Source organism: Silene latifolia, chromosome Y (genome assembly GCF_048544455.1).
Source record: "Silene latifolia isolate original U9 population chromosome Y, ASM4854445v1, whole genome shotgun sequence".
Taxonomy (NCBI): domain Eukaryota; kingdom Viridiplantae; phylum Streptophyta; class Magnoliopsida; order Caryophyllales; family Caryophyllaceae; genus Silene; species Silene latifolia.
Genome location: NC_133538.1, coordinates 34,174,055 through 34,246,143, shown reverse-complemented (window position 1 = coordinate 34,246,143; position 72,089 = coordinate 34,174,055). Strand labels below are relative to the sequence as shown.

Below are 72,089 nucleotides of genomic sequence, written 5' to 3'. Positions count from 1 at the left end.
CCAGGTCTAGGGAGGCTTTCAGGCCTTCCTCATTTTCGACTGGGTCAAAAGTTTGCGTTCGAATGTCGGCACCGCCGCTTCAATTAGCGGGACGGCCTCGCACCCATAGACAAGGTGGAATGGATGTATCCCGTTGCTTCTTTCTCCGTGGTTCTAAGGGACCACAGGACGCCGGGTAGTTCATCAGCCCACCTTCCCTTTAGATCTTCAACCTTCTTTTTCAGCCCGTTTAGGATTGTTTTATTAGCTGCTTCCGCCTGCCTGTTGCTTTGAGGGTGGCAGAGGGAGGAGTATGCGAACTTGATACCGAGCTCTTCTAGCCAGTTCATCACCATGTCACTCCAAAACTCTCGGCCGTGGTCAAATACCATGACTTGGGGCAACCCAAAACGAGTTATGATGTTCTCCCAGATTACCTTTCTTATGGCCGCCGTGGTCTTGGCAGGTACCGCGACAGCTTCGACCCATTTGGTGAAGTAGTCAACGGCGACGATCAGGTACTTCTTTCCTCCGGAGGCCGTCGGAAATGGTCCTAGTAAATCCATCCCCTATTGTGCAAATGGCGGGGGACTAAGTAGGTTGCGCAGGTCTCGGGAAGGTGCGTGTATCACGGAGCATGCATCCGACAATTCTTGCACTTCTTGGTCTTAGCTCGGAATCCTCAAGCATGGTAGGCCGAAGTAGCGGCTCGGAGAGCTTTGTGGGCTAGCGTTCTTGCCCCCATGTGATGTCCACGGATGCCTTCGTGAATCTCTGTCAAGATGAGGTCCGCGTTACCGGGCCGACACATTTCAAAAGTGGTCTTATCACGGACCTTCTGTATAGTTCTCCTTTGAACACCAAGTACCTTGCGGCGATCCTTCTTATCTTCTGAGAGAGACTGCAGTCCTCCGGTAACTCTTTTGTTAGTTTGTATTTCATTATCGGAGTCATCCACGTCGTCTCGGCTTCTATGTCGCCCACCATGCCGACGGTCTCGGTGATGCTTTTAGCATTCACGATATCCACCAAAGACGCAGTTGGTGACATTCTTGATGGTTGAACTGGCAAGTTTTGAGAGAGCGTCGGCTCGGTTGTTCTCGACACTGGGATGCATTGGATTTGGAAAGATTTCAATTTTGCGGTGTCAGCTTTTACCCTTTCCAGGTATCTTACCATCCCGTCGTCTCGAGCCTCATACTCTCCTCTGATTTGATTAGTGACTAAGAGTGAATCTGTTTTCACCTCAACATGCTCCGCCCCGGTAGCTCTAGCTAGCTCGACTCCAGTTATCACCGCCTCGTATTCGGATTCATTGTTTGAGGCCGAGAAGGTAAACTTCAAGGCGTACTCAAACTCGTCCCCATTTGGGCTGATGATAAGGATGCCGGCTCCTGAGCTGTTCGTCGTGGAGGACCCGTCAGTGTATACTTCCCACACTCCGGGATTTGGTTCTTCTTGATATGTGCACTCGGCCAGGAAGTCTGCAAGTGTCTGCCCCTTTATCGAGGGCCTCGGCTTGTATTGAATGCCGAAGCCGGATAGCTCTACTGCCAATTTGATGAGCCTGCCGGATTTTTCGAATTTTTCCAATGCTTTCTCCAATGGCTGGTCGGTTAGGACCGTCACGGGATGTGCGTCGAAGTAAGGTTTCAGTTTCCTTGCGGCAACGACGACAGCAAAGGATGCTTTTTCGATCAGTGGGTAATTTCTTTCGCGGCCAGCAGTGTATGGCTGATAAAGTAGATTGGGTGTTGCTGCTTGTCTTCTTCTCTCGACGACATTACGATCGACCGTGGCCGAGGTAATCGCTATGTATAGATATAGCGTCTCCCCAAAGATCGGCTGGACAGGGTCGGGAGAGTTAGAAGATGAGCTTTCAGTTGCCTGAAAGCCGTGCTCGTTCCTCCCCACTGAAGTCTTTATTCCCCTTCAACACTTTGAAGAATGGGGTGCTCTTGTCGGCTGACCGAGAGATGAAACGGGCGAGAGCCGCCATCCTCCCGGTCAACATCATAACCTCTTTTCGATTCCTCGGCTCCGGTGAGGTCCAGATTGCTTGGACTTTCTCCGGATTGGCATCAATTCCCCCGGCGCCGACAAGCACGCCGAGGAACTTACCCGCCGGACACCGAAGTTGCATTTCATTGGGTTAAGTTTCATCTTGTATTTCCTTAGTGAACAAAATGTTTCGCTTAAGTCGGCCAAGTGCTCGCTGTCAGACTTGCTTTTTACAATAGCATCGTCAACGTAAGCCTCGATGTTTCACCCTTTTTGATCTTGAAACACTTTGTCCACCAGCCTAGTGTAAGTTGCGCCAGCGTTTTTCAAACCGAACGCCATCATTTTATACATGTATGTGCCGTGTATGGTGATGAATGCGCACTTAGGCATGTCTTCTTCGGCCATGAATACCTGATGGCACCCTGAGAAGGCGTCTAGCAGGCTTAGCATAGTGTAGCCTGCCGTTGCGTCAATTAAGCTATCTATTCGAGGCAAGGGATAGCAATCTTTAGGGCATGCTTTATTAAGATTTGTAAAATCAACACACATCCTCCACCCCCCTGATGACTTCTTCACCATTACAACATTTGCTAGCCACTCACGGTAAGTACAAGGCATGATAAAGCCCGCCTCTAATAGCTTATCTACCTCGGCCTTGATGGCCTCGTCCTTTTCGGCCGAGGAGTTCCTCATCTTCTGCTTGACAGGGCGAGCGGTGGAGAGCACGTTCAGCTTGTGAACGATCACCTCTCGGCTCACGCCTGGCATCTCGGCGGCTGAGTACGCGAAGACGTCTTTGTTCTTTCTCAGCAGGTCCAAGAGGTCGGCTCTGAATTTTGGCTCCGGCCGACACCGAGCGATTCACGGTGCGTCCGGGTCAATTTCCACTTGCTCGGTCTCGGCTCCTTCGACCATGCCGACGGTGTTCATCGGATCACCCTCCTGTTGTAAGGATGGGCTCTTCCCTTTCTCTGATTTCTTCGCCATTTTGAGGGATTGCATGTTACACCCTCTGGCAGATATTTGGACATTGACAATTTCGTCTCTCTCGTCCTTTGAGACGAGCTTTTGTGCCTCCCCCCGGTCCGAGACATACATCAATGTCAGGGCCCGGATGGACATTACAAAGATCGGCCTCGCTCAAAGTAACCCGGCCTATCGAACATTGTAGGCGGACGAACCATCAATGACCACGAACTCGGATAAAACATTCTTGGTCGCATCCGCTTTGGCGAACATCACCGGTGAACTGATTGACCCTGTGGGTACAGGCCGGCCCCGAGAAGTCAGTATAGTGGGTTGGTGCGGGGGCTCGATCCTCAATCTTGCACCGAGATTGAGGAAGCATTCCCCGAACATGATGTTCGTGTAGGCGCCGTATCAATTAGGCACCTCTTAACCAAGTGGTTGGCTATGTCCAGGTGGACTACCTGGTCATTGTGTGGGGCTACGACTCCTTCGTAGTCTTTCTTTCCGATGGTTATATCGGGGACGGTGGAAGCGGGGATCGCTGTGGTGGGCACAAAGTTGATGGCTTGGTAAAGCTCATTTAGGAGCCGTTTGTGCCAATTAGCTGACCCTCCGTTCTCGTTTCCTCCGATAACAACCTGGATCACCCCCATCCTCTGGAATACTGATTTCCTATTCGCCCCGTCGGAGCTCGTTTCGGGGCCTGGCTACGTACTACTTGCCGAGGGCCCCCTTTCGGATCAGCTCCTCGATGGCGTTCTTCAGATGCCGACAGTTGTCGGTCTTATGGTCGGTCTGGCCGTGGTAATCGCAAAATTGGCTTGCGTCGCCTTCCCTCCTCGTCTTGGGGGGTCTTGCCCACTTCTACCCTTCATTCTTGCTCAGGGCAAAGACCTCGGCCGGAGATTTGACCAGGGGGGTGAGACCGTTGTACCGCTTCTGGGTGTATGGTCCCGAACTCCCCCCGGCGCCCGCCGAGTTCTGGTTCCTGTTAAATCTCTCAGGTCGTGACCGATTCATGTCACGACGACCTTCATCAGCATTCTCCCGGCGGCTCTTCCTCTCTGGGTGCCCGGCTTCACTATGGCCTACCCAGGTCTTGTGGTAATCCTCCACCTTTACGGCTCGGTCGGCCATCTTTCTGGCGGAGTCGAGGTTGAGGTCCTCGCACTTGATCAGCTCATTTTTGAGCTCGCCTTTCGGGAGGCCTTTCATTAGTGCGAAGGCCGCCAGTTCGGTGTTCAGCTCACGGATCTGCTGAGCTTTTGCGTCGAACCTCTTCACATAGCTTCGTAGAGACTCGTCCTCTCCCTATCGGATAGTGAGGAGGTCCGATGTCTCCACGGCCCTTCTCTTGCTGCAGGCGTACTGGGCTATGAAGTTATCCCTTAGGTCGGCGTAGTAGTATACCGAACCATTAGGCAGCCCCTTGTACCAACTCTGGGCCATCCCATGCAGGGTTGTTGGGAAGACTCGGCACCATACCTCATCAGGCTGCTCCCATACCGACATGTAAGACTCGAAAGCCTCGGCGTGGTCGGTTGGGTCACTGTCCCCTTTGTATGATAGGGACGGCAGCTTCAGTTTGGTCGGCACAGAGACTTCGAGGACATAGGCGCTGAGGGGCTGTCTGACCACGTGTCGAATGAAATGCGGCGATCGGCTCCTCGCGACATTAGTCCGGCTTCTCTCCCCGTGGAGGGAAGGGCTTCTTGTCATTGTCCGATGATACGTGCATTTTATATAGTCTTATTGGCCTATTTTATGCACGTATTTCTATGCTTTTATCGTGGTTTTATGCTACGAAATGCCTCGAATATGCTACTTTGGTTTGTTTTGTCTTATTTGCAGGAATGAACCCAAAAGTAGTAAAATCAAGACTTTTACCGTTCTTTTAGCATGCATTTGGAGGAAGAGTGAACTTGGAGTGGGAATGTAGCTATTTTGAGATGCGCAAAGAAGAAAGATAGCTAGGCGAGCAAAGGAAGAACTTCAAATTGCTAGTGCCTAATTTGAAGAGCTATATCCCGAGTTCTACAACAGATATTCAGGTGATTCCAATTGGAGATGAAATTTTGTCATTTTAGCTTTCCAATGCCACCGGAATCACCCTGTTTGACCAAGTAACGAAGAAATGGCAGCCATTTGAAGTTTGGTGCGCGAAGCAGGAATTACGCGCTGAGAAGTGCTCGATCGAGAACTATTTCTATTCGATCGAGAGCCCATTTGCTCGATCGAGAGCTACTTCTTCTCGATCGAGTGATTAAAGGGAAAGAAGTCTTCGATCGAGAGGAATTGTTCTCGATCGAGAGGAATGCTAAGGAATATCACTCGATCGAGCAACAATCTTTGACGGGCTTGGGCTTTTTAGCTTTATTTTCCGCAATTAGGTTAATAAATCCTATTTTCTTATAAATAGGAAAGAGGACGGCACGTTACTGTACTCTCTTCTCTTCTCCCTCCCTCTTCACCTCTCTAATTACCTTTTTTCTTGGTCACTCGCTCATTTGTTACTTTTGTTCTTTCATTTAGGATCATTTATTTCAAGTAATCCTTTCCTCCCTTTTCTCTCTTTAATTTAATTTAATGTTTATTATTTGTTCTTTCTTTATTTCTTGTTCTCCCTTAACTATGCATAGCTAATTCCCCTGGTATGTTAGGATTAGGGAAGCCGTGGTAGCGATGTTTTAATTGACTTATATAGATTAGTCTTGCGATAGGAATTGTATTAGGCAATTTAATTGTTATCCGGTCGAATGAATGCATGCAGGAGACAATAAATTTAGTTAACCCCGACCTAGATCGAAAGATTGGAAGGAAAGGCTTGCTTAATTACAATAGGGTATTGCAGTGAGGGCGAAAGTTAAGCTGTTTACGCTCTAGGGCGGTTTAAGGACCGAAAGGTGACGACCATAGCTCTTCTTATCAATAGTCTAATCGTCTTAGTATTCCCGATAGTATAAGATCTGATAGCTGCCACGGTAGACCGACTCCTAGCATACTACCTTGCTTTCTCTTATTTTTAATTTCCTTTATTCCCTTCTCTTGCCTTTAGTCTCAGTAGTTTAGTTAGTTCACAATCAATTCAAAACCCCCATTTCTGTGACACCCTGACAGACCGAATTAAACAGATAGATAGCAACTTAGCCTCCCTGTGGAGATCGACCCTACTTACCGCTGACTTCTGTTAGTAGTAACATAGGTATTTATGTGACACCCCTCGATAGGGCATCAAATTTAAAGCGGAAATTACGAGATTTTTAAAACCTTTAAAGTTTAAAGTGTGAAATCCACCATAAGTGATCAAACGAAAATGAAAAGTAAGATGAATAAGTTTTACAATTAAAAACGAAGTGCGTTGGGGAAAAGATATCCCACGAATAAACACAAGTCTAATGATAGGTGAGTCTAAGCAAACTATAACTAAGGTCCAAGGTTCAACGTTCTCGCTAGCTCACACGTCTTCCCCATAATCGCATCACGAACTGTCATTCATGTAAACATGAACGCCACGGTCAAAGTGGGGAGTAACTCGTGGTTCTCCCAGCCACAATATGTCAAAATGCACATAAGCAAGAACTTAATCAAACATATTGATCATGCATCATACTTGAATAATATGAACAAGGGAATATAAACGATAATCATAACGAGATAGGCACATTGCATTCTTAATGAGATAGGCATGGTACATCATATTAAACATGCTTTCAAGGTAGCAAAACATGGATATGAGATTAGGCATCGAATCATATGAAGAAGGTAAACAACGGATCAATTGAATAGAAAATACATGGATGGAAACCAATAGCCATTACTTGAAAACCTCTTAACAACCATAGCACGGGACGTGGCTACTAATGTCACATTCATACTTATGGCTTGCATCTCACCATAAGAACGGATGGGAACATCAATCCGACGATCATATCGCAACTAGGGGCTTGCATCTCACCACTAGTATCCGATAGGACCAAGACTCTCACAAACAATCATAGAAGACGTGCACTCTCGTATATAAGAACACGCCAATGACCGTAACAAGCAAGACATTTACAAAGCTTTGACTCAAAACAAGACAACCCCTAGACTCCAACCTCCTGGTAAGACGACGATCATAATACGGTCCTAGTCTAAATCGCCGACTCTCGGGATGGACGACACCCGATTCGACATACAATCCCAAATCGTATCCAAGACTCGATCCATGACACCTAGCCGTGCCCCAAGGTCGAGTAACCCCAAATCGGAACAATGGTACCTAGCCGTACCCCAAGGTCCGAAGAGGCGGAAGGAAGATAGCCCAACTCGGAAACAATGGCACCTAATCGTGACCCAATGTCCGAGGGCAAATAAATGAGGAATGTCGAGTAGTCACACAATGTAAACCGTCACACTCCGGTCACAAATACGAGTAACAATAGTTGCATGATTATAATGTCAATAAGTCTTATACTAACCAATTACCGATACGGAAGAAGATACATGCATAAACCATTGATTATTAGAGGTTACAAGTGAAAAGAGGCATACAGGGGGCTCCCAGCCGGGAGGTGTACCGGCCGCCGGGCCACCGGCTGGGACAACATGCCAAAGTCAAAATTTAAATAAAACTTACAGTGCACTCCCAGCCGGTCAAGAGAGACCGCCGCCGTCACACTACTGGGACTACTGACCAAATTTCAAAACTCATAAAACCTTGGTGCAGACTCCCAGTAAATGGCCAAGAGACCCACGGCACACCCTACTGGAATACGCCCAAACTCAAAATCACCTAAAACCTTGAGTGTACTCCCACCGGTCAAGAGACGGCCCCGATCACCCTACTGGGACTACAGCTTACTAAAATATGTCCAAAACTTACAGAATCTCCCGGTCGAAGAGACTCCACGGTCACCCGGCTGGGACTACAAACACACGGGTTCAATGCAAAACACTTCCAAACCATTTGAAACCAACAAAAATTGTTTCCCATCAATTGTTTACGTATCCTAGCATGATTCTAACTCGGAAAAACAACATATTTGAGCATGTGAAAGGGTAATTTCGGGTTCAAGAGATGTAGCATGAGATTTTCATCCAAACATGTGAGAATTGCAAACAAGCATGATATTCAACATCCAAATTAGCACCAATCATGAAAGATACAACTTTTAACATTCATATGAGATTATAACTACATAAAACCACACAATTTTAACATAAAAGTCGAGTAACCCATCACCGTTACCTTTTTGCACTTCAATCTTCTAAAGACTCGTCAATGATGTAGCTATCCTCCTCCGGGTTGTCCAAGTTCTCCCTAAACACAAAAATAAAGGTATTAAGTCAAGAATCCACATCCTTGTAAGATGAGAATTTGGAAATAGAGGAAAAGATGGTGACTTTCTTACTTAGAAAGAAGGGAAATGAGAAAAGGAAGAGAATGGCGCGAAAAGGAACGAGATTGGTGAAGAGTTGAGTGAGTTATGGTGATTTTAGGGTTGAGAGCAAAGGGTTTAACAATGGTGGAGTGTTTGTTGAGGAATTTCAGAAATTAGAATGAGGGAGATGAAGTTGTGAGGGTTTAGTTGAGGGTTTTGTGTAGACAAAAAGAGGGGAAAAAGGCCCATGAGTCAAGATAAGCCCAATAACTCAAAATGAGTCGGTATCCACTAGAATTTTCGTCCCAAGTCTACTATAACTCGAGACGGAGAATAATATTATTAAAATCTACACTATCATTACCGTTACACGGCTAAGACGATATTTTATGAAATAAGCTTTAAATAATAATTATTTAATAAAAATTACTTAAAAGTTTATTTAAAAATATAGGGAAAGCGCGGGGTGTTACAATCATCCCACCTTTTAAAAAGTTTCGTCCTCGAAACTTGAAAATAGAAGTGGAAAGTCATATATAAAAATAAAACCGGAGTTTTGAAATCGGTAACCAAAACATTAAAAGGTTACTTATCGAAAAAATCAAAATCCTTTCAAAAGTTTCAAATAAAATTTTCAAAAACAGTAACGATTCTCATCAAAGGAACGGAAATGCTCTCGTTGCGCATTCAAGAACATCACATTCCAAATCGAAGATATGGTCAAAAGCAATTCATTTGTATAAATTGAAAATCAAAATATTTTCAAAAACATTAATGAAGAGTTTTCAAAAGTATAATTCTCATTCATGGAACGAAATTGCTCTTGTCGTGCACACAAGAACGCTAACTTTCCAAGTCAAAGACAAATTTAAAACAAAAATCATTCGCCGACAAGCGTAGAACAAGTTATTAAACGTTTCAAATAACGAGTTCTAACATCCGATCAACGTTAAAATCAAAAGAAAAAGGCAATTCACTCAAATTTTCTTTTGCCAAAGTCAAATTAGAGATAAAGGTTTCACTTTTAAACTCAAAAGGAAGTCAAATTTCCGAAAATATATAATATCAAACTCTGACAAAGAAATCATAAGTAGATCAAGGTTAGTTAGAAATTGAGCAAAGTTAAAAGTAACTCGGGTTTAGCAATTAAAATCAATAAAAGGAGTTATACTTATAGAACAAAAGGAGAACTAAATCAAATTTTCGTTTTTGAACTCTTAAAATAGGTAGGGTTTAGTAAAAGTAACATAAACCTTTAACGACGAACCAAAAATGGTAGTTTGAAACGTTTAGAAATTTTATGAATTGAAAAGTAACTTAGATATCATGAAAACAAGATACGCTAAGAGGGTTCAAACTTAACCAACAAAGAGATAGGATGAACTTCCTAGGAGAAGAGTTGAAATCGAATCTACCAGGCTATCAAAGATTGAATTCCATAGGTTAGCATCAAATTCTAAAGGAGGAGCAAGCATAAACGAGGAAGAGAGGTATGAACGGAAACACTTATGGTCAAAGAGGACGGGAAGTTAGGCAACAAGGAAACACTAGATACTTAAATCTCGAACAACAAAGTCACCCGAACTGCCCGAAAACTTCCTAACCACTAAACTCATAACCACATAACTCCCAAAAATTTCCTCAAAATACTCACAATTTACTCCTATGCTACCCCGTGGGTCAAGTCACTCCATCACAATTGTGATTCCATAACTCTCAAATATAAATCATCTATAAACGATTTCCATGAAATATCAAAACTACTAAAAGAGTTACACACATAACCAACTATCGACTACTAGGAGTTCTCACTATGGTAAAATCCTAAATCAAAGGTCAAAATCTCCAGGTCTTTATACTTTCTAACACTCCAAACCAAAATCTTATTCACACCCGAATTCACAAGCCTAAATGATCACATTCCCCAAATCTTAAAGACCACCAACCAAAAGTAAATAGATTGTCATACAATTTTTCCTACCCAACTCAACTCAAGTGCCACTAATCCAATTTTGACGAAATCAAGGTTTGCAAAGAATCCTCAAGGGCATCTCACTCACTCTACAACGTAGCCAACAAAGCCATCACTCCACTAAAGAAACAAAGGGTAATAACTAGGTCAAGAAATGATAGGAAATTTCAAAGGGATACATGAACATGGCGAGGTGTGAGATTAAACGAGTCAACTAATAAAGATAACTAGTTAACGCCAACAAGAGATATTAGAATTAGAGAGGTATTCAAGGCAAGGAAACGACAAGTAACTTTTATACTTAAGAATTAAATCTAATCAAGGTGTGAACGAAGGGAAGGAAGATGATTAAAGACACGAAGGGGATTTCGGGGCTTAACCCATACGCTTCATAAGACTTAAGGTTCTCTCTAACAAGGTCACACCTATTAGGATATTGTACCATCATAACAAAACGACCAAATTCCAAAACAAGGGTCAAGGCAATTCATCTCATTCCTTATATGCAAGTCTCTCTTCAAGGGTTACACCTCTATGGCTGATCAAGGTAAAAATAAACGCTCGCTTAAGGGTTGATACATTGGTTAGATTCATTGTTCACCTATCCTATCACATATTAGGATATCCCTAAAGTAAGTCTACCACTCAAGTATAACAACGTCTCTTTATCTCAAGTTCTCGACACAACCTCGATGTTTTAAAAACCAAAGAACGAATTAACAAAGACTTCTCAACCAAATTCTTCAAGGGAAAACTAATATCAAATCACATCACCATTCTATTTGGGACCTTTAACATCTAAGAATGGGTTCTATTCAAGGCTTCTATCATAAATCTATCTCATATTCTCCTAAGGTGACGACGCTCAACCTACTAAGCTTTCAAATCCCAAACATAAACAACAAAGCCAAGTTCTATAACTTTAATCACATAGGCAACTTATTCCTGACACGAAGAATCCACCAATCAATTATACTTACTTAGTCAAGGAACTAGGTATAAGAATCACTAAGTATTTATCATCACCTTACCTAAGTCTTTTTCGACATCCCGACCTCTCAAAACCGGGGTTAAGGGTCAAAACACAAACAAACTCCACAAAAGCCAACTTATCCGACCGAGTTAACATTCCATAAGGCAAAGATGAAGGTATACACGAGGGGCATTATAAGGAGAAAAGGTACAAAGACAACTCCTAAGATATGGAATAAGAGTTGCGAAAGGCATAGAAGCACACAGATAAGGGAATATGACAAGGCACTCAAAGAGAGGAAGGTATCTTCGAGACGGTAAGGAAATCCTTCAAGAGAAAGAGTTCCTTAAGCAAGATGTTATGGAAGGAGAAACAAAAACATGGGATAGGTCGGGCGGGTACCAACCTAGCTTCCAAGGTAAAGCAAAAGAGAGTTTAGAAAGGAGGGATGAGCATCACGGGATAAAAGTAAGGAAAGGTGGATCAAGGATAGAAAACACACCCATAACGGTGTCGGGAGGAACGGTGGTTCCGACTTGATTCTCGACAAGAATGACTCTTCTTGGCTCGGCTTCCGGAGCATGAGGGAGAGGAGGAGGGATAGTCTTCTTCTCGGGGCAATTCCTGAAGAGATGTCCAGGCTTCTTGCAATGGTAACACTTCAAGGGCATATCATAGCATCCAATCCTGGGGTGATAAGCTTGCCTACACTTGAAGCACTTGCGGTTCTCCTTAAGCCTATTAGTAGATGTAGGTACTTGTCCTTTCGGCTCTTGCACTACTGGCTCTTGTCCTCCATGGTCTTGTACTCCTTGTCCTTGGACTCTCGGCACCAACCTCTTCTTGCTAGAAGACGACGAGGGTGAGGGCACAGATGGCCTCTTGCCACGGCGGTTAGAGCGATGATTAACTTGAGCATTAGCATTTCGTTGATTCCGAAGAATTAGAGTAAGAGCTTCCATGATAGTATTCTCCACCTTGGTTGGTCGTACCATCTTCTCAAGACACCAAAGAGTCAACCATGTTAGCACCTAACATATAGCATGCACAAAGAGACTACCAACTTAGGTCCTTAGTCCTACCCATCTCTCATTTATTATTTGAGGTCAAGTTCAATTTAAATTCGGGGTACACGTGTGTGCGTCGGGAGCAACATATGCTCTGATACCAACTGTGACACCCCTCGATAGGGCATCAAATTTAAAGCGGAAATTACGAGATTTTTAAAACCTTTAAAGTTTAAAGTGTGAAATCCACCATAAGTGATCAAACGAAAATGAAAAGTAAGATGAATAAGTTTTACAATTAAAAACGAAGTGCGTTGGGGAAAAGATATCCCACGAATAAACACAAGTCTAACGATAGGTGAGTCTAAGCAAACTATAACTAAGGTCCAAGGTTCAACGTTCTCGCTAGCTCACACGTCTTCCCCATAATCTGCATCACGAACTTGTCATTCATGTAAACATGAACGCCACGATCAGTGTGGGGAGTAACTCGTGGTTCTCCCAGCCACAATATGTCAAAATGCACATAAGCAAGAACTTAATCAAACATATTGATCATGCATCATACTTGAATAATATGAACAAGGGAATATAAACGATAATCATAACGAGATAGGCACATTGCATTCTTAATGAGATAGGCATGGTACATCATATTAAACATGCTTTCAAGGTAGCAAAACATGGATATGAGATTAGGCATCGAATCATATGAAGAAGGTAAACAACGGATCAATTGAATAGAAAATACATGGATGGAAACCAATAGCCATTACTTGAAAACCTCTTAACAACCATAGCACGGGACGTGGCTACTAATGTCACATTCATACTTATGGCTTGCATCTCACCATAAGAACGGATGGGAACATCAATCCCGGCGATCATATCGCAACTAGGGGCTTGCATCTCACCACTAGTATCCGATAGGACCAAGACTCTCACAAACAATCATAGAAGACGTGCACTCTCGTATATAAGAACACGCCAATGACCGTAACAAGCAAGACATTTACAAAGCTTTGACTCAAAACAAGACAACCCCTAGACTCCAACCTCCTGGTAGGACGACGATCATAATACGGTCCTAGTCTAAATCTGGCCAGACTCTCGGGATGGACGACACCCGATTCGACATACAATCCCAAATCGTATCCAAGACTCGATCCATGACACCTAGCCGTGCCCCAAGGTCGAGTAACCCCAAATCGGAACAATGGTACCTAGCCGTACCCCAAGGTCCGAAGAGGCGGAAGGAAGATAGCCCAACTCGGAAACAATGGCACCTAATCGTGACCCAATGTCCGAGGGCAAATAAATGAGGAATGTCGAGTAGTCACACAATGTAAACCGTCACACTCCGGTCACAAATACGAGTAACAATAGTTGCATGATTATAATGTCAATAAGTCTTATACTAACCAATTACCGATACGGAAGAAGATACATGCATAAACCATTGATTATTAGAGGTTACAAGTGAAAAGAGGCATACAGGGGGCTCCCAGCCGGGAGGTGTACCGGCCGCCGGGCCACCGGCTGGGACAACATGCCAAAGTCAAAATTTAAATAAAACTTACAAGTGCACTCCCCGGTCAAGAGACCGGCCACGGCATCACCCTACTGGGACTACACCAAATTTCAAAAACTCATAAAACCTTCACAGACTCCCATGGCCAAGAGACGCGCCCGTCACCCTACTGGGAATACGCCCAAACTCAAAATCACCTAAAACCTTGGTGTACTCCCAGTAGGTCAAGAGACCGGCCACGGTCACCCTACTGGGACTACAAAGCTTACTAAAATATGTCCAAAACTTACAGAATCTCCCAGCCGGTCAAGAGCCGGCCACGGATCACCCTACTGGGACTACAAACACACGGGTTCAATGCAAAACACTTCCAAACCATTTGAAACCAACAAAAATTGTTTCCCATCAATTGTTTACGTATCCTAGCATGATTCTAACTCGGAAAAACAACATATTTGAGCATGTGAAAGGGTAATTTCGGGTTCAAGAGATGTAGCATGAGATTTTCATCCAAACATGTGAGAATTGCAAACAAGCATGATATTCAACATCCAAATTAGCACCAATCATGAAAGATACAACTTTTAACATTCATATGAGATTATAACTACATAAAACCACACAATTTTAACATAAAAGTCGAGTAACCCATCACCGTTACCTTTTTGCACTTCAATCTTCTAAAGACTCGTCAATGATGTAGCTATCCTCCTCCGGGTTGTCCAAGTTCTCCCCTAAACACAAAAATAAAGGTATTAAGTCAAGAATCCACATCCTTGTAAGATGAGAATTTCGAAATAGAGGAAAAGATGGTGACTTTCTTACTTAGAAAGAAGGGAAATGAGAAAAGGAAGAGAATGGCGCGAAAAGGAACGAGATTGGTGAAGAGTTGAGTGAGTTATGGTGATTTTAGGGTTGAGAGCAAAGGGTTTAACAATGGTGGAGTGTTTGTTGAGGAATTTCAGAAATTAGAATGAGGGAGATGAAGTTGTGAGGGTTTAGTTGAGGGTTTTGTGTAGACAAAAAGAGGGGAAAAAGGCCCATGAGTCAAGATAAGCCCAATAACTCAAAATGAGTCGGTATCCACTAGAATTTTCGTCCCAAGTCTACTATAACTCGAGACGGAGAATAATATTATTAAAATCTACACTATCATTACCGTTACACGGCTAAGACGATATTTTATGAAAATAAGCTTTAAATAATAATTATTTAATAAAAATTACTTAAAAGTTTATTTAAAAATATAGGGAAAGCGCGGGGTGTTACAATTTATTTTTGGTACGAAACGACAGTATCAAATTTTGGCGCCGTTGCCGGGGAGGCGACGCTTTTTATCTGTTTTATTTTGTTTGTCTTTTCGCCTCAAGGGAAGACTAAGTACCTTGAGGCCGTTCTTATCTTTTTCTTTAGTGCTGTTTTGTTAGGCCTACAGGTTTATTAGACAGGCTACTGAGAGAGATTATCGAAGGGAAGGCTTGAGTACCTTCGATCCCTCTTGCCAAGATGACATCTGTCTCCCGACTAATTGCTCAGTTTGAAGCCCAAGCTGAAAAACCTGCTAGTTGGGAAAGGAAGAAATCTTGGGGATGTGGTACTGATGAGCACAATGCAGCTGTAGTTGTGCCGCCACATCTACCCTATGAATGGCCACCGCAACAAGATCCTCCTGATATACAAGAAGAAGAACTTGCGGAGCTGAAATCTTTAATGGAGACAATTGCATCTCAAATGCAAGCTCAGCAAGATCATGATAGACAATTCTCCTCGCGAGTTGATAAGCTCGGGTCTGTAGTTGCTCAGCTAGCAGCTGAGATGGAGATAGAAGAGATCGCGGAGTGGACATATTCAATGGTGACGCTTGTATCACAAATGCAAGAGAGCAATAAGAATATGGACGCTCGACTCCTTAAGCTCAAAACTGACATTGCTCAGTTAGCAGCTGAGATGCAAGAAGAAGAGGTTTATCTTCCGAGAGCGGTTTTTCTCCGAGGAAACCGTGTTGCCCAATGATGAGGATGACTTCTATGACTCGGAAGACGAGTTCCTATCGTATTTCACTGCCCCACGCGAAGATTTCAGCCCTATGCAGGAAGAATCACTCGATCGAGTGACTAAAAGTAGTCGATCGAGTGAAATTTCAGAAGGAAGCCCTCGATCGAGTAGTATTTTTATTCGATCGAGTGGAATGCAGGAGGATAGCTCTCGATCGAGTGGTTTTGTTACTCGATCGAGTGAATCGGGAGGAAGTAGTCGATCGAGTAAGAATTCTACTCGATCGATCGATTTTGGCCCAGAGCGATCTATGTTGCTTGGGTTCATTTTAGATGATGATTTTGACGATGATAACGGTTACAGTGAATACCCCTTATTCAAAGCTGAGTCGGATACACTTGAAGCTGAGATGTATGGGCTGAATTCCACCGAGGGCGAGAGAGGACAAATTTGAGTCGGTAATTGCTCCTAGCACGAAAAAGGTAATAAACTCTTTTACCTATGATTCCGTCATTGAGAGCGACCAATCTGAGGTAGTAAACGATAATTTTATTATTGTTTGTTCTAATAGTATTTTGCCTCGTTTGACTTGCGTAATTTCTTTTAAAGCTATACCCCCTCTCAAGTGGACGATTAAATTAGCAAATTCTCACCGTACATGTCATCTCAAAATTGCTAATCTGAATCGGGACCCTTATATATTGTGAGTTGCTCCGCGCTCCTTTATTATGTGGATAAATTTAGGAGCTCACATAGGAAATTTGTTAGACTCAAACGGTTGTTTAATTTCATTTCCTATTTCTTGATTCCACTTTGGTGCTACTTATCTTTGTTGTGTAGCACATGCGCAGCTATTTGAGTTCTTTCGCGCGCTTTGAGCTGTTTTGATTGTGATTAATTATAGAGGCTCGAAGAAAAAGAAGGTCGAGCTGGGACCTGACTGAAGCTAGCGCTACCCGGGAGGCAACCCGGCGATTTTATTTTGCATTTTATTCACTTTCAGTTGTAATAAATGGTTTTATACCATAGACTATCTCAGTATGCTTGTTTTTTGTCAGTTGCAGGCTGTTTTTCATTGCATTATGCAGGAATACGCTGCGGATCACTCGATCGAGTACTTTTTGTACTCGATCGAGTACTTGTGCTGCCAAATCCACTCGATCGAGTGAAATATTTACTCGATCGACTACCTGCAAAAGGAGAACTGCTCGATCGACCACAACACCATTCGATCGAGCAGATTTGAATGCCCATTTCACTCGATCGACTACTGTTCAACTGCCATCGAGTGTTTTTTACTTGGATTAGCTTACTGAGACGGTTTTCCGGGCCCTTAACAACCTCCCATGTTCATGGTCGGTTTGGGGAGGTCCCTTTATTCGCACTATCTTGTGAGTTTTCCGCATTTACTCTCTTTCTCTTTCAGTTTGCATTTCCTTTCCATGTTTTGGTACAATGGGGGCATTGTACGGTTTGGTTTGGGGAGGTTGTGCATCCATATCTGTGTCTGCATTTTGTTTTCATTGCATTTCAGTTATCACGTTTAATTTATGTTTGCATTGTTGTTTATTTTTGTTAAAATTCAAACTCTCATAAAAATTAAAAAATTAGAAAAATTCAAAAAAATTCATGTTTATTTTAGCATATAGGTTGAGTCGGAACGGTAGATTTCAATGATGAAATTACACTGCGTTTGTCTTTTTGCTTAGGCCTTGCATTAAACTGTTATCTTATTAGCTTTGTCTTATTGCATATCTACGAGTAATGTTTAAATTTAGCTGAACGAATAGACTTGACCTGAAATTTTGGCAACCTACTTATAATTTCTAAGATTTAGAGCCGTATAAACTGGTGTCATTTATGACCAGTTTCATGTAGGATTGTGAGTAGTTACTCCTTGCATAGCATGTTCATCAATTTGCACGTATATGAAATTCAATTGCTTTTTGCCTACATACATTCGGGTTAGTGGTTGGTGTCACATGCAGGGAGGTGCTTACAATTTCCTTTTCTTTCATTTTTACCCACAAACTCCACATTAGCCAAATTTGCCTGTTGACCCTTAACTACATCCCAAATTTGCTTTGCCTTGTCAAGCTAGTTTAGATTGTTCCGCGGTATACTGTTTATTGTATCAAATCTTGGCTCATATCATATTGATTGGGAGTTGGTAATTTATGAAGAAAAGGAGGTTGATGAGAAAAAAAAAACGTGAAAAAGAAAAAAAAAAGAATTGAAAAATGAAAAAAGAAAAAAATCAGAAAAGAAGAAACCGAAAGAAGAAAAATAGAGAAAGAAAGGAAAAATTTGAAAAAAAAAGAAATGTTGTTTGGTTGACGGTTTCTGCTCCTATGTTCCATCTTATATCATTTGAGGAGTATGTTTGGTTCGGTTTGGTGAGTTTTATGCCAAATGAAGGGCATGTGCTTTATTCTATAATTGAGTTGGAAATGGATGTTGTCATATGGTTCTGTTTAGGTACTAGCTTGATCACCTATACCTCCACATTCCCATAACATGTTTTGCCTTTTCTTACCCATTGCCTCACTTTACCATATTTTTGTAAGCCCTCGGCTGTGACAGGACCTTGTTTGGTTGGAATGTATGTTCGGTAGTTAGAATTGTCTATCATATTAGTTGCATGCATGTTTATGTAGGTCGCAGTCTAGGTGAGTGACTGTTTTCTCTTTCTCTCTTATACATGTACTTTCACCCTTTGCTTCATGAGAGAAGAGTGACCCGTGAGAGTCCGATTTTAAAGGTCTTGCAAGGTCGACGGTTCAGCTTTGTTTATAAACATCCTATAACTCGTTTGCATTTGACTGTTTAGCTATAAGTGTTAGTTTGCTTGCATTAAATTGACTTAAGTGGGCATTTGTAGCTAGTTCTGAGTTATCTTTTTCCGTTCCATTAGTCGCATTTTAGTTTACTCGAGGACGAGTAAAGGTTTGGTTTGGGGAGATTTGATACGTGCATTTTATAGAGTCTTATTGGCCTATTTTATGCACGTATTTCTATGCTTTTATCGTGGTTTTATGCTACGAAATGCCCCGAATATGCTACTTTGGTTTGTTTTGTCTTATTTGCAGGAATGAACCCAAAAGTAGTAAAATCAAGCCTTTTACCGTCCTTTTAGCATGCATTTGGAGGAAGAGTGAACTTGGAGTGGGAATGTAGCTATTTTGAGATGCGCAAAGAAGAAAGATAGCTAGGCGAGCAAAGGAAGAACTTCAAATTGCTAGTGCCTACTTTGAAGAGCTATATCTCGAGTTATACAATAGATATTCAGGTGATTCCAATTGGAGATGAAAGTTTGTCATTTTAGCTTTCCAATGCCACCAGAATAACCCTGTTTGACCAAGTAACGAAGAAATGGCAGCCATTTGAAGTTTGGTGCGCGAAGCAGGAATTACGCGCTGAGAAGTGCTCGATCGAGAACTATTTCTATTCGATCGAGAGCCCATTTGCTCGATCGAGAGCTACTTCTTCTCGATCGAGTGATTAAAGGGAAAGAAGTCTTCGATCGAGAGGAATTGTTCTCGATCGAGAGGAATGCTAAGGAATATCACTCGATCGAGCAACAATCTTTGACGGGCTTGGGCTTTTTAGCTTTATTTTCCGCAATTAGGTTAATAAATCCTATTTTCTTATAAATAGGAAAGAGGACGGCACGTTACTGTACTCTCTTCTCTTCTCCCTCCCTCTTCACCTCTCTAATTACCTTTTCTTGGTCCTTCTCATTGTTACTTTTGTTCTTTCATTTTAGGATCATTTATTTCAGTAATCCTTTCCTCCCTTTTCTCTCTTTAATTTAATTTAATGTTTATTATTTGTTCTTTCTTTATTTCTTGTTCTCCCTTAACTATGCATAGCTAATTCCCCTGGTATGTTAGGATTAGGAAACCCATGATAGCGATGTTTTAATTGACTTATATAGATTAGTCTTGCGATAGGAATTGTATTAGGCAATTTAATTGTTATCCGGTCGAATGAATGCATGCAGGAGACCATAAATTTAGTTAACCCCGACCTAGATCGAAAGATTGGAAGGGAAGGCTTGCTTAATTACAATAGGGTATTGCAGTGAGGGCGAAAGTTAAGCTGTTTACGCTCTAGGGCGGTTTAAGGACCGAAAGGTGACGACCATAGCTCTTCTTATCAATAGTCTAATCGTCTTAGTATTCCCGATAGTATAAGATCTGATAGCTGCCACGGTAGACCGACTCCTAGCATACTACCTTGCTTTCTCTTATTTTTAATTTCCTTTATTCCCTTCTCTTGCCTTTAGTCTCAGTAGTTTAGTTAGTTCACAATCAATTCAAAACCCCCATTTCTGTGACACCTTGACAGACCGAATTAAACAGATAGATAGCAACTTAGCCTCCCTATGGAGATCGACCCTACTTACCGCTGACTTCTGTTAGTAGTAACATAGGTATTTATTTTTGGTACGAAACGACAGTATCATCCGACTTTGGTGAGTCGGACTTCTTTCTTCATTTCTTCGGGGCGGGCCTTGTTGTTGCCGCGGCGACGCTGTCCTCCCGCGAGTGGGGGAAGGACTTAGGTCTGCCACTGGCACCATGGGCTCCGCCGGCGTCCTAGTATACATGGCTCCTTGTATCGCCCCGGACAAGTTGTTCGGGGTCACTTTATGGGCTCTGGTCACCTGTGGGTGTGCTGCCGTCACCGTCGTTGCGGCGGGGGTGATCGGCGTACTACCCATCGGTCCAGGAATAGCTTCGATTTGCATTGCATCGACCACATGTCCCATGATGGTGACTTGGCGGTGGGCGGCGGTGTTTCGGCTCTCTTGGCATCCGTACTTCACCGGCTCAATGACTAGGCGGTGGGGACCGCCCGATCTCGAATTAGGGAACGTGTCATCCTGGTAGAATGCGTTTCGTCGCTCACTATTATTTCTTGTTGTTTTGACATCTTCTTAGCTCTTTGAATGGTTTTTGGTTTTTTTTTTTAAAAGGTAGGTGACCAGCTTTTAGTATGGTCTCCCCACAGACGGCGCCAATTGTTCCGGGTGTAATTCCGGAGCAGGATTTGTTACCACGTATGCTTGTAGAATGATGACTTTGCTTGACTCTTCCTTTCGGCCTCTCCTGAAACAATGAACAAACTGAGGGCTCGGCTTGGTACCGAGCGGACTCACTCCGACGCTCAAGTCAGTAAACTTAAAGAGATTAAGTTGTGTGTTACTTGGCAAAGTATATTGTAGAGAGATACGGGAGTTTATACCAGATTTATAGTGAGTATTAGGGTGAATTGTGGATTATTGGATCGTTTTCTCAATGAGGATTGAGGGGTATTTATAGACTTTCACCTTTTGTCACGTAGTGGCCAAGTGGCCAAGTGGCGGAGCGGTGGAAAGATCATTCTACCCTCGGCCGAGTGACCCATGGCAGCCGGGTGGCCTGGTTGACTCCATGCCGAGGGGACTTGGATGTGAGTACGCGGTAATGTCTCCTACCTGGCTAGTTGCGCGAGCCGAGACCCAGTGACAGCCGACAGTGCGTCGGTTTGGTTGTCTAATACGTTGACTTCTTGTGGATATCTTTGACCTTGCTCAATATGTTGACTCGGTCAGCGGGTGCAGAATATGCCCCATCAGTTATAACCTGCAATCAAGAAATTACGTGTAAGAAACTTGTCATTCAAAAAATATAAGCATGTAAATAAGCTACATTGAAGAACATGGTGCAAGCTAAATTTTTAAAAGTGAGCAACTAAAACATAGGTCAAGTAAATCTTAAAAATAATGTGTATATATATATATATATATATATATATATATATATATATATATATATATATATATATATATATATATATATATATATATATAGAGGTGGGATCCGGTGAGTCCACCTAAATATTTGAGTCCATGAGTCCATAAAACAACATCACGCACTATACAAAACAATATCACGATTTTTTTTTTAAAATTATTTTTTTTTCAAAATAAAAAAAAAATTTCGAATTTTTTTTTTTTTGAAATTTGTTTTTTCGAATTTTTTCTTTCAATTTTTTTTTTTTCGATTTTTTTTTTCGAAATTTTTTTTTAACAATTTTTTTTCGTGTAAGCTGTGATATTGTGTAGTATAACGTGTGATATTGTTTAGCATAACTTGTGATATTGTATTACAAAACAATATCACGAAATTTTTTTTTTCAAATTTTTTTTTTCGAAATTTTTTTTTAACAATTTTTTTTCGTGAAAGCTGTGATATTGTTTAGTATAACGTGTGATATTGTTTAGCATAACGTGTGATATTGTATTACAAAACAATTTCACGATTTTTTTTTCATTTTTTTTTGTTCAAAAAGTTTTTTTTTTCCTGTTGTGATATTGTTTAGTATAACGTGTGATACTGTAAGCTGTGATATTATTTAATATAACGTGTGATATTATATCATGGACTCACGGACTCAAAAAGACAGGGTGAACTCATGTGATCCTAATTCTCTCTCTCTCTCTCTCTCTCTCTATATATATATATATATATATATAGATACTTACGATGAGCAGGTTGTTGTAGCATTGTAGGGCTGTTGTCTTTGATTGCGCCACATTATTGTGCTATCTTACTCAGTCATGGCGTAAATGATTTGTAGGAAAAAAAAAATACAAATCAATCCGTATGAAAAATCATGTCACAACAATCAACAAAGATAAAACAAAAAAAATAACAAACTATTAGCAATTATACTGCAAATAATATTAGAAAGCTAAATAGTGATGCAAATAATATTAGAAAGCTAAATAGCGAAGACAATTTGTGCTGTCGAGGGAAAGGGGAATTATAAGTTGTATTTATAAGATGCATTTATATATATACAAATAGACATTATGTCCTACACAAATACTTTATGCAACTATTGTAAATAAGTAGAATTTTAATTTGTGAATAACTCAAATACATGTACATATTTGTAACTAATTTTAGATGGAACGTACAATTCATGTATTTTATATATAAGAGGACGATGTTTTAAATTGTAATTCTATCTTAATTAAAATTTAAATAATCTTAGGTAGTTCGTCAAAGTTGGAGACTCTATAATCGCTCGGAAAAAGCTTCCTTTAATAATATAGATAGATAGATATTGATATTGATTGATTGATTGACTGGGCTTTATTATAATACTAGATTTAATGCCCGTGCGATGCACGTGCCTTTTTGTAGTGCACTCTAATGTATAATGTATACTATAGTAATTGTAAATGGTTATAAGAAGTTCAGCAAGCTTTGTTTTTTTAAGACAAACATGTCTGTGCTATATGTGGTTTCCCGGCTTGTTGCTAACCTTTTTGTTTAGCTTTTATAATGCTTCGTGTATTTTTATTCATATCGTTTTTAATCTTTGTAAGATGTGTAGATAGAGCTAATTTAAGTTATCTCTTTTATAAGTCTATCACAATAATATAGTAGTTCGTGAAAGTTGAAGTTTGTATATCGCTCGAAAGTATTTCGAAAAAGTTGGACTCTCTATAATAACTCGAGAAAATTTCTTATTGAAATATTTGTAAGAGCTAGACTATAAAAAAATATTAATAAAACGTAAGAGATAAAATTTGTGAACGATCAATTAGAGTTTGAATTCTCATAAGTTGACTAAGATTAAGCAACTTCATCAGAATAATGAGCATGTTTTAAAAACTAAATGACGACATCCATCCCCTCGCCGCGGGTGCTCTCACAAAGAGGTAAACGACTGGCCAAAGAGTTTGCTCCATTCCCATGGGCAGGGATCAAACCCTTGACCTCATGGTTAAGGGATGAAGTGTGCAACCACTACACCAAACCCATTTGGTTATCCATATTCCATATTATAATAATTAATTATTCTGTGTTGATACGAAATGGAAAATGAGATAGCGCCACCGGGTGGTACCCAAACTCGGTACCACCCAGGGCATTATGGTAAATTAATATTAATATATCGTCTCTTTCCTCTCTATTTAAATTTAAAATTATAAAATATTTTCAAGGGTATTAAAGGAATTTATATTATTTTTTGATAACGATTACGCCATCGTTGTTCGCTAATCGATGCTGCAATGAGGATCTTGCCGCCATATTAACTTATAAGATTCCTGAAATGCATATAATTATATATGAACAAGACAACTTGCTAGGTCTTGAACACTATATTAGTTTTGTTAACCTACTATTGTTATTATCGTTCATACATTCCCTATCTATGTAACAACATTTATTTATCGCCATTCCATCACGCATCTTCCACAAAATGAACAAAGCCCAGTTTTGGCATACGATTTTCGGCAGGATGATAATAAACGAATCAGTTTGAATTAAATAGGTTGCTTCCCTAATTTTGCATAATACTCTATTTAAAATTACCTTTTTGCACTCTTTACTTTGGCGCAAAAACTAAAAGGGATATCCAGTTTTAATTAATATTGATTATTTTAATTAAGGTGGTACCGAATGGTATTGCCTTATGCAATTGTTGTCTAGCATGTTATATATTATAAATTTTAGGAGGTTTCATCCGATCCGAGGATCGGTTAGCAACGACTGAAGTATGTAGCTCTCTAGCGGTAAACAATCCTCTTTTTCCAATTTGAATAGAACCGAGTTAAGCGACAATAAATTACTTAGGCCTAAAGAATATATACATATATAACTACTCTCAAATTAGCAAGGAATAATTAGGTTGTTGTACAACCCAATCAAAATCTTACCATATCCTTCCTTACCTTACAACTTCATCAAAATCTCCTACACACCGAGACACGGAAAACCAATAAGACTTATTAGAAAACTGTTATATAACAAAATTACATAATAATCTATGATTAGACACAATCATATAGTAAAAATCAAATTCGTCCATGGTATACTTTGAAAACTACAACCGTCTTACTTTACAATTTACAAACATGAAATAATGAACACTAAGCAATGTCAACGTAATGGTATAAATAAACATGAATAAGTGGGAAATACAGAATACTAATTGTGAGTATATACACCTCAAATAGCTAAGGAGTTTGTAGTGGAAAATCCAACCTTAAAAGCAAGGTGTAATTGTCAATTACTCCGTATATCATCAATAAACACAATTTACGGCACAATGTACAATTTTGCGGTCAAACAACAAATATTATGAGATTAGTAACAAATATATAGAATACCCAATACGTATAAGGTGGAATATTGAAAAAAAAAATTAGGAGTAAAATTAAACAACAATGTAGATATATATGACGAAGCAAGGAATGAGAAAACTTGGTTACACGGACTGATATTTATAGTACAATGCACATTAATTTATAATAAGGACCTAATTTGATTCTTATTGTGTGTTGATATAGAGTTATTTGTATAGAATACTACAACTTCTAGACTCCTTAATATAGACAAAGAAGAAAAGAAAAGAATTGAAGTTGCATGGATAAAGAAGTGTGTGTATAATATAACTCTGACATCCTATGTATCTACTACTATGATATCCAGCATCATTCTACATTAAAGGTTCGTACGTAGAATATATTCTACCATTATTTATTTTGGAATTATTTATTATTTATTTATTTTAAGTGTTTTGCGAAGGTTGGAGACTCTATAAACGCTCGAAAAAAGCTTCCTTTATTAAGAAAAAAGCTTCCTTTATTAATATAGATAGATAGATGTCTTGCTGGACTAATTATCCTATTGAGCTCGTTCTATAGTATAGGACGGTCCTATACTAGAGTTACTCGGAAAAAAAAAAACGATTTCATAATTTTGGTGACACACAGGCTTTTGGGATCCAGCGAACATAGCAAAGATTGCGCCATCCGGCAATAATTCCTAATTTCTTTACGCTGGTTAATCTCTTACTCTCTTCCCTCTTTGATTTTTTTCATATCTTTGCAACATTTTGAACTCAATTAACCAAAATATTGAATTATAAATATAAACTAGACATTTTTTCCTCCATTGATTCATCCTTCATTTCAATTTCTAATGATGGGTATCAAATTGCTATAGTTTTTTTTAATATTGGATGATTTAGCTTCGTAATTCGTGCTCTTTTACCTTTTTTTTTCCCCTCTTTTCTGGGGCAGTTCATGTTAACTTTTTGTTAATTGAATTCTGAATTATATATTTATATGTTAATGAGCTAGAGTTGAATTTTAGGGCTTTCTTCAGATCCCCCTTTTGGGTATTTGATTAATTTTTATAAAATGTTTTGTTGCAAGTTAATTTGGGTATTTTTTATTTTTGAATCTGCTTTCTGGGTTATGTATAAATTTCTGCTACAAGATATTCTATGTTGTGGTTTGATGTATGTATGTACTTGTTCAGTATTTGAAGACGCTTTTGAGATACAATGTCTATGATGGACGAGCCGTTGTATCCTATCGCGGTGTTGATAGGTGAGCTAAAGAATGATGATATACAGCTGCGGCTAAATTCTATTAGAAGAGTATCTACGATTGCCCGTGCTCTTGGAGAAGAGAGAACGCGGAAGGAATTGATCCCGTTTTTGAGCGAGAACAATGATGATGATGATGAGGTTCTACTTGCAATGGCCGAGGAGTTGGGTGTATTTCTACCTTATGTCGGGGGTGTTGAACACGCCCATGTTTTGCTTCCACCCCTTGAAACCCTTTGCACTGTAGAAGAAACGTGTGTTAGGGACAAAGCAGTTGAGTCGTTGTGCAGGATTGGATCACAGATGAAGGAGAATGATTTGGTTGATTATTATATCCCTCTAGTGAAGGTTTGTTGCTTCTTATTCACTATTATATATCTATAAGTTGCTATGTTCAATGTGTTAGACATGCAGAAGTTCATAGATGATAGTTCCCACAATGTTGATTGTTGCAAAACATGTAACTGGGTGAAATTTGACTTCGCTAATTGGGCTGAGAACATGCCTTTGCAATCATTGGAGGATTATGCTGATGATTAATTCCGATGTCCGAATAGGATACACCACTGACTTTTGCCATTTCTGTTCACTATGGGTTATTCACTGCCATAGTGAGCAGTGAGCTCTGATTGGGGTTGGCCGCTTAGGTCCAGCGGTGTTAACGAGCCGAGCTAGGAGTGTTAACAAGTCGAGCTGTGCCCGAGCTTCGCCTTGCTCGGCTTGTGCTCAAGAACCCGATCTCGAGCTTAACCGAGCTTGAAAAAAATGTGCTCGTTATAAAGCTTGCGAGCTTTAACGCGATCTGGAGCCAAACTCGAGCCAAATCGAGCTTATATAAAACTGTTTGGTTTTTTATATTTTTTCTTTCGATATTTTCAATAATAAGGCTCGAAGGTTATATGTAAAATACTTGGCAAATCAGCGAGACATTTGATATGTGTGATACAAAAATATAATTATGATAAAATATTTTTATAAAATATGAGCAATATCTTATGTAATCACACAAGTTCGAGCCGCTCGCGAGCTTTTCGAGTCGAGCCGGCCTTTGCTCGGCTTGATTTGTTAAGCTCTCGAGCCGAGCCCGAGCTTATCTCGCACGAGCCGAGCTTTGACCGAGCTTTGACCAAGCTTTGACCAAGCCGACGCGCTACTCGTCTCATTAACACCTCTAGGTCCGCTTGGCACTTAAAAAAGAAAACAAATTTGGTTTTTGTAGGTGTTTTAATTATTACCTAATTGAGTTTGATATTTAGGCGCTGAATCCTTTAAGGTGCGTTTGGAATTTGGATTGATGGATTTGGAGAAAAAGAGAGGGGAGTTGAGTGATTTGGAGGGATGAGAAATCCTTTGTTTGATTAGCAAAATGAAGGTGGAGGGATTCTGTGTTACTCAGACACGGCGACACGTGTCGGTGTCCGACACGAAATTTTTGAAATTTATGGACACGCCGACATGGTCAACGGTGTGTCTTGACCAACAAAGTGGACACGTCACGACATGTTAATGTATAATAACATCACTTGAATTTGACTGACCAATGAACAAATAGGCAAATGCAAAGACAAAAAGCCCATTAAATACATCTTTTAGGTTGCCAACTAGGAGAAGCCCATTATAAATATGGAAAGCAGCCCAACCCATTCAGTTAAAACTTAAAACCCTAGCATAGGTTTAAAATGACAGCCTGTTTTCATTTTCTTTTATTTTCATTTCTTTTTCTTCTTTCTCTCTCCACGTGCTTCTTCAATGGAATATCACTGGTAAGTCCTCTTCAATATAAAGACCCTTATTATTCTCTCTCCTTTCTTTCTAAACCAAGGTTTAGCCAATCAATGTTGATTTTGTGTGCGCGTGTCAGATTCTGACACGTCAGACACGTGTCACGTGTCGTGTCGACCACCGTGTCGTGTCCGACACGCGACACGCCACCTACCGGGTGTGTCGGAGTAACACAGGAGGGATTTGGATTTGGATTGGAGGGAAGGGAAATCGGATTCCTCCATTTCACTCCTCTAGGCCAAATTATTTCCCCTCCATCAAAGGAAATATTTGGATGGAAAATCACCTCCTCCATTCTCCCTCCGCTCCTCCTCCTCCTCCTCCCCCCCCCCGCTCTCTTCTATTTTGCTATCCAAACAAGGCCTTAGGGTTTGGCTTGGATGAAAGGAATTGGAGGCGAAGGTAGGGGAGGAAAAGGGAGGGATACAAACTCTTTTTCTTTTTTTTCTTTTTCTTTATTTTTTGTTTTGTTTGCAATAATGCTGGAGGAAATGGAGGGATCCATTTTCCCTCCCTTAAGACATATATCCAAATCCTCAAGGGTTCGCTTGTAATGGAGGGATCCATTTTTCCTCCGTTAAAGACATTTCAAAATCCTCAAGGGCTAACTTGGAATGGAGGCAATTATTACTGGAGTAATAAACCTTGAAACAAGAAGAAATAAGAGGTGATCGGTGGTTAGGGGTGGTTGTGGAGGGTGGAAATAAGAGGTTGGGGAGTAATTATTCCCTCCATTTGGAAGTAATGTTAGTGAGAAATTGATTTTTAAGGTTTGAGCTGCTGCTCTTTTATTTATTATGAATCTGAAATTTTTTTGGTTGCTACAATCAGATTGTAGTTTGCCTTTAAATAGTCCTCATAGAGAATTCTAGAGCTACCCTAGGAACTAGAAATACAACTCACAACTTAGATTTCCTAGGACATATTAAATGTGACTCAACTGATTATTAGAAACCTAGTAACCCCTAGATCCTTCCAAAATATGCTACTCGCAAAGCAATCCGAAAATACAAATTATCTCACAAATTCCCCTTTAATTTGTAATTTTCAATTTGCCCCTTAAACTTCGTAAACTTTTTCATTGTGGCCAGACCGGCTTAATAAGCATGTCGTCGGGCCGATCATTGGTGTTAATGAACTTCAATTGGATCGCCCTTTTGTTGACCAAGTCACGGATGAAATGATGGCGAATTTCGATGTGCTTTGTCCTTGCATGAAATACAGGATTCTTAGCAAGGGCAATAGTTGACATATTATCACAAAAGATTGTTGTAGGACCACTTTGCTCTTGCCCCAAATCTGTCAACATTCTTCTTAACCAAACCACTTCACAAGCAGCCTCTGTAGCTGCTGCATACTCAACTTCTGTGGATGACAATGCCACAGTTTGCTGCTTCCTTGAACTCCACGAAATCACCTTCGAACCTAGGCACATAACATATGCTGAAGTGCTTTTCCTATCGTCTAGTGAACCTGCCCAATCACTATCAGTATAGCCCACTAGAATATGATCTTCTTCCTTAGTATACTTAATGCCATGTGATACGGTGCCTTTTAAGTATCTCAATATCCGTTTTGCTGCTGCAAAATGAAGCTTACTAGATTATTCAAGAACCTAGACACCATACTTACGACTTGTGTTAGGTCCGGCCTTGTATGAGTGAGGTACTGATAGTGACCCAACAAGGCTTCGATACATGCTTGCATCAACCTTAGCTCCACCGTCTTCTTGCTTTAACTTCTCATTTCTTCGCCATAGGTGTTGCTACTGGTTTGGAGTCCTTCATGTTAAACTTTTTCAACAAGTCTTGGGCATATTTTTCTTGAGAGATAAATATCTCCCCCTTTATTTGCTTGACTTGAATGCCCAAAAAATACTTCATAAGCCCCAAATCTGTCATCTCAAATTCCTTCATCATGCTTTTCTTGAATTCGGCTATGAGAGAGTAATCATTTTCGGTGAATATCAAGTCATCTACATAGAGGCAAATAATGAGGAACTTCTGCCCATTTTTCTTCATGTAAAGTGAGGGCTCATTTGGGCTTTTAGTAAAGCCATTATTCAAGAAGTAGCTATCAATCTTACTATTCCACGCTCTTGGAGCTTGTTTAAGCCCATATAGAGCTTTCTTCAATTTGTACACTTTATCCTCTTTTCCCTTTACCTCATAGCCTTGTGGTTGCTTCACGTACACCTCTTCTTCTAGCTCGCCATTAAGAAAAGCAGACTTTACATCAAGTTGAAATACTTCCAACTCCAATTGAGCCGCCAAAGCCAATACCAACTCGATTGTTTCTATACGAGCGACGGAACGAAGGTTTCATTAAAATCAATTCCGGTTGTTGGGCATACCCTCGACAACTAATCTTGCTTTGAATTTTTGAATGCTTCCATCTTCATTATATTTTGTTTTGTACACCCACTTCAAACCAATCACTTCTTTGCCTTTTGGAAGATCTACAAGCTGCCAAGTCTTGTTCTTTTCGATCATGGCAATCTCATCATCCATTGCTTTTCTCCACACATCTTCTTTCGTTGCTTCATCAAAAGTATGTGGCTCACATGTAAAGAGAGCAAAGTCACTTACTTCATCAGTTAATACTACATGAGATGTCCATTGGCCAAAGCGGTCAGGTGGCCTGCTTACTCTTTCGGTGCGTCGAACCGGAGGTGGTGATGGAGAATTTGACTCTGCACTGGAGGAAGAACTAGAACTAGAACTGGAAGTGTTGCTGGAAGGACTTGATGGTGAACTAGAAGAGGAACTAGAAGAGCCTGACCTCATAGGAGAAGTGCTATTTCGCTCTTGGTGTTTGGGGCGACTTCATTGTTCTTTTTTCTCGTTTTCTTTGGTCATTGCGGCCACTATCCACCTGAAAGACATCAGGTGCTGGTGGTGGTGAATCTTCATTCGCTGCCCATTCCCAAGTTCTTGTTTCATCAAAAATGACATCTCTAGAAACAAGAATCTTCTTGTTTTCCGGATTTAGCAGCCTGTAGCCTTTAGATTCATCACTATAACCAACAAAAAGCATCTTCTCACCTTTCTCATCAAATTTGTCCTTGTTTGGAGATTGATTTAGAGCGTATGCAATGCTGCCAAACACTTTAAGATGGTCAACCGTTTGTTTTCTCCCACTCCAAGCTTCAAATGGAGTCTTGTTGCAAACTGATTTTGTTGGGGAGCGATTCAAGATGTATACAGCTGTGTGGACAGCTTCTGCCCATAGACTATTTGGTAGTTTTTTACCCTTTAGCATGCTTCTAGCCATTTCAACAATTGTTCGGTTTCTCCTCTCGGCAACACCATTTTTTTCAATGAATGAATCGCTGTCGATTGCCTCATAATGCCTTCCCTTTTGCAATACTCCATGAAGGGTTTGTAGATAAGTTCTCCACCACGGTCAGTTCTTAGTGTCTTGATTAGGAAGCCACTTTGTCTTTCAACAAGGGATTTAAATTGCAAAAAGACACTAAAAGCATCTGACTTTTTATCAAGAAAATAGATCCACATCATGCGAGTGTAATCATCCACAAACAAAAGAAAATATCTTTTGTTACCTAGAGAGGGAGTTCTTGTGGGGCCGAAAATGTCAGCATGAACAAGCTCCAATGGTACTTTGGCCCTCCAAGATGTCTTTGGAAAAGGTAAGCGATGCATCTTGCCATATATACAACCTTCACATACTCCTTTTTGTCCCTTGATCTCCGGAAGTCCAGCCACCATTCCCTTCTGCTTAAGTAATTGCAACCCTCTCTCATGCAAATGACCATATCTTAAATGCCAAAGGTGCGATTCGTCGACGACTTCACTACTTAAAGCAACTTTCTTACAACTTGGCATGACAAGAGGAAAGACTTTATTTCGAGCCATACCAACTTTTGTAATAACAACCTTTGTCTTTTTGTCAATGATTTCACATTGACCACCATCAAACACCACTTTGTAGCCTTTCTGCACCAGCTGCCCAACACTTAGAAGATTATGAGCAAGACGTGGTACATAGAGAACGTCATTAATGTACTTCTGATTTCCAGAATTTGATGCCACCGAAATAGTTCCTTTGCCTTCGACACTTTCTGCTTTGCCATCTCCAAGAGTGACCTGACTCTTGTAAGTTGTATCAAGCTCTTTAAAGATTTCCTTATCTCCTGTCATGTGGTTACTACAACCGCTGTCTAGAAACCACACCTTATCCGACTTCTCTTCCACATTCAAACAAGTGTAGAACACTTGATCTCCTTCTCCTTATTGAAGGAAGTTTGCCTCATTTTTCTCCTTATTTTGATGCCAACAATCCCTTTGAGAATGGTTGGGAATTTTGCATCTTTTGCACTTATAGCGACACTCGACTGACTCATGACCGGACCTTTTGCAAATAATGTAGTAGGGGCTGGAATTTCCTTGCCTTTGTTGTCGGTATCCTCTCCTTCCTCTGCCTCTGCCACGGTAGGAATTATTCTCGCGATTGCCTCTTCCATGTTGCTCCTTCTTTTGAAATTCACTTCCTTTCTTCATATAAGAATCTGTCTTGGACAGATTTAGTTGCGACTGAAATGCTTGCTCCAAGGGCTGATTTGGAGGCTTTCGCATTCTTTCTTCGTGTGCTTCAAGTGAGCCCATTAGCTCAAACATTGAGAATTGTGAGAGATCTTTCGATTCTTCGATGGCGGGAACAATATAATCGAATTTTGAATTTAAACTCCTTAGAACTTTTTCAACAACTCTTTTCTCGGGAATGCTATCACCACAACTTTTAATTTGATTTACTATCGTCGTTACGCGGGAGCAAAAATCTGGAATTGTCTCATCATCTTTCATTGATAAATTATCAAAATTCTTCCATGCAGTTTGAAGTTTGATGGAAATTACCCTTTGATTTCCCTGAAATTCTTTTTGGAGAACTTCCCATGCTTCCTTGGCTTTAGAAATGCCATATATTCGGGGGTAGATTGTCCTACTCACACCTTGATGAATATAGCGTAATGCTTTAGCATCATTCTTCACATTTTCTTTATATTCTGCTTGCTGGGCTGCTGTCCAGGTCGTCCTGTCAGCAGGTGGGTCCTCATAGCCTATTTCAACTAATTCCCACAAGCCTTCTGATATGAAGAAAAACTTCATTTGGCTGTGCCAATAATCATAATGCATGCCTTCAAAGATGGGGATTTGGTTTGGTGAATAGGAGAAAACAGTAGTAGAAGTTGCGGAAGCCACTTCTGGCTCTGATGCCAAATTTGTTGGTGAGAAATTTATTTTTAAGGTTTGAGCTGCTGCTCTTTTATTTATTATGAATCTGAAATTTTTTTTGTTGCTACAATCAGATTGTAGTTTGCCTTTAAATAGTCCTCATAGAGAATTCTAGAGCTACCCTAGGAACTAGAAATACAACTCACAACTTAGATTTCCTAGGACATATTAAATGTGACTCAACAGATTATTAGAAACCTAGTAACCCCTAGATCCTTCCAAAATATGCTACTGCAGCTGCAATGCTGAAAATACAAATTATCTCACAAGTAATACATTACTTGGAGGAGAGGTAGTTAACTTTGCCCCCTCTAATGGAGCAACTGTTAGACTATTTTACTCATTTTTATCTTCCAGTTTCTAGTTCCTTTTTGCTCTATTACTCCCTTAATAATTACCTCCATTGGAAGCAAGCCTTGAATAGGAAAGTTTTGGGGGTGAGGAGGGTTTGCGAACTTTGTAATCCCTCACCAACTGCTTGAGTTGGGTGCCGCTCTGATGTTTGAAGGCAGTGAGTAGTGATGATGATGGCAGAGTAGTCATCTTTGGAAGAACATTTGAAGTGAATATCTCTTTGATAAGCCTCCCTCACACAATACCTCCCTTAAGACATATCAAAATCCTCAGGGGCTTGCTTGGAATGTAGGTATTTATTATTAGTGGTGGTTGTGGAGGGTGGAAATAAGAGTTTGGGAAGCTTTATTCCCTCCATTTGGTTAACTTTCCTCCCCCCTCTAATGGAGCATCTACTAGACTATTTACTCAATCCTATCTTCCAACTTCTAGTTCACTTTTGCTCTATCAGTCTCTTAATAATTTCCTCCATTCCAAGCAAGCCCTGAATAGGAAAGATTTGGGGTGAGGAAGGTTGCAAACTGCTTGAGTGGGGTGCCACTCTAAAGTTTGAAGGCAGTGAATTGGCAGAATAGTCGTCTCTGGAGGAACATTTGAAGTGAATGGCTCTCTGACAAGCCGCCCTCACACAATACCTCTACCTTTAGCTGCAACATTAGATCTAAAACTTTTCTTTCTGGTATTTTTATTTTTATTTTCAGATGTAATATGTAAGGATGTTTGCAATACTTTTGCTGGTCTTGTTTGTAAGGAATTTGGTTCTGGAAGCGGACAACACATTCAATGGCTTGCAAGTCTATCTGATTGCTATTTCATTCGTTTGACTCTTTGACCCACCTTATTAGATTGAGCAGCAGATATTTGGTAGGATGGGAACGACTTTATTTGTTTTTTGGTGATAGATTAATTATAATCCCGCTAGACCTAAAAAAGGAAATCCTCTATCCATCCTACGGTAGGCCTCTCCTAAATTAAAGAAACTTAAAACATTTTTCGAATATCTGGCTATGAAAATTACACATCATGGTACAAAAGAATCCTTTTGTTGTTTTAACATGAGAGTAAGACTGTGAACATCCGACCCACCCTTACGTTGCTTTTTTGCGGGAGCCCTTGGGGCAAGGGGCTAATATTTCTTATTAACTATGATACAAAATGAACCCAATAAAATTTGTAGCTAGGAGCTGATATACAGTAACTAGGGCTGTAGTTGTATTACCTGTTTGTCAATTTTGTTCAAATCTGACTTGCATACATATGTACAATCTTTTGGCTTTGTGAATGGTTAGTTTCCATTTCTCATTAGTTATTTTTTTTATTCCTTCTGAAGTAAGTGCTATTGTCTGCAGAGACTGTCAGCTGGGGAATGGTTTACTGCTCGAGTATCTTCGTGTGGGCTTTTTCACATTGCTTATCCAAGTGCGCCAGACGCTTTGAAGACAGAGCTGAGATCAATTTATAACCAATTGTGTCAAGATGACATGCCAATGGTGAGACGATCTGCTGCCACAAATTTAGGGAAGTTTGCTGCAACTGTTGAGCCTAGTCATTTGAAGACTGATGTGATGGGAATGTTTGAAGACTTGACACAAGATGGTAACAATTTTTTACTGCTTCTTTTCAGTCCCTTATGGTTTTTACTTTATGTCGGTGCAATGAACTCCCTAGTTATTTTTGTTTGCTTTGTAGAATTGAAAGGATGATTATAGCAATGAGACAAAGTTTGTGCTCATCCTTTTTTCCAATTTTATCCCCTATCCTTTAGAGGCAATTTGTTAGTTGTTGGCATTTTGGTCCACGGACCTTTTTCTTGGGGCATGGGAGTTTATACAACCAGGGCCACTAGATTCTTCAAAACAGCTACTAGATTCTTCAAAACGCGCTGACTTCGAATTCCTGATTGGAATTCTTGATTCACACTCGATAGTGAATCGGTTACGCTGGTTGATTACAGTAAACATAATTTGCGAATTCGTGACGTTAATACACTTCATGATTTTAAGGATTAAAATAATATTCTGATTAACCATGGGAAATTAACTTAAATAATCCATACTTGTAAATTCTATCTTATTTGCCAATTGATTATAAAATAAACATGGCAGAGAAAATGAAAAATACAACAAGATACAAAAAAGCTGTAAATCTTGATTTTGTTGGGGGAAAAGTACAATTAGAATAGTAAAGGAAGATGTAAATGTGTGGTTATACGGCTGCCTGGTTGTGCAGGTGTGTAGACTTTATGGTCCTAAATTTACACCACATTTTCACCTTCTCTTTCTCTTTCACATTTGTAAATGAGGTTTCCTTTTCTTCGTATTTTTTGTAAGTTCGGCCAAGTAACACTCTTGCCTCATGATCTTTTCATCTTCTTCCTTAATGGATTAAGTCTGAAATTCAAAGGTCCTCATCTTTTTCTGAAACCAAATTAACATCAAAGGCTAGTACATGGTAATTTTTTTTTCACCTAAAGGAGTATTTTGGGTATTCAAGCCTAAGAAAACAGAAGTAAGTCTCTTACTCTTTCTCCGTCAACACTTCACCTCAAATAATATGAAGCTAATATTAGATAGTCATGCTCACAACTTGAAAAGGCATTACATAGAGCACTCTTGATTTGCTTTTTGTGGAGAATTAGACAAACACTCTTCTGTGAAACTTATATTGCTGGAATTAATTGGATTCACTTAGTACTATAAGCATGAAATGGTCACTATAAATTAGAATAGAGGATGATAATCCTCATCTTTGGTCTTGTGGAATTTCGTATTGTTGGTACACGTCGAAAGAAAGGTTTGATCAGGATTTGAGGCCAACACTAGAAGCTCATAAATTCGTTCATTTGAGGCTCTAGTATATCTGAAGTCAAGAGGTGCCACGGAGGAAAAAAATGTCATCTCGAGTTTTTTTTGTTGGAATTTATATTTAACTTGCTTGGTAGGTGGAGAGGGGTGTTTTAGTTTTTGGAGACATCTTTTTACCTAGTCAATCGTAACGCTCTTATCTCCCCTCGAACTAGTGACTTTTAAATATTCTCCCTCCCTCCATTTGTGTGTGTTTGTGGAAGGGGCAGCAGGGAATTGGCCTGTTTTAATTTTGTTCTTTTTTATGCTAAATATAAATTTATATGTTTCTAAGTCTTATTGAGTCTTTGAAAATAATTCTTATTTCTAGATCAGGACTCTGTGAGGTTATTAGCTGTTGAGGGTTGTGCTGCCCTTGGGAAACTGTTGGAGCCACAGGATTGTGTTGCACATGTACTTCCTGTTATTGTTAATTTCTCTCAGGTAAACGAATTTTCCTATTTTTGTTCTAACAAGTTATATCCTTTGTTAATTTCTCGTAACAACTAGCTGGAAAGCTAAGCTAAAAACCGAAAAACTAACTAAGGGGGTGTTTGGCCAAGCTTTTTAAGTGCTTTTCTAATTGTAAAAGTAGAAGTTGGGCCAAACACTATAATTTAGGGAGATAAAAAACTATTTTTGAAAAGTCAGAAGTTAATAAAAAGCTACTAGAAACAGAAGCACTAAATTGATGCTTCTGCTTCTACTTCTCCCAAAAACTCTTAGGATTATGCAAACTAAAAAAAAAAAAAAAGCAGTAGTAGGCCAAACACATCAATTTGTTAAGAAACTACTTTTAGAAAAGTTAGGCCAAACAACCGTAACTTTTTCAAAAAGTAGTTTATGAAAAAACTCATTCTAGAAAGTAAAAGTTATTTCACATAAACTAGGCCAAACAACACCTAAAACCTGAAAAAGTAACTGAAAATTAGGAACTGATAAGGTAACTAACTGAATATAAAAAAAAAAATGTTTGGCAAACTAGTTCAAAAGGTAGCTGATTTTTGGTAAAATGACGTAAAAGGATATGATAGTTAATTAAAAATATAGACTAAAGGGGTAATAAATGGAAAATAACTTATTTTTCTCAAATGCTGCCTTAGGTAACATTTCATTTCAGGTAGCTTATTTGGTCGAATAAGCTACTACTTGGTTCATTTTTAAGGTATTCCGTACTCTTAAGTTTTACTTGGGTTTTCAAAATCGTTTTAATATTTATTCTCGATTTAAATTCTATGTTTTTATAAAAGAAATCCGGACTGCTATTTTTTAAAACCTACTCCCTCCAATTCCATATTTTCTTCCCCTTGAAGTGCTTTAGGGTTTCTATGCGATAAAGATATGCCCCAAAGATTAAAGGGAAAATTTTATCGCACGACAATTAGGCCTGCCTTACTTTACGGTTCCGAGTGTTGGGCCGTGAAACATTGTCACATTCAAAAGATGAGTGTGGCGGAGATGCGCATGTTGAGGTGGATGTACGGACATACAAGGAAAGATCGGTTAAGGAATGAGGTCATTAGGGAAAAGGTAAAAGTGGCGCCAATAGAGGACAAGATGATGGAAAACCGACTAAGATGGTTTGGCCATGTGAGAAGGAGACCTATGGACGCACCAGTTAGGAGGCGGGAGACTTGGAGAACAGAAAAGGTCCCTAGAGGTAGAGGAAGACCGAGACAGACATGGTTGAGAGTGATAGAGCACGATATGAGATTTATGGGGCTTGAGGAGAGTATGGTGACGGAGAGGGCACAATGGAGGGAAAGGATACATGTGGATTTTTAGTATTTGATATTTTTTTTTTTGACATATTTAGTGTTTTTTTATTTAATTTAAAGAAATTAAATTATTTATTCTTCTCTCCTTTATTACACTTTTTTACCAACCACTTTCTTATAGATTTTACTTGGTTCATTCCGGATCCTTAATTCTATTTCGGTTTTTAAAAATCGTTTTAATCTTTTCTCTCGATTTAAATTTTAAGTTTTTATAAAAGAAATCCGGAATTCGATTTTAAAACCCCTAAGTTTACCTTGACTTTCCATTACATTTTCGTTCTTCCCTTTTGTTTTTCATTTTCCCTTTTTTTATTCGCATTTTGAGGTGTGCGTTCACCCATGGACGGTTCTAAAGGATGATTCATGTCAGCCGACCCCAAATCACTTTGGGATTAAGGCTCTGATGTTGTTGTTGTAAGCTACTTGCCAAACACTTGCAAAAAATTCAGGTAGCTGAAATTTTTATCAAATAAGTTACTTTGGTCTCTCTCTATATATATATATAGATTTTAGAGGGAGAAAATCCTCTCAAAAAGGAAAAAAAATCTCAGCAAGAAGAATTGGGTCATGATTTTCTTTGGTTGTCTTACCCATCTTATCTTTATCTCTTTCCTCATTGGAACTTCTTTTATTTCTCTTTCTAGAACAACATTCTTGATTTTTACCTTATCAAAGATTTGACTTTATTTGTTCTCCATCTTAGCCTAGGAGAACAATATTTAGTCATAGATCTTAAGATTAAAGGTTTAAATCAAGGATTGTAAAGAACTTTTTTTGAAATCTAATCTCTTCTATGAATTGTAGCAAAATAATGTTAACCATTGTGTTGAAAGTAGACCTGTCAAAACTTGACCCGACCCGAAAACCGGTTTTTTCGACCCGCGACCCGTTTGACCCGAACCCGAAATGACCCGTTATTTTAGGGTCGAGACCCGACCCGAACGGGTCGACCCGTTGGGTCAAGGGAAAATCATGAATTTTATTAAAAATATTATTATTTATATATTATATTTGAAAATATAGTTAAAAAATTATTTTTTTATTACTTAAAATTAAAAATTCAACTAAAAAGTCAATTTTATATAACTTTTATAATATTTAATAATAAAATAATTATTAAAAAAACTTTATTTTAATAATTATATCAATATAATTATTGTATATGATGAATATGACTAAAATAATAATTTTAAACATATTTTAATTTTTAAAAATATACTTTTTAAATTAAAAAAATCGTTTAAAAAAGGCGTTAAAAATTATTTCTTGACCCGTATTCTGACCCTAACCCGACCCGTGACCCGTATGACCCGACCCGTATCTGACCCGACCCGTATTTGACCCGACCCGTATTCTGACCCGACCCGTATGACCCGACCCGGGACCCGACCCGCCCGACCCGTTTGACAGGTCTAGTTGAAAGTGTTGATTTGCTTGAGTGCTTTCACATTTTATTACCAATAATGGTTTAGATCAGAGCCACATGCCTAGTTGAGGGATTGAAATGACTTATTTTTCAATCCCTACCAGAACTTTTTATTTGTCCCATTGATGAATTGTTTCATTTTGTGGGTCAAAATGAGGAAAAAACTTCTTACACAAGTTTTTCAGCCCTCAATAATGGTTACCCATTTATTTTCGTTTTTCTTCTTCTATTGGGTTTTAAAGATTCCGACTTTTGATTGAGAGTCTTCTTTTTGCCCTTGTTTTGGATTTTTTTTTTTAATTATTGTGTTTTATTTATTTATATATCATAGATGACGCTATCAGCAAGACTCTACCTTGCTGTCAGTAACATGCAGTTTTTGCTAAGAAACTTTTGGCTTAAGGGTTCTATTGTACTTACAAAGCAATATTATGTGTTACATCTAAAGCAGTTACTCTTGTAGCACGCATATTTTTTTCCGTCTTTGTGTCAATTATATAAATCAGAGCATTTTAGCATACTCCTGAACTCATTTGCATGAACCTAAACTACTAGGACTATCACACTTCTGGTGATTTGTTTTTTTTGATTGAATAACCATCTTCTAGATAACATGTACATGTTTATATTTTGTTTTTTCTCAAATTTGATGGTTACTAATTTCCTGTTTTTGGAATATGAGTAGGACAAGTCATGGCGTGTGCGGTATATGGTTGCCAACCAGTTGTATGAGCTCTGTGACGCAGTTGGCCCTGAGCCTACTAGGTAAATGTTGGATTCTAGCTGCTCTGACACTCTTCTTTGAATTTTATTTTTTAAAAGACCTTACATGATAGCTGATTTAAACTAACTTGGTTGTTCATTGTTTCTTTCTAGATTTGCTTACATTCTCTTTTGAACCGCTTTTTTTTTTTTTTTTTTTTCTTGTGAAAGGAGCCTATAAAGGAAATCTCGATGCCGACATTTTTTTAACCCATGTCTTGAGTATCACCGTCAACGACTTTACCTAACTGACATTTTTACCTAAATGACATCTGCAAATAAACATCTTGTAAGCAGTTCTTAATCTTGCTGTGATTGCTTCTTATTGTAGGGCGGATCTAGTTCCTGCATATGTGCGATTGCTTAGAGATAATGAAGCTGAAGTACGTATTGCAGCTGCTGGTAAAGTTACTAAGTTTTGTCGAATTTTGAGTCCAGAGCTGGCAATCCAACATATTCTGCCTTGTGTGAAGGTAACCCTTGTTAACTCAAACTTCTCTTGGGAGTTATTACTTTGATCTAACTCATCCTTTCAATCACGTCTTATACTGTTATGGTGCAGGACTTATCCTCTGACTCTTCTCAGCATGTTCGCTCCGCTTTGGCATCCGTGATCATGGGAATGGCTCCTATTTTAGGAAAGGTAAAATTATGGGAATTGTGTGCTCATGACAATTAATGGGTGTAGGTTGGACTTAGCTAATATTCTCCGCTTTAGTAATTTGTCAGTCTAGACTATGTAGTACCTTGTTTTTGTCAAGAAGGGTTTCATATGCTAGTATATGTTGTTCCTTTGGCATTTAGTTTTTTTTTTCATAATTTGGCCAGTTTATGTGTACAGATTTTTCCCTTCCATGATGAGACTTGTTTGGGTTTTAATACAGGATGCTACAATCGAGCAACTCCTTCCGATTTTTCTTTCCCTCCTCAAGGACGAGTTTCCCGATGTTCGCCTTAATATAATCAGCAAACTTGATCAAGTTAATCAGGTTTGTCTTAGTGTCCTTGTGCTACTCCCTTCATTTCTGCCTTGGCTCTTTGTGCATTCTTGCTTTTCCATTCTGCTGATTTGAGGTTGTACTTCCCCAAGAGTAATTTGCTCTTCCTTGATTTTTTTAGTTGCTAGGTTTTGCTTGCTGAGGATAGACATGTTTTCTGGCTATGTTTTTCTCCTGTAAAACTATGCTTTCTTAGTAACACAAATTTATCCTGTTTTGCTAAGGATTCTTGCCAGCTGCATCACGTGCTCTTTGGATGTTGTCCTACTCCTCCTTAGAACCACCTTGTGATGTAGTTTTTTTTTTATATTGCTCAGTCATGTGGTGATTCTTGCAGGTTATTGGCATTGATCTGCTTTCTCAATCCCTCTTGCCTGCCATTGTGGAGCTTGCTGAGGATAGACATTGGAGAGTGCGTCTTGCAATAATAGAGTACATTCCACTACTTGGAAGCCAACTAGGTGTTGGATTTTTTGACGATAAACTTGGTGCAGTGTGCATGCAATGGTTACAGGATAAGGTACATACATTAGATTATGTGGTTTACTGTCTCTCAATAATTAAAGCCTTTAATTTTTGCAAGTTAGAATTGTTCCTTTCCCTTATGCTGAGGAGGGAGCATAAACACCGTTGGGATTATTGATTAATAATATGTTGGAACCATTTTTTTTTTTTTTTTTCTTTTTTTTTAAAAAAAAAACAAGGCTATTAAAATCTACATTTCTCAACTCTTGTATACTTACTCAATAACTGAGCAATGTGTTTGATGTAGGTTTACTCTATCCGTGATGCTGCTGCTAATAATGTGAAGCGATTGGCAGAGGAGTTTGGTCCAGAGTGGGCCATGCAGCACATAGTTCCTCAGGTTGGCTCTATGATATTGACCTTTGACTTTATTTGTTTCCTTCTACGTTGAAAGGAAGCAGAAGTTTAATATGTACATAGTGCAACTTTTAGACAACGCTGCTCAGACTTGGTACCGACATGGTGCGTGTCCATGCTTGTTTCGACTATTTTATAAAAAAAAAATTCATGTTTAGATGAAATGTTCGAGTTCCCTACCTATGTCTGACTGTCCGAGTATTGAGTGTCTAGTAGGATATAAATATATTAGTTGGCCCTCAACCATCACCTTAAGTTTTGGTTGAGATGGTTCATCTATCATGGTATCAGAGCCGTAATCCTGACAGCCTCCAATATCTCACAAAGTGGAATTTCGGCACATGGTATGGAGGAGTGTGCACTAACCACTCTTCAAGCCCAATGGGCATTCGAGTGAGGGGAATAGGATATAATATTTGATTATTTAAGAGTCCGAGCAACATAGCTTTTACATATGGTTTTGCTTCAGTATGCTATGTCGCTTGAGCTAAGTTCAGAAATTACTTAATGAAATTTGATTTGCTAAGATGTATAAAGTAAATGTAATTCTCGACAAAAAAATGTTGTCATTCACAAAAAAGGTCTTTTTTCATGCAAGATTGCAAGGGCAATGTTGCTTATTGAGCCTCGCTTACCCTATAATAGGCGAGAATTTTTTCGTAGACAGACCAAAATGTCCCGGATTAAACTCGACAAGACGGAAATGGTCCAAAACGCGAATTAACTCGGTCCATTGTTGGGCCCTGTCTAAATGACCCGATTTGAGACCATGCTGCCCAATAATGACCTAATCCAGCATCACCCAAATTGACCCCAAATGGCTAATTTGAAGTTAGAGATAAGTTTATATGCATAATAAATGGTAAAAATCTAAACATGGCTAGAGACTGCCTGACTAAGACCCAAATGACTCCATAATTACTTGACTCAAAATGACCCGTACTGTTAAGTGTTAACGACCAAATAATAACACACCTAAAAAATGCATACTTTAGCCAAATGACATGATAGCCAAGCGTGGCACTCTTCTCTCAGTGAAGGAAGTAGATAATAATTCATTTTGAAGCTCACATCATGATTTTTTTGAGCTTTTTCTGAGGACATCTCCATTTTCGGCCATGATATTTAATCTGCTTACCCTTTTGTCCTTTTTCATTAGTTTTTCTTGAGGTTACGCATCATTAAAGTTGGAGACTGAGAAGTAAGGTCCTTGTCATAATTGACAGGTATTAGAGATGATGAATAATCCACATTATCTGTACCGAATGACCATCTTGCATGCAATTTCTCTACTTGCTCCCGTCTTGGGTTCAGAAATTACATGCTCAAAACTGTTACCGGTTCTCGTGAATGCCTCAAAGGACAGGTATTGCTTAGTAGGAATACTATATCCATCTCTAGTGAATGCTCTGAAAATTTCACAGCTGCTATCGTGTCTGACATATTCAATGAAAACTTGGTTTTAGGGTTCCCAACATCAAGTTCAATGTTGCCAAGGTGCTTCAGTCAATTATACCCATTGTTGGTCAGACTGTAAGTATATATACACCATTAGTTTATTTTTTCCTCAGGTGTACATGGAGTCAAAAGACCGTTATTGGGATAGGTTTTGACTTTTGAACCCACATCCTTGAAAGGCGTTACCCGCTGAGCTGCCTTTTGAACACACACACCCTTGTAGGACTGTATCAGCTGAACTATCTAATATTTTTGCATACATAGAACAGAATTGATGACGCTGTACTTTGTTGATGTTCTCTTTAGATATATATGTATATATTGTTTAATATGAATTTACACGAGCTTGTTAATGCGATTCAGGTGGTGAAGAAAACTATCCGTCCTTGTTTAGTCGAGCTAGGTGAGGATCATGATGTTGATGTTCGTTTTTTCGCGAACCAAGCCCTCCAATCAATTGATAATGTGATGATGTCTTAGCTAATTATGGAGGTAGGCCCACCACATCGATATTTAAGAAACCTTTCACGTTGCTTTCTCGGGTTTACATTGCTGTGTGTTGGCAACTTGCTATTCATGTATCACTTGCAGGGAGGTGCTGTAGTATTTTATAGCATTCAGATGAACCGCTTTCTTGTTTAAGGTATTGTCGTGCTTTACAATTGAAACTAACTTTTGAGTATGATGATCACTTTTAGTTCAATTGCAGTAGAATTTTTGAATGTACTTCAACTTGCCTATTAATGCTCCATACTGTATCGATTATTACCTTGTCCCTTTTAATTGGACGCTAATATAGTAGGTCCTTTGTATAGCCTTTGCAACACAGACAATTTCCTCTATAATCGATGTCAAGCAGTGATATTGGGGAGGAGCAAGCTGCATTCTCAAGAATAAGTTGATTTTTGGTAGTACAGTATATCCTTGGAGAACTGCTTGCTAAGTCTAATATAAGCATAATATTTCTTAGGTGCACAATAAAGGACGATATTTGCACGCCATTTGCCTCAGTTGATTAGGTATTTCTGGCTTAGTGCCCTACTTGTCTTTTGGTAAACCTGAAATGATGGTTGGGCAAGGGAAAAGAGGTTTGAGGCCGATGGATTCTCTCTCCTCGTTTCTTCACTTTTGGGGGGGCCTTTTTAGATTTTTGAGCCGACTTGTCGAGAAAGATTTCTCATTCTGTGCATACTCTTTTAAGGATAAGAATGATTCATCTTACATTTGCGGATGACCTAATACGTAATAATCTCTTACCAGGTGTGATTCCCCAACTCTTGATTCAAAAGCCCTGTGCTTGACCAATTCGCTAATATGTGTCCCTGCTAATCTTTTAAGGCTATTATTAAAGAAGTTTGCAAGGATTTTGTATGGTAATTGATGGATAATTTCATGGTATGGAATTACTGTGTAAAAGTTCAATCGACTACATCAATGATTTTCAGTTTTTATGAAACAAATTTCCATAATAAACTACTTTATACACCTCATTCCCTCTCCTATCTCCGTCCACTACCTTACGCTTTGAGTCTCTACTTCCTCGCCTACCACATTCGTGATCTCTCTTCTTTGATTAGACGTTACCCACACGACTTCCCTCTGAAGCCATATCAGCATCTTCATCAATCTTCTTCGTCTCTCTTCCCTCTCAGACTTTACTCTAGTTCTACCCACCTTCAATCTAGCATCTCCCCCTATCTCCTCCAACCCATCAGTCTACTCGACTAATTTGACCACCACTAGGGAAGTGACTTGTGATTAAAAATGAGAAGGATAGAGAAGTTACATGACGCTACAATGCTTTTCGAAAAGAGCTTGCTGACATATATTCATACTTGAGAGTTGAGTATATTTCGGTGGAGTCTAAAAAGATCGTGGAAATACACCAACCCTTTCAAAGATGCTCCCTCTGTCCCAAACATTTGTTTACCTTTGATTATAATAATTCTTACTATAAATATAAAATGTAAATAAATGATTGAGACGGAAAGAACACAACATATGTTTGTAATTAATCACACTACTATTGCATCGAAACAAGAGTATTTGTTTTATCACAAATTCTTGTATACCATTTTACCACACAAAGTACCCACTTTTTCTCTCTCTGCAACACTATTCATGTGGTTCCCTTTCTCCACTAACCCATTTTGTAACCATTTTAACTCACAAAATATCCGTCACAAATGGTAACCCGTCACAAAGGAGACCAATTGATTTGATGCTTCCTCATTTGTGAGACCTGAGACTTGTCCACAACCTGAAAACTAGACCTGATAAAGCTGACCCGATCCGATAAGGCTGACCCGAGACCCGAAATGCGTCACCCAAAAGTGACCCGACAGACCCGAAGTGACCTGACCCGAAAATGACCTGATTGACCCAAAACTACCTGAAATGACTTAATTAAGGCAAAATCATGACCTGAAATGACCCTAACGACCCTGATTGACCCGACCCAAAATGAACAGATCCGAAGTGACCCGGCCCAATAATGACCCGGCCCGAAAGTGACCCGATAAGTTATTGACCTGAAAATGACCCAACCCAATGTAACCCGACCCGAACCCAACCCGAATGACCCATTTGCCAGGTTTACTGAAAACCATGCCCCACCCCTTCATAATTTACACCTTTCACTTGATTATTTGCCTTGCCCAATGCTGAACAAAACTCCGTATTCCTATCTCTTAGCACATCCTCTGCTACACATACCACCACCCTCTTATTCTCCAACATTCTGACGCCTTCATTTAACGGGTTGCACAACGGGTGATCTCGGTTTGCGCCTACGGGTAAGGCTAGTCGCAAGTATGCGTCCGATGCGGTCATATTTAGTGTTGATTTACTCGATTTTGATATCGTTTTCTCCGAATTAGTCCTCTTTTCTCCCCCGAAAAAGGGATGTGCCATAATAATACCCTTGATAGTAATTGGGCTAGTAATTTCGAGTGTGCCGAGTTTTAAGGCTACATTATATGCGATATTGGCACCGGCGCTATCCCCACCTAGGAATATGCTATAGAAGTCGCAATATTTAGTCCAATATTCACTAGATGGGCCGTTTTCTTGTTGACATCAGGGCCTTAATCCCGTCTTCATAAGCTGCTGGGAGTCAATTCTCAGGGGCTAAGCGGTAATTAACCGACATGATGATACATCGCGCCTTGGATGATAAATTTCCTCGAAATTCATAGTAGCATTTCCATGAAGTTGAGCCAACACAAAAGCCGCCTCCACGGAAATAATATCTCTATCTATCTATCTATCTATCTATCTATCTATCTATCTATCTATCTATATTAATAAATGAAGTTTTTTTTTCGAGCGATTATAGAGAGTCTAGCTTTTAAAGAATACTTTCAAGTTTCGAGTGATGTGAAAGACTTCAAGTTTAGATTATATGAAGGCAAATGTTAAAAATAGCCCCCAGGGCGTTTGATAAGCTGAAAACTAGGGATGAGAAAATTAAGGTGCTGTTTGGCCTTGCTTATTGAAAATGACTTTTCGTTTCTAAAAGGAGTTTATTCACAAGTTACTTTTCGGAAAAGTTTTAGCTGTTTGGCCATACTTTTGTAAAAGCGATTTCTCACAAAACTTATATGTTTGGCCTAACTACTTTAATACAACTTTTGTTTGCTTATTTGGTTCTTTATGTAAAAAGTAGAAGTAGAAGTAGTAAATATCTACTTCTCCTTTTGGGGATGAATAATCAGTTTTTGACTTCTCAAAAGCACTTTTAAAACTCTCTAATTTACCACGTTTGGCCAAGCTACTACTTTTTCAATTACAAAAGCACTTTTTAAGCTTGGCCAAACAGCACCTAAATAACAAAACAAAAATATAGCAGTTGAAGAAAATCATGGGAAATATTTAATTATAGCCAATTATAAACTTTCTCCCCTTAATAGAAGGAAAATCTTGTTGAAGATTTCGGCGCCGACCATTACCTCCACCATTCATATCGACGACCTTCCTCCCAACGACCACCACAAACCTCTTTTAAACCCGTTCCCAAAAAGGGCTCACTATTCCCTTCCTAGGGTGTCTAATGGTTTGGGTTCCCGAGGCGAAGCCGACGAAGTCACCCAAAAAGGGTTTAGGATTCGATTTTACGGCACCATAAAATCGAACCCTAAACCCTTTTCCGGGAAATTTTCGGGACCTGATGTAGTTAACTGGTGGTTCATCTGGTGGTTTATAAGTAGTCATTGATCGGTGGATTAGGTGTAGGGCCCGAGTTTTGGGTGGTGTTTGTATGATCAGCGTTGAGTGTCTTTACCGAGTAAGGGGAGGAGGGTGGTGGCCAGAAACTGACGATCAGGCTGGTGACGTGTTGGTGGATGGTGGTTGTAGGTTGTGATTGGGACGGAAAGTGGTGGTGGCTTGGGTGGTTGGAATTATTTAGTAGTGTAATGTGATGATGGTGTGGGGTTATCGTTCAGTAGAACAATGAAACAAATTATAGAAACATTTTGCTATGATCATTATTACATATACCTTTGTCTACAATAGTAGTAGTTAGAAGAATTACTAAATCATGAATGCAAATAGATAATTATGCAATATGAATAAATAGTATAACTACACCCTCTTATTAAGAATATCTATTAAATTATATCGCCGTATGATTATTCCTGTTTAATATTAAATGACCGAGACGGAGGGAGTATAACAGTAAATTGATCAATGAAATTATGTATTAACAATAATCATTAGGAGTGTGCATTTTACCAGTCCGACCGGATTTCTGACCATAAACCAGTCCAGTTCAGGGGCAGACCTGTTGCGTACAGGTCCGATTTCCGGACTTCAATTTATACAATTACGGGTTTACGGTCCAGTCTCAGGAAAACCGGATTAAACATGGTTAAACCGAAAATAGCCCGATTTCTACTTAAACATATATCTGCCGGCTGCCGTCAAAATCTCAACTTCTCAAACCCGTTATCCTTATCCATTTATCCCACTTTCCTAATTTCACTAACCCTCCACAATTCCTAATCTATCAAAATTCTATGAAAGCTTAATCGTCTTCTTCTGTTAAACTCCAAAATCCAAACCCTAGTAAAGCTCAATCTCCACATAAATTAATCTCCTTCTTATGACGGTCTCTAGAAGCATTCCTATAAAATCCCAATCTACTATTTCGCTTCTTCAAATCAATATTGTCGATCTCTGCAAAGTGAAGGTATTTTACATGCTATTGTTTTACTTATTTTTTCATACAGAGTACTTGTTTTAGTAATGATATTGATATACTTCAGTTTGTTAATGTCGAATTATTTTTGGTCTAAAGTTAATTTTAATACTTTTGTGTCCGAGACTTTGTTGTGTTAGTTTCTGGAGTACGAATCTTGTGATTAAACATAGCGTATGTCTTCTGATTTTGTTTGTTTACATTAAAGTGGCTTTCAAATCTTGTTTCAATGGCTGATCGATTAATTATGGAGTACGATTATACGGAGTCGAATCTGGGTATTAATTTTAGCGATGATTGATTATGGTTTAATTCAATTTAATTGATGTTTTGTGAAGTTGTGTTCTAATTGTAAAATTCATATGTTTCAGATGAGCTCCATTCGATCCAAAAAAGCTATTCCGTTCACCGACCTCTCTGTCAATTCCCAGGCGCTCACAAAAGAAGAGCTCATTGAATTGGAGAGTACATTATTGTGGACATAACAACCTACACGCCAAGCCAATCTGTGGACGTATAGCGGTCTTTTGAAAGCTACGCTCGGCGGCGTAAAAATGCTTTCGACCGGATCGTTTTAGATCGGTCGGTTTCGTCTCGGCAAGGGTCTCGAAACGATTAGAGATGTTCGGAGTTGCCACCAAGCATTTGTGGGATGCTTGGAACCCGTTCGAATCCACTTTATACCTCGGTCAAACGAAGCACAAAACAGTGTTTGACATAGGTACTAAAGATAAGGAATCGTTCCTCTTTAGCATCCTATCTCTAGAATGACTCTCGTACGCCCTGGATAAGGTCGTCCACTATCCAAAGTTTCTGAGTAAGAGGTGAAGGTACGTATTGGGAAGCCCTTTAATCGGACACCCAATCCTCGCCCCGTGTAGCGCCTCTACTGATCGATCTTGGTTGGTTGAATGCAAAAGTTGATAAAACGGTTTAAATGCATGAATGCGCATCCATTGGTTTAAACCTAACATGTGAGAGCTTTCTATGTCGGTTGATTTAATCCAAGTATCAAGTATAAGATGTCAAGTTGGATTTAATGTTTATTTGCATGCAAGACGGAAATTAAACATCCATTTACCAAATTAGGTTCACGATGCATAACGTGATCCATTTGTCTTAGTAGGGCATTTTGCAAATACGGTGTTTGAATGAGCAAGTTAGTCATCTGATCCGTCCTGTATTCGGGTTAACCAAAGTCGGGATCGTCCTAGACTAGTGCTGGAAAGGGAACAGACCCTGCATCAGGCAGCCAGAAGAGGCGCGAGCTTGTTGGCGATGCAAGAGGGTCTCCCCTGGTTTGAAAAATAGAAAAAGGAGTGGCATGTTTAGGGGCGGGCCAGTCAACGATGGAAGACGTGTTCTGACCATTGAAAAACGTGTCGAAAAATGGGTATTTGAACCCGCTTTGTTTTGAAAAGGGCCGTTTAGACCGCTTTTGTATTGATTTGAGGAACGAGACTTGAATAATCATCATTGTTTTGACAATATTCGTTGTCGGGTTCGACTTTGCAAGCTTGACATGAATAGTTTTGAAAATGATTATGAACTTATTATTTTAAGTTCATTTGTATATAATTAGTCAACATTCATCATCGTACTCGGATTAAAATCCGACATGGTATGTGGAACCAAGGATGACTTTGTGTTTGTAACTAATACATTTGTTTTGAAAATGCAAAGAAATGATGAAAGGCTTTAAAATACCTTCCAAAATGTGAAGAAATGAAATAAAAGGCTTTAAAATACCTTTTAAATGTAATTAACCAAATATTATCACCGAAACACGGATTAAACCGTCATGGTATGAGGAACCAAGGGTGAAAAATGTTTTATGGTTAAAACTTGTAAAAAAAATGGTTTGAAAATATTTGAAATGGTAAAAACCGATTACAAATATGAAAATAAAGGAGATGAAGAGACAAAACACGGTTTGGACTTAAAGCTGGACAGGGTCCTTTAGGCGCGAGCCTATTTTCTACATAAGTAGCCTCTGCCTCAACCAAAAGTCCAGTTTTGGCTCATTCTTCCCATGTTTTGGACCATGTTATGCATATTTTAGCATGTTATAGTCATAAAACAAATGAAAGCATGATAAAAGAAGATTTTTACACCCTCATACTTACATGCTAGGCTTATGGCGAGAAATCGACGTAAGTGTATCAACTCGTTTGGTCGGAAAAACTCGGTTTAAAACCGTTTTGGTAAGTAAAAAGAGTGTTTTGTTAAGTTTAGTGATGGTGTAGTGGTCGAGATGGTCGGTCAAGTGGTTTAATGCACGATGACGGTACCAAACAATGTGTAAGGCTTGTGTTTACGATCGGTAGGTCGTAAACACGTGTCGGATTGTGACTTAGGAAGTCGAGTCTAGAATTTTAAGGGAGAAAAGAGGGGGCGGACGCTCGCGTCACCTTCAAATGGTTGCATTTGAGGCGTATTTATAGGAGAATGAGTGGTTGTGTGAGTTTTGAGCGACGTGGCCACCTGGGCTGCTCAAAGAGGCGCGAGCCATGTAGCACGTCTTCGAGGTGTCTTGTCGCTTTCACACAACTGCAATCATGATTTGTTCTATCCTAGGATTTGGATGAACATGTTTGGTACTTGACTATGTAAGATTCCGGGAAATCTTAAAATAGAAGCATTTGAATGGCTTTGTTTTTTGTTTGACTCGGTTTGACTCGTTGTTGGAGTCGGGATTTGAATTTTGAGTCGGTTTTTGGTCTGGTGTCGGTTTTGACTCTAGTTAGTGTCATTGCGACCCCGTCGTCATGCATTAAACACTCTAGGTACTTTTGAAAAGTTTTATTTTCGAAATCGTTTTAAGTTTTTTGACATAAAGTTGTACACAAACTGTCGAACAAACGCTGCGATTCCTAAGCATGTAGTAGTCTGATAATCATCGGGTGCTTGTTGGAGTCTCAGCAGATACTGGGTATCTACAGAGCCCCCACTTTGACTGATGCTTGGACAGGGCGAAAGTCAAAGTAGAGCCCCCAGGTCAATCGAAGATTACAACCTGGAGACCCAAGCGACGTCGAGGCGGCTCTAAAGGATTCGGGCCAAGGACCTGCCGTCGGGAAGGGCGACGCCAAGGCGACTCGAGGGTACGAGCCAAGGACCTGTCTTCAGGAACAGTTTAGAGTATGTCGACTGTCCGTGCGGGTCGTTTAAAGTCCGTTAGACTACGTATAAAGGCTCGCCAGCCATAAGAAGAAGTCATACCTGAGGCATCTTCGGGATATGTCCTTGAGTTGTGTCTTGTTTGCGGACAAAGGCTCGCCAGCTGTGTGGAGGCGTCATACCCGAGGCATCTTCGGGATACGTCCTCGATCTGTATATTATTTGCGGACAAAGGCTCGCCAGCTGTTGTCCGTTGTAAGGCTCACCAGCCATTGTGCGTATATGAAGGGGATCGCCAGCCGCTGCGCGTTGTAAGGCTCGCCAGCCATTGTGCGTATATGAGGGGGCTCGCCAGCCGCTGCGCGTTGTAAGGCTCGCCAGCCATTGTGCGCATATGAGGGGGCTCGCCAGCCGCTGCGCGTTGTAAGGCTCGCCAGCCATTGTGCGTATATGAGGGGGCTCGCCAGCCGCTGCGCGTTGTAAGACTCGCCATCCATATGCGATTGTAAGGCCCGCCAGCCATTGTGCGTATATGAGGGGGCTTGCCAGCCGCTGTGCATTGTAAGGCTCGCTAGCCATATGTGATTATAAGGCCCGCCAGCCACTGTGAAGGATCGGTTGATCGACCGTGAAAATAGCCGCGTTGGATGGGCTTATTTTGAAATAGCGGGCTTCGCGAGAAATCCCCCGACATCCTGTTGGGGAACTTCGGTGCTTGTATTGAATGTTTGAGGGGATAACAGGTTTGGATCCCGCTGCCTGCTTGTTTTTGACAGATGGGGCTTGTGACGCCGCCGTGGAAATAGCGAATTTTGAATTTCACTATTATTATTTTTGAAGTGACGGCCTCAATTGCCGTCGTGGATATTTGAAGAAATAGTGAATTTGAATTTTCACTATTGTTGTTTTTGAAGTGACGGTTTATGTTGCCGCCGTTGACATTTGAAGAAATAGTGAATTTGAATTTTCACTATTGTTGTTTGAAATGAAATGGCGATTTTAATCGCCGTCATTTGAAATTTGAAGGAATTGTGAATTTCGAATTTCACTATTATTTTTTTGAAATGAAATGGCGGTTTTAATCGCCGTTTATTTGGAATTTGAAGGAATAGTGAATTTTGAATTTTCACTATTATTTTTTGAAGTGAAATGGTGGTTTTAATCGCCGTTTGTTTGAATTTTGAAGAAATAGTGAATTTGAATTTTCACTATTGTTGTTTGAAATGAAATGGCGGCTTTAATCGCCATCGTTTAAAATTTGAAGGAATAGTGAATTTTGAATTTCACTATTATTTTTGAAGTGAAATGGCGGTTTTAATCGCCGTCGTTTGAAATTTGAAGGAATAGTGAATTTTAAATTTTCACTATTATTTTTGAAGATGAAACGGCGGTCTTGGTCGCCTTTGTTGAAGTTTGATAATTTATGTAGGGAAATTGGGCCAAAGCCAAAATTCCGCTAGAAAAGTAAAAGGGAATCCTCATTGAGGCGCAAGCACCTTGGCGAGGGAAGGGAGCTTCCCTTTTTTTTCTGTAAAAGACGCGAGAATGGGAAGCTCCCCATTCTCACTTTGTCTTCTCCAAACACGCGACAAACAGGCGAAAACCACCATTGCCGACCTTGCTTCTTTGCTCATTCTCTTGCCATTATCAACATGTCATCTCAAGGTATGTAGTTCCTCTTGAATCCATTTGAATTTGTTGGTCTTTTCATTGATTGAATTAGGATCGAATTGGGCGTTTTTGAATGAGCCAATTTCGAGTGAAATTGATGATTGCATTAGGTTAGAAACCTGTTTAGGAGTATATGGGTGCTTTTAGTTTGCATTTTGGTCCCCGTTTCCGTTCTCCATGCTCGAAAAACGTGAGTGAGTCGAAGAAACCGTCTCATTTCACAATGTCAAGTTTATTTGCTTGAGTTGTGTGCCCCACTAGGTTGTATTGTAATCGGGGAAGACCGTGTTTGCCATTTTGGACCTTTGTTGGGTATTATGGGCAATGTTGGAATTTTTGCCTTTTATGACGGTCTTATGTCTGACAAAATAAGCGTCTGTTTGAGCTCAAATTGAGTCAGTTTGTTTTGAAATGGACCTTACTGGTAGTTTAGGTCGCTTTGAGACGTGGTAAAATCACGTTGCCTTGTTGTGGTCGTATTTTGACCTGTTTGCGCTCAAATTGGCGTAGAAATTGCCTTTTTGAGTTGTAGAAAATACCCCATTGCATCGGGAACGTATTTTGGGTTGTTGGCGACCTTTTGTGGGTCATGAGGTCCCGTTTTTTGTTGTTGTTTTGACTCGTCTTTTGTTTGAAAAGAAGGGCGAGTCGCTTTTTTTGTGTTTTTTGTAGATTTTTTTTGTTTGGTTGGGTTTGGGCGGGATTGCCCTTGTTCTACTTTGCAGGTTTTTTTTTGGATTTGTTCATTTTATGCCGTCGTAATGCCGAAATTTTGGCTGGCGTTCTTTGATTGGCTTTGGTTGTAGGGGAGCGTCTGGGACCCACATGGTCTGCCATTGAGGCCTTAGAGGAGGAGGAGGATGATCCTGGAGGAGTAGAAGCGACCGGGGAGGCTGCCAAAGCCGAGGTGGTGGTAGAGTATGCTTCCGTAGAGGAGGGGAGGCGGCTGACGCGGCCGACTTGTCCTTTTTATTGTGACTCATAGGCAGGATGGCTGATGATTGGGGGTCAACACCGGGGTGATGCGCCGCATCATGGTTCTTGGCCTCCTTATCATCCAAAGTCTGCCAGACACTATATTTATTTTTGTCGTGGAGCAGGAGCGAGGTGTTACCGTCATGGTAACCACCTCTGCTTCCGTTGTTGCTCCTCTGTTTCACGTGTTGCTCCTTTTCTTTTCCGATCGAAAGGATAGGGAGTTCTTAGTTCGGTAGGTGGAAAATAGCCCCCAGTTTGTTATTTTAGGCCCGTGTCTGTATGATAGATGTCTGTACTAACTCCTGTTTGTATGGTCAGTCGTTTGTATCAAACGTGTGTCGATGTATTTTGCGTGAGGCGGTTTGTATATATGTGTTTTTGGATTGTGGTTTATTTGTGATTTTTGGCTTTTTTGTGTTGTGTTTCGGAGAAGCGCTGTTGGCTGTCAGTTCTCATCTTGCTTCGCACTAGTTCCTGCATCGTTAGTGTAGAAAACATGCAACAGGTAGCACGTATGCATTAACGTAAACACGTAAAAAGGCATTTGATTGAAAACGAAATTAACCACGATGACTCGAAGTTAAATTTGAAATTTGAAATTTGAAATGATATTTTGAAAATTCCGCGACAAGTCATCACGTTTGGACTTCTCAAAAGGAATTGATTTGAAAATTGAGCAATTAACTCGTGTCTTGAATTAAATTGCATCGAAATTGTTGAAATTGATTTGTAACTCGAAAAATTCAAACTCAAACCGCCAGAGTTGAATTTTAGAATAGATTTTTGCGAGTGTATTTGATTTGATTTTTGTGAGGTCAAGACTCGGATTTGTCAGTACTTGAAATTTTGAGGAAAACTGATGTCGTGTTATCAATTTTCGATTTTTATTTTTCTTGGGAAAAGAGCAAAAAATTTTCCGGAATTTCGACTGACATTGAAACGATCCGTCGCGGATCGGGGCGACTAGCCCTTCCCTCTTAAAAAAATAAAGAAAAATCCGTATGTTTAAAGCTGCGTCATGGAAACCGTGTCGGATTTCGTAAAACGCGAAAACAAGGAAATGTGAGTGTGAGAAAACACAAAACGTCCTGGACCGTCCCGAAGAGGCGCGAGCATTTCGGTGGGAGGTTTGAGGTGTCAGGAGAAAAAACAACTTGAAAGGGACAATTCAAGGTGGGAATCCTGAGAATAGGCCCAAAGAGGCGCGGGCAGCTTGGCGATAGAAGTCAGCCTCCCCTTTTTTCGCTAAAAAGGCGCCGATTGTTTTGTATAAATAGGGATGTTTGTGCTTCATTGTTTCATCATCCGAAACACGAAAAACATCTGTACAAAACCTTTCTTCTTATTCCACAAAAATATTCATGGATGCCTTTGAGAATGCGTTGCGACAATTGTGCCGGGATTTGTCGCCTCCCGAAAAGTATCAACTCGTTTGCATGGGAGTTGGTCAATTGTTGGTGCTTCGTCAAGTCAAGGTGCAATACTCATTTCTTGAAGCATGCTCTCGGTTTTGGGATTCGAAATATCATGTTTTGGTTTTCTCGAAAGGCGAAATTTGTCCTCTTGCCGAAGAAGTAGGAGCCATTGGTGGGTGGCCGGTTTGTGTTCCGGTGCTTCCTCCGACTCCGTTGTGTTATAAGGAGAAATTCCATTCAATGTTGGGCTTGTCAACAAGCCAAGTCAATTTCCTCCTTGCTCCTCATGGTGTGGATACGTTGGCTCTTATCAACATTTTCTCAAACCGATTGGATGCCAATGTTTCGGAGGTGGCTAGGAGAAGGGCTCTTGCCTTTTGCCTTGTCCATGTATACCTCTTTGTTGATTCTTTGAAGAAGGAGGGGCCAAAATGCTATGGTAGCATGATCCTCGTGCATGTTGTTGAGCAAATGGAGCATGGTAGAGATCCATCATGGTTGGTGCTTGGCGAGATCATCCAAGCTTTGGACAAGAAGGGTTCTTGTGGAGAGGCTCCCTCGTTTGGATCTCCAAGGATCCTCCAAGTGTGGCTATTGGAGAGGCTAAGGTATGTAGAGCCTCCGGTTGATTCTTCCTCTTAATCTTTCCGTCACCTTACCATGAGGAAGAAGTTGTACTCGGATAGTTTTGCTTCCACCGAGGCCTATTGGGCCGCGAGATTGGCGGAGGAGGGTGGTCCTCATATCCGTTGGGTGGTGCCATGGTGGCACTTGAGGTCCTTCACGCGGTTGCCCGCTTTGGGTGCTAGTCCTCGTTCTTTGATGGTGGTGGGTATGAAGGTTTCTTCCTTCATTTACCCTGAAAGACTCATGAGGCAAATGAGGCGTCAATAAAAGGTGCCTGCTCAAGATACCCTTGTCCAAGTGAATGTTTTTCGGAATTTTGAGCTTGTGGAGGTCTTCGAAAGATGGTGGGACACTCGACCGCTTTGGGAAGTACCAAACCCCGTTGCCACGACATGAGTGACTCCCGCTTATGTCAAGTGGTCAAGAGCTCCAACCTTGGAGGAGAGGTCCAAATCTCGTAAGGATGACGTCATTGACTTGAAGTATCGAGAGGTTGGCAAGGCCAACTATGCCTTCTCTGAGGATTATGTTGATGGAGCTAGCCCGGATGCGATGAGGCCACCAAAGAGGAGAAGCTCGGGTCCCAAAGATGTGGTGGGCCGTGTATGGGCTCGTTTTGGGCCGAATATGGGGTCTTGCAAGAGACCGGGGGCTGTCGCCATTGTAGATCCGTTGAGGATCCATTCCGAAGAGGAAGTTCAAGCTAGGCAGGCCAACAAGAAGAACAACGGGAAGATGTACCCCAAGGGAAAAGGCAAGGGTAGAATGGAAGAGTGAAGACCTCCATTACCCATTTTATTATTATGTTGTATTAGTGTTGTGAGTTTTTATTATGTTGTACTAGCTATGTATTGTGTGTTTTGTGCTTGTTTTATTATGTGAGCTGTTTTAGTCGACACCTTAGCTTTGACAAGTTGTAGACTTGCCGAGGTTTATTTGTTGTTAAAATTTTAATCCTTCCCATTATTTATTAAATAAGAGGATTGCTTGTGTCAAAATTGTGAACGCTTGTTTCTTCCATTCATTTTGTAAAGGCAATTCGGTTTGAATCATCCTAAACATTTGCACTCGGGAAATGGGATTTCTGTAGGAAGGGAGAAAGGCCTCTTTTTGTATTTTTGTGGGAAAGGAAATGTTTTTCCCATTCTTTTTTTTGAAAGGTTGGTAAGGGTGATGTTTTTTGTATGTGGGTAAACATAAGGGAATGTTTTTTTTTTCTGATGGGGATGGTTGTATCCTTCCTGTGTAGGAAAGGACTGCCTACGTATCCACCTAAAGAGGTGAAATCAAACCATGATCGTAGTTCGGGATGTTTTGTAAATTTTGATTGGGTTTTGTGGTTGTATCCCTCATGTATAACAAGGACTGCCTACGTATCCACCTAAAGAGGTGAAATCAAACCATGCTCGTAGTTCAGGGGGTTTTTTGTTTGAGTGCAAATGGATGTTGCCTTTGACAGATCAAAGGGCATTCGAAGTGGGCAAGGTGCCGCAACTTAGACTCGATAAAACATGCAATTTCAAATCAGAACATGTTGAGGAACTTGACTTGAAAGGGTTAAGGTGGCGCTAGTTGTAAAACTAGGGTGAGGTCGTTGGTTACTACGGTTCAAGGGTAGTATTTTTTGAGTTGGTCTAGGTTGGTCGGGTTTGTAAAATCCTCTCCGTCTAGGTCACTCAGTCTCACTGCGCCCCTTGAAAGTATTTTCTTGACCAGGTATGGGCCAGCCCAATTGGGTTTGAATTTCCCCCTCGGATCGACGGGTAATGGTGCTCGAACCGACTTGAGGACCAAGTCGCCTTCCCTGATGTTCCTGGGTTTAACCTTCTTGTTGAATGCCCGTTGTATACGTCATTGGTATAGCTGGACATTGTGCAAGGCATTGAGCCGCCGCTCGTCTAGAAGTGTGAGTTGTTCATACCTTCAACGAGTCCATTCCGCCTCAGGAACTTGACTCTCCAGTAGGATGCGTAGAGATGGGACCTCTAACTCTACCGGCTGAACCGCCTCCATACCATATGCTAGGTAGAAGGGTGTGGAGCCTGTCGGTGTTCGAATGGAGGTTCGGTATCCCCAAAGTGCGAATGGGAGTTTGCTCGGCCAATCGCTGTAGTTGTCTTGCATTTTCTTGATAATGGCGACAAGAATTTTGTTTGATGCCTCCACCGCTCCGTTGGTTTGGGGACGGTAGGGGGATGATCGATGTCGTTTGATCTTGTATATATCCAGCAACGCTTGTGTTTCCGCCCGGAAGTGAGAGCCTTGATCGCTGATGATTTCATGGGGTACCCCATATCTGTAGATGAAGTTGTTTTGGATGAACTTGGCCACTTGTTTGGCGGTCAAGACTGCGTATGACTGCGCTTCTACCCATTTGGTGAAATAATCGATGGCGACGAGGACGAAGCAATGCCCGTTAGTGCCTATCGGGTTGACTTTTCCGATGATGTCGATGCCCAGGTTGAGAAAGGCCAGGGTGATGTCATGGTGTATAAAAGGGATGGTGGTATGTGTTGTATGTTGGCGAAGATTTGGCAATTGTGGCAATGTTTGACGTAGTCACGGCAATCGGCTTCCATGGTGGTCCAGTAGTAGCCTAAGCGCATGATCTTTCGGGTCAGCATCATTGCGCTCATGTGAGGGCCATATTCTCCTTCGTGGACCTCTCCCATGACTTTTTTGGCTTTGTGATGGTCAATACAAAGGAGGAGAATCCCTTGAGGTGGTCTTTTGTATAATTGGTCTTGGTTTATCACGAATTGTGATGCAAGTAAACGGATGGCTCTTTGTCCTCTTGGATCAGAGTTAGGAGGGAATTCATTTTTGGTTTTGTAGTTGAGGATGGCTTGGTACCAGGTTCGACATGGTTTTCCTCGCCGTTGTTGATGGCACAGATGTGAGCTGGCTCGCCCCTTCTCTCGACACATAGGGGCATCGATGTCATGTCGTCAGGTATGTTGACGAGCGCGGCAAGTTTTGCTAGGGCATCCGCAAATTGATTTTCCTCTCATGGCAAGTGGAAGTAGTCGACTTGGTCGAAGAACTCGGCCTCTTGATTGATTTTTGCTCGGTAGGGAGCTAAGTTGTCACTTCGGATCTTCCATGATCCGGACACCTGATTGATGATGAGTGAGGAATCGCCGTGGACCCTCAGTCTTTTGATGCCAAGTGTTACGGCCGCTTGTAGGCCAGTGAGTCATGCTTCATATTCGGCGGCATTGTTGGTGACGGTGAAGTCTAGCTTGATCGAGGTCGGAGCATGTTCTCCCTCTGGTGATATTAGAAGGATTCCTACTCCGAAGCCTCTCAGATTAGATGCACCATCGAAGTATAGGTCCCATGCATCGGTGTCGGAACAAAGGATGTCCTCGTTAGAAAGTGACCAAGTGGCGGTCGTTGGATACTCGTTGACAGGATTCTCCGCCAGGAAATCGGCGACAGCCCTTCTTTTGATAACCTTGAGGGGTACGAACTTGAGGTCAAACTCGGATAGCATGAGTGTCCACCTAGACAGCCTTCCGTTTAGTACGGGTTTTTCGAAGATGTATTTGACCGGGTCCATCTTGGAGTAGATGTGAACCGTGTAGCTGAGCATGTAATGTCGCAGCTTCTTTGTTGACCATACTAGGGCAAGGCATGTCTTTTCCAGTTGGGTTTACCTCGTCTCATACTCAATGAATTTCTTGCTGATGTAGTAGATGGCTCATTCTTCGCCGTCGATTGTTTGTGCTAGCATCGCTCCCATGGCTGTGTCGGTGACAGTCAGGTACAAGGATAAAGGAATCCGTTGTTGAGGTGGCATGAGGACATGAGGCTTGGATATGATTTCCTTTATCCTGTCGAAGGCCTTTTGATAGTCGTCATCCCAATCGGTGTGATCGAAGGCGCGAAGTTTCTTCAAGATCGCTTCACAAATCATGGTGAGCTTGGCTATGAAGCGGCTGATGTATTGAACCTGACCGAGAAATCCCCAAATCTCCTTCTCGTTCTTAGGCCGAGGCATTTGCGGAAGGGCTTTGATTTTGGTTGGATCAATCTCAATGGCCGTTTTACTGACGACATGTCCCAAGAGTTTTCCGTGGGTGACCCCGAATGCACATTTCTGAGGATTTAGTCTCATGTTATATTTCCGCAAACGAGCGAAGAATTTCCGGAGGATGTTGATGTGGCCGTCCCGTTCTCTTGACTTGACAATCATATCATTGACATATACCTCTACCTCCTTGTGCATCATATCGTGTAGGAGAGTGGTAGCGGTTCTTTGATAGGTTGCTCCGGCATTGATGAGACCGAAAGGGATGACCGTATAGCAATATGTACCCCACTGTGTAGTGAATGCAGTCTTATACATATCTTCCTTAGCCATTTTGATCTGGTTGTACCCAGCATACCCGTCCATGAATGATAGGAGGGCGTGCTCGGCGGTATTGTCCACCAGAATGTCAACATGTGGCAAAGGGAAGTCGTCCTTTGGACTCGCCTTGTTTAGATCCCTGAAGTCGACGCAAACCCGAATGCTCCCGTCTTTCTTTGGTACAGGAACAATGTTGGCCACCCAGTCAGAATACTCAGACACTTTGATGAAACCGGCCTTGAACTGTTTATCCACTTCTTCTTTGATTTTCAGGGCCCACTTTGGGCGCATTCGGCGCAGCTTTTGCTTCACGGGTTTAGCTCCGGGCTTAATGGGTATCTGGTGCTCGACAATTTCCCTGTCAATCCCAGGCATATCTTTGTAGGACCAGGCGAATACGTCCTTGTATTCGTGTAGGAGGTCAATGAATTGTCATCTTTCGGAGGGGTCAAGGGTTGTCCCTATCCTAAGTTCTTGAGGTGTGTTGTCGGTTCCTACGTTAATAGGTTCGGTCTCCTCAATGATGGGGGTCCTGGTTTCCCGTTTGTTAAGTTCTTTGGCTAAGTGAGGTGGGTAGTCACTCAAGTCGAATTCCTCATAGTCATTCAGAATTGCATTGCAGTTAAATTGAGACGAGTCTAAGCAAACTTAGCGTTCATTAAGTTGACTCGAGCGAAAAGCTCGGACAGGACAGACATCTCATGGTCGGTCAGAGGCGACACAATAGAGGAGGTGGCCCCTGGAACAGGCTCCATGTTGTCACCTTCCATTGGAGTAAGGACAACCCTAGTTGACTCAGCCTCTGAAGTAGCCACAAGCTTGGGATAAAACAATGGGAATGGGACCTTGACTGGGCCATCAGGAGCGTTAGGAGCTAAGACAAACTTTGACTCAGACTCAAAATCAGAATCTTCTTCACTTCCCTCTTTGAACATAGGACCTTCTCCAGTTGTGTTCTTGAGAACGCGGCCTTGGCGATCGTTCCACTTGACAGTTTTCCTCCAGCCCTGTGTAGCTTTATCTGGGTCAGTATCAGATATTAAGGTGGTGGGGTAAAACTGGTTGTCCCTTAGAGTAATGTTGATGATGTCCTCATAGTCGAGGTGCTTGATGTTATCTTACCCAAAGAGGAGAGTGACAGCTTGTCCGTCGAGGCATGAGGACGACTTAGACTCGGTTGATGCAGCTTCGGTGTTGTTGGGGATAAAGTAGCAGTCCTGGAAGACTTCTACACCCGGGTACCAGACCTTGGCCACAGAGTCATAGATCGGCTCCAGAAAGCCGTGGTAGAGCTCAGACTCTCCCTCGGGGACAAAGTATCCATTGAGGGTCAGATGATAGGGACGAAGGATAATTTCGTGCTTCTTGCGCTTCCGAATTAGAAGGTTCATCTCCTGGATATCTTCACTGGTGGGTTCATAGCCAAGACCGAAGGGGATGTTGGGGGACCTTATCTTGTTTCAAGGGAGGTAAGGTGCTCTTTAGTGGATTGAGGGGTAAACCCGGGAAGTAATCCTGGCGCATCAGAATGTGGTTGACTGTGAGGGTGCTGATTCATCAGAGGGTGCTAATTCATCAGTTAGGGCATTCACAGCTTGAAATCCCCACATCTCGTTGTCGTCCTCCTCGATGGCTTGGGAGGATATTCCCTTTTTTATGACGGCTTTGAGTAGGGAAGGAGGAATCGTGATCGTTTTCCCGTTGAAGGGGACCTGATTTTCTGATGAAGGGTGGAGGTAACCGCCTTGACGGCGTGGATCCAGGGACGTCCCAGAACAATGTTGAAGGAGGCATCGATGTCGACTACCTGGAAATTGCTTTGCCTTTCCATTGGTCTGGTTGCAACGGTTAGAGTAATATGCCCCGCGACCTTACGGCGAGTGCCGTCATAAGCGCGTACTCCTTGATTGGTTGGGACGAAATCAGCTTCTTTGATACCCAGCTTGTGAGCTGTTTTAAGGGGAATGACATTAACCGCAGATCCGTCATCCACAAGAACCATAGGCACATTCTTTTTGAGGCACTGCACGGTGATGTATAGGGCCAGGTTATGGTTGGATCCAAAGGGAGGGATATCCTCATTAGAGAAAATGACCGGGTTGCTCAAGTCGAGGACATCTCTTGTCACGTGTGCCACTACTTCTTCGGGGAAGGAGGTAGAGGGCACAGTCAGTTTTCCCAAGGCTTGTAGTAGAGCTTGCCGATGCTCGAAGGATGTGGCGATTAGTTGCCAAATTGAGATTTCAGCTTTTGCTTTCTGTAGTTGTTTGAGGATCAAATTCTCGGGAGCCTTCGGTTGAGTGTCCACGTCTGGGACAGTTTGGTCATTCGTAGTTGGAGGGACCGTTGGAATTGTTAGGGTTTTGATATGGGCGTCCGGACCGGGTAAGATGACCGATCTCTTTTGCCCGTTTCTCTTTCCCTGGGACTATATAGATATCCTCAGCATCATCTCTCCAGATACCATTGATTTCGGGATCTCGAGGGTACCTCGGAGGGGTATTCCTCGGTGGGCAGTTTTTGTGAGGGAGATTTTTGTGAGGGTAATTTTTGTGAGGGTAGTTTTTGTGAGGTTGATTATTGTGGGGGTGATTATTATGAGGGTGATTATTGTGAGGTGCATGCCATAATAGTCGCGGGAGCAACCCTTCCTGGTGAGGGTAGTTTTGGGTGATTGGGGGACCCTCCCTCGGGCGTGGTGTTGGAGGATTGAAAATCAGTCATCAGTAGGCGTCGTCAAGTCGGGTAATCCTTTCAGAGAGACTGGCTATAGCTTCTTCAACTGGTTATAACATGGCAAACATAGTTGCAACACTGAACACGAATACCCCATCCGAGGCATCCTTCTCCAAGGCATTCACCTCGTCATCAATTGGTGAGATGAGGTGTGAGCAGTCCAAGGTCGGCTCATCATTGGAGATAGCATGGATTCCCAAAGGGTTTGTCTTGTTGTTTGGTTTAGTCGGTGGAGGCAAAGGTAATTCCCCTTTCTCGATCATGTCCTGAATGACGTGTTTGAGCTTGAAACAGGTTTTCGTGTCATGACCTTCCCCTTGGTGGTATTGACAGTAGGCATTAGGGTTCCAGAAGCGGGATTTCTTAGCATCAGACGGATCTGGAGTGGGTCCGATCGGCTGTAACTTCCCTTGGTCCATAAGCCTTTTCAGGGCACTTGCATAAGTTGACCCTATGTTGGTGAACACTCTTTGAGGGCGTTCAGCTCTCTTGGCGGTTGGCTCGAGGAGGTTGACCTCGTCAATTTTGTTCATTTGACCATAAGGGCGAGATCCGGTTGATGTGGATCCCTGGTAGCCTCTACCAGTGGTTTTGGCCAGGACACCCTTTCGGAGGTCGTCTTCAATGCGGGTTTCAAGGATTTGCAGATCCTGGAACGTCTTGATGTTTTGGTACCTCAATATATTGGCATACACCGGGCGGAGATTGTTGACAAACTTTTCCACCAAAGTTGACTCACTCGGCTTGCTGACCAACTGAGTGCTTACTCTCCTCCAACGGGTTAAGAATTCGGTGAATCCCTCCTTATCATTTTGGGTTAGGACCTCAAGAGTAAGGGTATTGGCTTGGATTTCGACATTGTCGGCATATTGCTTAGCAAATTCAACTGCAACCTCATCCCAGGTAGTGAGGTTCTTCGGGTCAAGGGAGTAGTACCATTGGCGAGGGATCGGTTCCAAGGATGATGGAAAGATCCGGGTGAAAAGTTCCTGTTTAACCCCTTTTATGGCCATATAGTCTTTGAATGCTCGGATGTGATTTAGTGGGTCCTCCACTCCCTTGAATTTGGGCACATCAGTCAGGGTAAAGTTGTCAGATAGTTGATCCTTAACAGGTTCAAATCTTCGATTGTTTTCAAGGTGGATATTGTTACCCCGGGCTAGGAGTTGTTCCTCCAGGAGCTTGAGCCTTTTCTCAGTTTTAGTCAAGGGCAGAGTGTCGTGTTCTCCAGTTTCCTTGTTTTCCAGGGTGTTGATACGGGTCTCGACACGATCCCGAGTGACCTTAAGAGCAGTGAGTAGGCTGGCTAGCTGAGCAGTTGTGACATCTCTGTTGTCGTTGTTGTTGTTGGATGAAGCTGAAAACGGGGGCCATGGTTTTGAGGCAGAAAAACGGCTCACATTACAACTCAATCCGACACGGTTCAAAGACTGAACGCAGACAACACAAAGGACGGAACAAAGATAAGACTCAACAAGACGAGGGTGACCGTGTGTGGTACCTCGGTGCTGACTCGATTTATAACGTGACGGTGTTGACTGGACTCCGACTCGCGTCAAACGTGGCGGCATGACGCCGTTGGACAAGTCTCGTGGTGAGACGACTCATAAGTAAAGCCCCATAAGTACGTTTGCTTCGACTCGATAGACACGGGGCGAAATTGGAATGGTGGACTGAAGTTTTCGAAAATAGAAACTTTCAAAAAGATTCATTTGTCGCTTTATGGACGGCTTCCGAAGATAGGGATCTACGCAAGTCGGTCTAGTTGAAAGGCCGTCTAAAGTTTGTTTGCAGAAGACGGTTTGAGTTTGAGTCGGTTCGGAAAACAACGTACTGTTTCCCAAGACGGTTTTTGAAATTCAAAATTGTATGATTTGAAATTCGAGTTTGAAATGTTTGAAAAGGTCTCGGGGACGGTGCATGGTCCTTGGGATCTCGAAAGTGTCTCGAGAAAAGGGTGTGTGCTTTTCTCGGGTTTTGAAAGGACCATTGTCGGCGAAACGGGTTAAAATCTGTGTCTAGGCGCGACGATTATAACGGCGTAAAAAGGTGTTTTGAAGTGGTTATAAAAAAACCGAGTTTGAAAATCGTCATTACGATGGCCTAGAAAGGCGTGTTGAAATGGTTGTAGAAAACCGGGTTTTGAAAATCGTCATTACGATGACCTAGAAAGGCGTTTTGAAATGGTTATAAAAACCGGGTTTGAAAATCGTCATTACGACGGCCGAGAAAGGCGTGTTGAAAAGCAACGGTCGGCGAAAGACCGAGGTTTGAAATGGCCATTATAACGGCGCGAAAGGGTGTTTTTGAAAGTTTGAAAATGACACGGAAGGACTTATGATCACATAGCACATAAGCACTCACAGTTTCATTATATTATGCATAATCCTGACACGGGTTTTCGCTTAAAAGGGTGGGTTACACACCAAGCAATCAAACCCCGATTTGCGAGAAGGATACCAATTCAAACAAAATGTGTAAGGAGGGTGCCCTAGCCTCGTGTTCGAACGTGATGAAAGCTCTTTGATGAAACAAAAATGTGTATCATCAATGGTATGCTTGACTCAGTCGGGATTCAAAACGCGGGGATGAGAAAACTCACGCCGACGAGACGAGCCAATTGATCGAAAAGGGTTAGGTTCTGGGCCCGGACAAGGAACCCGACCGTGACCGTAATATCAATTAATGCATTCCAACCAAGACCTCGTTCGACTCTCACCATCTAGGGATAAAAAAGACATAAGTGTCCTAGTTCTCCCCAGCGGAGTCGCCAATCTGTGGACATAGCCACCTATACGCCTAGCCAATCTGTGGACGTATAGCGGTCTTTTGAAAGCCACGCTCGGCGGCGTAAAAATGCTTTCGACCGGATCGTTTTAGATCGGTCGGTTTCGTCTCGGCAAGGGTCTCGAAATGATTAGAGATGTTCGGAGTCGCCACCAAGCATTTGTGGGATGCTTGGAACCCATTCGAATCCACTTTATACCTCGGTCAAACGAAGCATAAAGCAGTGTTTGACATAGGTAATAAAGATAAGGAATCGTCCCTCTTTAGCATCCTATCTCTAGAATGACTCTCGTACGCCCTGGATAAGGTCGTCCACTATCCAAAGTTTTTGAGTAAGAGGTGAAGGTACGTATTGGGAAGCCCTTTAATAAGACACCCAATCACGCCCGCGGTAGCGGCCTCTACTGATCGATCTTGGTTGGTTTAATGCAAAAGTTGATAAAACGGTTTAAATGCATGAATGCGCATCCATTGGTTTAAACCTAACATGTTAGAGCTTTCTATGTCGGTTGATTTAATCCAAGTATCAAGTATAAGATGTCAAGTTGTATTTAATGTTGATTTGTATGCAAGACGGAAATTAAACATCCATTTACCAAATTAGGTTCACGATGCATAACGTGATCCATTTGTCTTACTAGGGCATTTTGCAAATACTGTGTTCGAATGAGCAAGTTAGTCATCTGATCCGTCCTGTATTCGGGTTAACCAAAGTCGGGATCGTCCTAGACTAGTGATGGAAAGAGAACAGACCCTGCATCAGGCAGCCAGAAGAGGCGCGAGCCTGTTGGCGATGCAAGATGGTCTCCTTTGGTTTGGCGATGCAAGATGGTCTCCCCTGGTTTGAAAAATAGAAAAAGAGCGGCCTGTTTAGGCGCGGGTCAGTCAACGATGGAAGACGTGTTGTGACCATTAAAAACGTTTATAAAACGTGTCGAAAATGGGTATTTGAAACCGTTTTGTTTTGAAAAGGGCCGTTTAGACCGCTTTTGTATTGATTTGAGGAACGAGACTTCGCTTGAATAATCGTCATTGTTTTGACAATATTCGATGTCGGGTTCGAGTTTGCAAGCTTGACATGAATAGTTTTGAAAATGATTATGAACTTATTATTTTAAGTTCATTTGTATATAATTAGTGAACATTCATCATCGTACTCGGATTAAAATTCAACATGGTATATGGAACCAAGGATGACTTTGTGTTGGTAACTAATACATTTGTTTTGAAAATGCAAAGAAATGATGAAAGACTTTAAAATACCTTCCAAAATGTGAAGAAATGAAATAAAAGGCTTTAAAAATACCTTTTAAACTTAATTAACGAAATATTATCACCGAAACACGGATTAAACAGTCATGGTATGAGGAACCAAGGGTGAAAAATGCTTTATGTTTAAAACTTGTAAAAAAAATGGTTTAAAAATATTTAAAATGGTAAAAACTGATTACAAATATGAAAATAAAGGAGATGAAGAGACCAAACACGATTTGGACTTAAGGCTGGGCAGAGTCCTTTAGGCGCGAGCCTATCTGCTACGTAAGTAGCCTCTGCCTCAACCAAAAGTCTGGTTTTGGCTAATTCTTCCCATGTTTTGGACCATGTTATGCATGTTTTAGCATGTTATAGTCATAAAACAAATGAAAGCATGATAAAAGAAGATTTTTACACCCTCATACTTACATGCTAGGCTTGTGGCGAGAAATCGACGTAAGTGTATCCACTCGTTTGGTCGGAAAAACTCGGTTTAAAACCGTTTTCGTAAGTAAAAAGAGTGCTTTGTTAAGTTTAGTGATGGTGTAGTGGCCGAGATGTTCGGTCAAGTGGTTTAATGCATGATGACGGTACCAAACAATGTGTAAGGCTTGTGTTTACGATCGGTAGGTCGTAAACACGTGTCGGATTGTGACTTAGAAAGTCGAGTCTAGAATTTTAAGGGAGAAAAGAGGGGGCGGACGCTCGCGTCACCTTCAAATGGTTGAATTTGAGGGTATTTATAAGAGAATGAGTGGTTGTGTGAGTTTTGAGCGACGTGGCCACCTGGGCTGCTTAAAGAGGCGCGATCCATGTAGCACGTTTTCGAGGTGTCTTGTCACTTTCAGACAAGTGCAATCATGATTTGTTCTATCCTAGGATTTGGATGAACATATTTGGTACTTGACTATGTAAGATTCCGGGAAATCTTAACATCGAAGCATTTGAATGGTTTTGTTTTTTGTGTTTGACTCAGTTTGACTCGTTGTTGGAGTCAGGATTTGAATTTTGAGTCGGTTTTTGGTCTGGTGTCGGTTTTGACTCTAGTTAGTGTCATTGCGACCCCGTTGTCATGCATTAAACACTCCAGGTACTTTTGAAAAGTTCTGAAATGTTTTATTTTCGAAATCGTTTTAAGTTTTCTGACGTAAAGTTGTACACAAACTGTCGATCAAACGCTGCGATTCCTAAGCATGTTGTAGTCCGATAATCATCGGGTGTTTGTTGGAGTCTCAGCAGATACTGGGTATCTACAATTAAGTTCTGGCAAGAAGCTTACGGATATATCAAAAGAAAAAGTAAGCGAAGAGTGGAGTATTGGAATTGCGTTATGGAGTATTTAGAGGAACAACCATATGGTACTAAACTTCTTCGTGCTGAGTGTAAGTTTTGTGATAAAGGTTTTGCTGCTGATTCTAATCTGAATGGTTAAAAGAATGTTAAACAACATTGGGAGAAATGCATTCGTAATCCTGCTAATAGAGGTAAAGGAAAACAAGCTGAGTTGTTTTTTGAACCTGGGGATTTAGGAAAGGATGGTGAAGAGGGTGAGGGTAAATTAAAATATGGGACGATAAATCTCAAAGATGTTAGGGATGCATTGACTTATATGATCATTGTTGATGAAGTGCCATTTAAACATGTTGAAAACTAAGGTTTTAGACATTTGATGAGTGTTGCTTGTCCTAGATTTCATATTCCCACACGAACTGCAGTTGCACGTGATTATCCTAAACTTTTTTTAGAAGAAAAGTCGAGCTTGAAAGACCTGTTAATTAATTGTCAAAAAGTTTCTGTGACTACTGATACTTGGACATCAATTCAAAGAATAAACTATATGTGTCTTACTGCACATTTCATTGATAATGGTTGGAAATTACGTAAGAGAATTATCAACTTTTGTCCTATATCTAGTCATAGGGGTGAAGATATTGGTAAAGCTATTGAGACTTGCTTAGAATCTTGGGGTATTGAGGATAAGCTTTTTTACTGTCACAGTTGATAACGCTAGTTCAAATGATGTAGCATGTGCATATTTGAGAAAGATGGTTCAACGTTTTGGGGGCATTAATGATAGAAGACATTTACATGTAAGATGTATGGCTCACATTATTAATCTTATTGTTTGGGATGGTATTAACGAACATAGTGTGTGCATTACTAGAGTTAGAAATGCTGTGAAGTATGTGAAAAATTCTCTTGCTAGACTTCAAAGATTTAATGATCTGGTTCAAAAGCTTAATATTGATTGTAAACTGTCTTTGTCACTTGATGCGCCTACTCATTGGAACTCAACATATCTTATGCTAGAAACTGCTTTAAAATATCAGCGTGTTTTTGGTGGGTTCAATTTACCTGATGGGGATAATGTTCCACCTTATGAATTACCTCATGATGCCGATGATTGGAAAATGGTTGGGAGGCTAGTTGTGTTTTTGGAAGGATTTTACTTGATAACTCGTCGAATTTATGGTTCTTTATATGTTACGAGTAATAAAGGGTTCTTTGAGATTGCATCTGTTTATGATATGCTAAAAAAATGGGAGAAAAATCCTGAAAAAGATTTTAAAAATATCGCTATTTCGATGAAAACGAAATATAATAAATATTGAGGGGATGTGGAAAAATTGAATATGATGATATACATGGCTGTGGTCCTTGATCCTCACTCAAAGTTAACGATTGTTGAGTTGACACTTACTGATTTATATGGAAAAGAAAAGGGAGAGGAATTGGCTAGTAATGTCAAAAATTTTGCTTATTCTCTATTTGACGAGTATAGAGCCATATATTCTTACCCTCAAAGTGGACCAATAAATAATGATCAACACCAAGATCAGGAAGATGTGAGGTTAGGAGGAACTGTGAACTATGTGTAAAGTCTTAAAGAGAGGGCTAAAAGACTCAAAGGATCAGGTGGGAATGTGAGGAGTGAGTTTGACAGATACTTAAATGAGATGTTAGGAGAGGATGAAGAGGGACTTGAGGCATTGTCATGGCGGCGGCTCAATGCCCATCGATATCCAATTGTTTCACGCATGGCACGTGATATATTGGCTATACCATTGTCTACTGTTGCATCAGAATCTGCTTTTAGCGCAGGAGGTCGACATCTCGATTCATTAAAGAGTTCTTTGACCCGTGAGGTAATGAATTAATCTTTCTCTTCATTTTTTTCATTGTTTATTATCATGTTAATTGAAAAGATTTTAAAGTGAAGCTGTTTTTATTGTTGTCTTATATGATAAAAGATGGTTCAAACTTTGATATGTTCTCAAGATTGGCTTCGAGCGAGAGAACGAGAAACGAAGAGAGAACAAGAAACGAATGCATCTGTAGAGTTGGACGATCATGGAATGACACAAGAGTTCGAAGACCTTCAAAAAGGTAAAGATAGTTTTGGAATTTATAATCAACATGCTGAATTACTTTTTATTTTCTGAAAACTAATCTATTTCCTTTGTTATTTCAGAGTATAACCAGGTCACTTTGGAGAATGACATTATTTATGTGGCGGAATGAAGTTGGCTAGTTGGAACGTGGAGACTCACGGATGTGCTTGAAGCCTTAAACTGGTTTAGGACTTGAACTTTTTGATTATATTTGTTGGACAATATTTCTTAATTTGGACTTTTGTAGTATTGGCAATAAAGACATAAGGTAGACATGGTCGTAAGCTCGTATACTAGTATTTAAGTTTTGTTTACATTGGTTGATTTGAACTTTGAAAGTTACAATATATTTTTCCAGATTCAGTATTCAAGGCTTAAAAAAATTGTTGTGGCCTGTGCACTTTGTACTTTGGCTACTAGTAGTCTAGTGTGAGTCATTATTATAAAGAAAAATAGTTTTAATACTTTTATTCAAGAAGTGTGTATATCATATTCTCAAGCCGGTCTAAAAGGGCTAAACCCGGACCGACCCGGTATTAATAGGTCCGGTTCAGGGCTGGGGCGGAAATAATAGATCCGGTTTCCGGTCTTCAAGAAAACAGCCTTGCCGGTTGCGGTCTAAACCGGTTTAGGACCGGTCCGGTCCGGTTACAGACTTTCCAGTTGCGGTCTAAACCGGTTTAGGACCGGTCCGGTCCTGTTTAGGACCGGTGCACACCCCAAATAATCATAGTGAACTAATCAAAGCAAACCTTTGATCCATGCATGTGAGGGAATTCTAATCCTCTATATATAAAAGCTAGGTTTTTTTTAAGCCTTCATATTG

The 72,089-nt window shown here is 40.8% G+C and overlaps 1 protein-coding gene across 9 annotated transcripts; it reads left to right on the top strand.

Moving 5' to 3' along the window:
• Positions 1–25,520: 25,520 nt before the first annotated feature.
• LOC141633750 (uncharacterized) lies at positions 25,521–45,197 on the top strand. 9 transcript variants are annotated; one of them, XR_012538525.1, is made up of 16 exons: positions 25,521–25,643; positions 26,125–26,542; positions 34,932–35,178; positions 36,757–36,869; positions 40,315–40,394; positions 40,723–40,864; positions 40,954–41,034; positions 41,276–41,380; positions 41,727–41,909; positions 42,162–42,254; positions 43,498–43,637; positions 43,738–43,804; positions 44,093–44,221; positions 44,321–44,372; positions 44,700–44,748; positions 44,990–45,140. XR_012538525.1 is itself a non-coding variant. In XM_074446169.1 (14 exons), the coding sequence occupies exons 2-13, from the start codon at positions 26,150–26,152 to the stop codon at positions 44,207–44,209; spliced, it is 1,761 nt and encodes a 586-aa protein (XP_074302270.1). In that variant the 5' UTR covers positions 25,521–25,643; positions 26,125–26,149; the 3' UTR covers positions 44,210–44,221; positions 44,321–44,455. The 9 variants fall into 9 exon arrangements, 5 of the variants coding, with proteins under 5 accessions (XP_074302270.1, XP_074302271.1, XP_074302268.1 ...); XR_012538524.1 differs by lacking the exon at positions 44,700–44,748 and having other exon boundaries at positions 44,990–45,197; XR_012538526.1 differs by lacking the exons at positions 25,521–25,643; positions 44,700–44,748 and adding an exon at positions 25,661–25,789 and having other exon boundaries at positions 44,990–45,197.
• Positions 45,198–72,089: the final 26,892 nt, after the last annotated feature.

What these genes read in the sequence shown, in the direction of transcription:
- LOC141633750 (XM_074446169.1), top strand. Translation starts at nt 26,150, where the DNA reads ATGTCTATGATGGACGAGCCGTTGTATCCTATCGCGGTGTTGATAGGT. An exon ending in TGCAGCACATAGTTCCTCAG is followed by an intron (nt 42,255 to 43,497) that starts GTTGGCTCTATG and finishes CATAATTGACAG; the next exon opens with GTATTAGAGATGATGAATAA. An exon ending in TACCCATTGTTGGTCAGACT is followed by an intron (nt 43,805 to 44,092) that starts GTAAGTATATAT and finishes AATGCGATTCAG; the next exon opens with GTGGTGAAGAAAACTATCCG.